The sequence below is a fragment of the Carassius auratus genome, chromosome 14 (assembly GCF_003368295.1).
Source record: "Carassius auratus strain Wakin chromosome 14, ASM336829v1, whole genome shotgun sequence".
In the NCBI taxonomy this organism is placed as follows: domain Eukaryota; kingdom Metazoa; phylum Chordata; class Actinopteri; order Cypriniformes; family Cyprinidae; genus Carassius; species Carassius auratus.
In genome coordinates, this window is record NC_039256.1 from 27,668,176 (window position 1) to 27,740,264 (window position 72,089).

General features: G+C 35.9%; 2 pseudogenes; both read left to right on the forward strand.

The window, feature by feature from the left end:
• The first annotated feature begins 16,360 nt into the window (after positions 1 to 16,360).
• LOC113113330 (protein FAM149B1-like) lies at positions 16,361 to 22,844 on the forward strand (annotated as a pseudogene).
• Positions 22,845 to 24,292: 1,448 nt separating this feature from the next.
• LOC113113331 (cytochrome P450 4V2-like) lies at positions 24,293 to 59,253 on the forward strand (annotated as a pseudogene).
• Positions 59,254 to 72,089: the final 12,836 nt, after the last annotated feature.

Sequence of the window (72,089 nt, forward strand, 5' to 3'; positions counted from 1 at the left end):
TGCATGTGCAGTTTTATTAACTAATCTGAGAAAAAGAACATAAGGTCACGTTGAAAGGATTGTGGCTTTATGATGGACAGTTAATCAACGGATGCATTACATTGGAGAGTGAAAAATGCAATTTTGCTGATATTAATAAATGTTGTCAGAAAGATGTCATATCGTAACAAAGGCTCTTTTTAAGTATGACAAGGCGGTCTTATTCCAAAGCGTGTATGCAATACATCTGTCTGGACTGAATCAGTAAAGGCTGGCTATTCTGTTTTGGGACAGTGCATATAAATCACACATTCTGAAACTAAGATCTAACTGACAGAGGTATGCATGCATTTTAAAAATCCTTTTCACTTAGATATTTTCTATAGTATTTTAAGCTAAAACTTTGACAAACTTTTTTTGGGGGTTAACTGAATTAAACATTGCTGCTACCTATGGCATTTTGGCACAAATACTGTTAGTTTTTTAAAAATGATGAAGATGTTAAGTGTTTTTTTTGTATTTCATATGTTATATAAACTATTATCCAACATAAAATGAATCTACCATTACAAGTAGCTTGCTGGCTTGTCTGAACTCCAAAGTATCTAACAAGTAAATCATACAACATCATGATTTTTGCAATCTACTGAATTTATATTTAATCTATCGTAGTAAAATAAATATTATTATAAATATTATTTAGTATTTTGAACCTTTCTACAGCTTTGTGCAAGTACATAATCTAATTTAATTTACGTAATTTTACATTTACATTTTTTTTTTATGTTGACAGTATTTATCACAACCCTGTTATTCAAGTTCTTGTTAAGAACAAATATGTTTCTGTAATTCATCGTAAATACAAATTTAATAATTTATCATTTATCATTTGGTCCCAGAGTATCTAACCTCTCCATTGAGCAGCAGTTACTTGCAACCTTATTATCCGCTTTGACAGTTTTTTTTGATATACTTATATTTTCATTTAACAATCTTTGTCTTTTTAATTTGTTGTTTGATGTGAATTTATTGCGTATTGGTAGAAAAGAGCAATCATTTAAACCAGAGATTTAGCTTCCATTTTTAGACTGTCCCTATTATTAATAATAATAATAATAATATCAATACGATCATTAGTACTGCATTAGAAAATCTAATAATTGATTCCCTTCTTTTCAAGTGATATGACGAATAAATAATTTCTTTAATATGTGCTTAATGCTAAATACTGTATTTCTCTTCTACACTGCACTTTACAGCCTTTTTATTATATTAACAGGCTTATTTTATTGTTGAAAGTATATGTTTATGTGATATTTATGGGGAAATACTTTTTCCCTATACCACACCTTACTAAAAATAATACATATATTTGCTCAAATATATACACAATCCCAAACAAAATGAAAGACAAATCCTTACCAGGCATTAGGACTGAAAGCAGGCGTCGGGTCCGAGCTGACAGGCAGCAGGCTCCACGTCCACGCGTCTCACTTTAGCCCAGAGGATCTGCTGCGTTTCAGGGTTAAAGTCCCAGACTGCAGCTGGTTTCTGGAGGCAAAAGATGTAAGAAAGTGAGAGGCAAGCCCCCTCTCCGAGCAAGTGCTGTAGTTCGGGCTATTTTCAGATGGAGACATGCATGTCTGCAGGCTGGAAAGTTACTCCACGCCTCTGGGGAAAAGTGACAACATATACAGATCTGTGCTTAAGAACATCTCGAAACATCTCGAATATGCCAGTGCATACCAAATCATATGCGTTAATACATACAACACAAGATGACTGTCAGGTAACGTCTTCGTTCACCTTTTTTTTTTCATTAATACCATTTTAAGTGCACTTAAGATCATTATTTTATTTAAAGTTCACTTAAGATACATTTTAGTGATCCAAGCTCCATGATGCTGGCTCTATTTCTGTCTCTGACGCTTCGTGTTTATCAGGGTGCCTTAACTGATGTTTAGAGTGAAGGAAGTTTCTCTATGAAGACAAATTAACTTGCCACGCAATATAATGTGAAACAAATGAACCCTCAAGAAGACATCAGGGCCAAAAGAATTTCAAAGTTTTTTTCTCACTGTTGCGTTCTTAAACATTATAGCCCACATCAGGACAGATTTCACACTCGATTGCCCCTGCAAAGAGTTTTCGTGCTGAGACTGGCTTTTATATCTAACAGCGCGAGAGTGAGAGCAGCACAGAAGGTCTGACACCTCCTGCCGTGAGAGATACCGTCACCCAGGAGCCCAGAGAATGTGCAGAGACTGAAGGTGTCAGCACAAACCTGAGCCAAAGAAAACCACCCAGTAAAGCTAACATCGCTCATATGCTCGTGCCTGAGATGACTTCGCTCTTACATCAAGCAGAGCCTTTAAAGTGTAGCTGAAAGGAAGGTATCAGGTCATGATCCAGGACTTAACAAACAGTTTCCCAAAAGTGAAGTATGTTCTATAGTTAAAGGTTAAGAGTGAGAAACAATGTATCGATATGGTCTGGACTTCCCTACACATCATGCTTGTTTTGGAAGAAAACGTATTCTTTCTTTTTTTTTGAAGAAGAAGAAGAAGAAAGCACAAAGGTCAAATTGCAAATATGTTTGATCTGCAGGAAAGAACAAAACAACATGTTGAACATAGAACATCAGAATCCATCACTGGAGCTTAACAAATGAAAGTAATATCCTTAATATCCTGGAAATGTTTGATTTAATGTCATTAACATCCTTAGGTAAATATAGATGTTTTACTATAAATGCTTATCAGTACATTCATCTGTTCACTTTCACCACATCTCAGTAGACAGTATTTTTGAAATTATATTTAAATATGTATCTTAAGGTCAATTTAAAACAACTAATGATATTTGACATTAGTTCACTAGTTCAACTAGACCTAATTAAATATAAAAACTATAATAATATGTTAAGTGTCCAACTAAATAAGTAGTTACTAATTTACTCTTTTCAAAATGACGCTAAAATGTACTTCTTTTTTACAAGGGCCTTTAGCATGACCTTTGACACTCACAATAGCAGTAGACCAACTAGATCTTAAACCAACTTTTATAGCCATAAATAAATTAAAATAGGCGTCTTCCAAAAAGAAAAAGATAAAGATGAGAATGGTAGTGCTTTTGAATTCCAGATATTACCAATAAGAATTGTGTCATTATATGAAATAAAAATGGCACAATGATATAATTTCCCCATATTCAATTATTATGTAGCTAGCCTCATCTATGACGTGGTGCACATCTGTAATGACCTCTTTGACCTTGCGATTGCTGAAGCACATCAGAGTCTGTGACACATTAATGACAACTGCACAGCAACCATTGACCGAGGGATCATTTAAAGCTCCAGTGGAGGTACGCGCAAGGCCCTGGGTCCTGTAATCATTAAATACTTCATTTACATCAGGCACCTGAACATGCTTTTGTGCTGCTGACGTAGTTCTGTCTATGATACTTCCACACAGTCTGCTGGATCTCTAATGTATCTGCTCTCACATGATACTGAACATCACAGGCTTGACAGTTTCATAGGTGTGAGAGAATCCAAAAGCATGTCAAACATCACCGAATGCAACTCACGTGCAGTAATATATAGCCTATGCATTTTAGTGCACACTGTTAGATACAAAACATTTTATAGTGTAGTTATATTGTGTAATGCTAAATCCAACCGTATAGTGCATTTTTCAATATGACATCATTTTATAGCGCATAATGTTAAATAAATAATCCGAATTTATAGTGTATTCTGTTTAATTAAAAATCACATTTTACAGCGCGAACTCTTTTATGCAATAGCCAACCTAAAGCAATTTAATAGCGCAAGGGTAGGCTAAAATTAAATAAATGCACATTGTTCTTTCAGTCCTTACCTCCTATATGTTGTGCAGTCCAGCAGACTGAACAAAAGCGGTTTCTATTCCCTCATAAATTATTATCCCGTTAAGTGAAAACACACACGTGTGTTTGCATCAAAAACATGAATCCATTCTCGCGCCAGTTCCCTCGCGCGGCTTCTCGGCAAGCAGTCGATGATTATTATTGTGCCTCTCAACAAGCACTATGGCTGCCCGGACACAACATTCAGATTTCAGACGCGCTTTCTTGACTCTAGAGATTGAAGACGCGGATCAGTGATGAAACATGCCGACCCCCTTCTCAGTGCACTTGTTTTGGGTCGAAAGAAGTGAAGGGCTCTCATTGGTTTGGAGAAGATCCTGGTAGTCATAGTAACAGCCAACAGAGAGCATGCTTCATCATGGGATGGTAATGAATAGCGCAGTACCCCTCCCTTGTGGTGGATATTTACTGAGGAATGTTTTCCTGGAGGTATCCACTCTGTGTGATGATGTTTAGAGGAAGCTCATTGTGGAACCGACAATGGACCATTCATTAAAGTGACAATACCGCTCGTAATAGTATTACATTTCTGTTGATGATAGTGTTTTTGGACTATTGTGAGAGAAAATGACCATTATTTCTAGCAAAGCAAACGAAACCATCACTTATCTTCCACTTATAGTGCACATCTATGGATTTGTCTGGGACATGTTGCTGTTGCAAGTGTCTTGCCAAATCGCTTCTCTTAAGAAGATGTGCTGCCATATAAAAGAGTAACCAAACCATCCTCATGCATTGTTAAAATTAATAGACATTGGGAACTTTAGTTTTAGTTTGAATTGCATTTAAGTAAAATCATGTACATTTATTTCCCTTTAATAATACTGTCTTTCGTTCTGGAGATAATGAAAGATGATTTTTAGAAGAATGTTTTTATCCATACAATGAACATCAATGGAGTCCAAAACAACACTGGACCCCATTGGCTCTCATTGAGTTGGGGGAAAGAAAGAAAGAAAGAAAGAAAGAAAGAAAGAAAGAAAGAAAGAAAGAAAGAAAGAAAGAAAGAAAGAAAGAAAGAAAAAGTATACTGGTTACAAATTACAGTATATGACAAAAACTGTAGTAAGTGGTAATAGTAGTCTGGGTACTTTTTGATTAATTTTAATTTACTTTTGAGTTATATAGATTTGAATGTGATTACTGTGTACCATACTGATTAAAAAAAAAAACATAGAGAAAGAAGATGTATTCCATTTTTTATGTTATCAATATCATTAAATGCATTAAGCAGTACATTACAGCAGGATTTCACAAACTGAATAATACTAATAATACATTTTGAATAATTTACTTGGTGTGAATAATATATAATCATGTCCATAAGAAGTAACTCTAATCTGATTATCAGCATTTTAAATATATAGTCTAATTACAATGTGGGGACTACATGTGCCTTTTTTCAAAATATCTTCTGTTATACAGGTTTAGAATAACATGAGGGAGATTAAATATTTGTTTCATTTTGGGGTGGACTGTGCCTTTAGTTCCAGTTCTGAACTGGTCTTAATCACTTCTTTAGTATTGTTCATGTGTTTGTAAAACAGGTCAAACAGGTGTGGATGAACCAAAGCATCAATAGGAATGAATCTGATACCTCCATTGCCTTCTGTTACTCTGATCGTATTAAGGAGGCCACCCTGCAGACATGCCACATATTTCATCGAGTACCATTTTGGGAGTTTCCTTGTCCCTGCTAGGGTTGCTTGAGCCTGTCAGACATTCGCTCACACATCTAAATTTAACCGGCAAACTGTCAACTACCACTATGATTTGCACTTTGTCACCTTCAAGAGACCAGACAGGGTCTGACAGAAACCGTGAGAGGAGGATAATCAGTACTGCTTCATTTCAGATAGCACAATGTTGACTATACAAAAGGATGAGTGGTTTTACCTTCAGCATATATTAATAGAGCGGTATATGATCAAACACACTGATTTATTTTAATGTACTGCTTGCTAACCAATCCATCCTGAAGTTTTGCCTTCTCTCTCAATACACAGTTTGTACAATATCACAGTCATTTCAAAGCGCAGGAACTGACTCAATGGCTTTATTCAGCTATTGGAGGATTGCTAGATTCCACTTAAGTTAATCTTTTTCACATGGAAATATGTGATCTCTTTTTAGGGTTTATAAGCAGCTGTTGGAGAGATATGCTGTATAATAATTATATTATATTATATTATATTATATTATATTATATTATATTATATTATATTATATTATATTATATTATATTATATTATATTATATTATATTATATTATATTATATTATATTATATTATATTATCCCAACACAGTGTTTGAGCATTGTACCATACAATACACAGCAACAATATAACCAAAAAATGTAGCTGCGCAACTGAATCTTCGATGCACACAGCACTACTTTATGACAAAATTAGCCTTTTTAATGTGATCCACTAATAGCTATTGGAGAGAGGAACTGAGAGCAGAGATACATGGACATCCAATCTATTTTCTCTACCCCCTAAGGCTAGAAACATACAACTGGGATTTTTTGGGAACTGATATTGCCCCCTACTGGTAGTTTATATGTAGTAGACATACAAAATAAAATAAAATAAAAACTGTAGTCTAGCTACACAATAAAACCGTTTTGTTTATTTCATGTCTTTTATCACCCAGCAGTCTCTTTGCACATAATAAGAATATTTTTAATCAATGTAATATTAAATTTTTCTAATTTATTTGCTGACTAACCCGCCAAGACCAAGTGTTTATTACACCAAGTTTACTTCAGTTTGATAACAAGCTTTGCATCAGAGTCCTGATCACCCTTTAGGGGTGTATTTCACGTTAATAGCCTGCTGACTGTTCGTTTTTATCTCGCTTTGAAGTCCTCTCTTACTGAAGGACTAAGTTGACCCTGGGGAAATTCTGTTTTTATGACCTAATTTGTAGGCCTGAGCTGAATTTAATAACCTCACGCCTATAAAAATGCTATTATGTGCCTTGCATTGTACATCTTGTCAGTAGGTGATTTAAAAAAAATAAAAAATTCATTTTAATGACAGCAGTGCCATCCGACTGACATAAATGACTCAATACAGTAGCCTGTAGGTGTGGAATCACAAGACTTTGTGGCAGCAAGACCGCGAAACTTACCAGAGCATGCTTTAGGAATTTCTAATCGATCTTGTAATTCTTTTGTGAATCTTCCTCATGAGGATAACTCTCACCAACGTGACCCCAGCGCTAAAGATGCTAAAAACATCGTTTACAAGCACCTGACACCGGCTTATCAACTGACATATTTAGCGAAACTCCTTCCATTGTTCTTGAGACGCTATAGTGAATAAAGTGTCCCTCTTCAGAGTGTAAGAAATTACCCTCTTCCTCCGTCAACAGAGTTCTGTGATTGCTATGGGAGCCCCAAAAGGATAGTTTTACCTGCGGACAGAGCATCCTCTGTCCACCTTACAGAGGCTTCCATGTTGAATCTTCCTTTGTTGCTGTGCTCACACACCCACTCGGGCTGTAATTAGAATCTGGCCCTACACAATGACTCAGAGAGGTGAAGGACTAGTCTGGAGCCACAGGCTGGGAAAAGCAGGTCATACCTGCCTACACACCTATACACAATATAGACAAACCCCACCAAGGCCTGGAGTTCACAGGAAACTAAACCCAGTGAAATCTCCTGTAACCGAATACTGAGCGCTTCTTGGGTTTCACTGACACGTTGCTGCTGCACATACCACTGAACTGTAGCTGTCTTTGTAGTACAGTTTTACCAAAAAAGGTTTGTTTTTAGGAGTATTCCTGTCAACAATTGCTGAATTCCAGATGAACGTGAAACAATACAGATGCTGTAAGTGAGCACTATCAACAAAAGTCTTACTCAAGGAGAAAAAAGGGATAAAGAGAATTAACTGATTAAAAAAATCATCTCGAAAGTAGGTTTGTTTCCAAAAGGTCAGTCCCATTAAATGTCAGAAGGAAAAAGTAAGAGGATAGAACACAGGAGCAGCAAAATGAAATAAATGTAAGCATCTACTACTTATGACATGATTAATATGAATGTGTTTTTTGGTGATTTACTGTATTTTTCAGTGCTGTCAAAGTCGGAGACTTCCAGTAAAAATGCTTACGCGGTTTCCCCTCCTAATTTACCTTTTTTTATTATTATTGTATTACAATTTAAGTGAAAAGTTGGATTGAAAATGAATTGAATTTCAAAGTTTCTAGTGTTTTTTTGTTTTTCTGGCAAGTTTGTTGTGTACTTTATGATCATGAAATCATGATAATGATCCAAAGAGCACCTTGGGCTCCAGTAGAAGCAAAAACTTCTGTATGCGCAAAGATACACATGATCAATATCACATTTGTGACTGAGAATGTGAAATATTCCTTATTCTTTGACATCATAACCTCCCTTTTGATATGTTAATATTTTTTTCTTTGTAAATATTTTTTCAGGGTGAAGACATTTTGACCCCGCTGTCTTGGGGTGGGTGTTATGTAAGGGTAAATCAGCACAGCGGGTCTGATTAATCAGGTTATTGGATTTCTCCTCAGTCTGATCAGTTATGTCCTGTTGTGAACCAAATAAAACCTGTGTACTAACAGGTCTGTGCTCAGCCAGCACTTGTTATAACAAAAATAATTAGTATACCGATATACTAAAATAAACCAAAAAAAAAAAGAAAAAAAGAAAAGAAAAGAAAAACTATATATACATTTATATAATTTATACAACCTTAAATAAAATGAAAATTGGGAAAACATTTAAATGACAATTAAATTAAAATGACAACAACAAAATCACAAAATTTTTATATTAAAATGAAAACACACAATGTTTTGCCCTGTGATTGCCCATGGCTGAATATAATAAATATGCCGTATTTCTGATCACAACTATAGATTCAGTGATAGAGATAGAGTGACATTATGCTGCACTATGACAGTAACCTCCAGCTGACTTTGTTAGCAGCAGGGTCCTGGCACCTGACGTGTGGCCCGGTCTTAGGGGCTAAAAGCCGGCTCAGCTGCAGTGTCAGGGGCCTAGAAATACACCCTTTGTGACATCCTAGACGTTTAACACAAAGATGTATCTTAGTTACCAGAGAAACTTACTGTGTAACTAAATAGTGCTTAAAACTTATTTTATAGGACTGTCAGAACAAACATAAAGTACATTTGCATTTTAATGCAAATATTAACTATTTTTTATAATCTTAAATTTAAGAAGAATGAAAAAAAAAGTCAGTTTAATATATCACAAGAGCTCATCTTGTAACCCTCTGTTTAGTTTTAGATATCATTCATTGGTTACAAAGACTCAAATTATGTATCAAAAAGCATACATTTAAGACTGAAAAATGATGCCAAGACAAACAACTGCTGGTTATATATGCTCTATATAATCGTGCATGTGACAAATAAAAATCTTGAATCTTGAACAGTGGACACAATGTTATGTAACGAAATCCCTGTACTGTATTAAGGAGTTTGCTGTCAACATGGATTAAACATCAGTGTTCCACGTCATTGCAAGTCTTTCCAGTAGGAAACAAGCCTCATAAGCTGTTTAAAGAGCTTGAAGTTTAGAGGAAACATGGAAAACATGGAACTCTGAGCATTTCTATAATAAAGAGTCTTATTAACTAGAGGCAACTTTTGTCAGTAAAGAAACTCATCTACATACATGTTTGCATATAGATTCAGTGTTTTCAAAATATTACAATAACATTAATTCCAGCATATTTTTACTATTCAGTATTCAATAAGAATGTTGCATATAGCAAAGAGACACATTACCTTTAAATGAAGGCATTTTGGCTCTACTTGGCAGTGGTATTGGATGTGTTTCTTGGTTCTTTCAAAGACAGAAGCACATGCTCATTGATAAGCTCATCGGCCTCTGCATGCTCCACCTGACAGATCATATCATCCCCAGCTGTTATCCAAAACACGTATGTCAGTCAGTTCTTGTTTCAGTCCAGACTCCAAGGTCCTTTTCTGTTGTGCCCGCTATCCAGTTCAAATCTCCTGCTTGTGATCTTTTCTTTCCTCTCAGGTGCCAGACTGCCCTTTTTGTGTTTAACCGTCCACAGGATGGAGACCCTCTGTAATGACGAACCTGCTCTGAAAGGTATGTACCGTAGTGGGTTACATCCTCCAAGCAAACACACGTGCACACAGTGGTTTCAGCAAATGAACAGCTGTCTTTGTGTCTCACGTTTTACAAATACTATAAGCTGCCTGGGCTTAGCACGTAATTGGACCAATCAGAGCTCAGAGGCTATGGAGGAGGCTGGGTAATAGGCATTAAATCAAAGCAGATGGGAATGACTGAATATATGTGGACAGCCAGGTTATTAGTGCTGCTGGTGAGCTGCTCACAGGCTCTGGGTGGCAGTAATCCATTTTACACAGCCTTTGCTTTAGACACTTTTACAGAAATACCTGCTCTATTATCCTGGAAGGTTATTATTTACCATAGAAGATAGAATGAGAGAAAAGGGTGGAAAGAGGAAGAAGGAAATAGAAATACAACAGCTGAATAAATGGTTCTTAAAAGGATTCTAATCAGAATTATAGACCAATTATGATAGCATAATTATGCTGGCAGAACATGGGAAAAGTGTTATGTGCAGGCTTTTGTTGTTGTTGAACATATACAGTAAATTAACTATATCAAAGTATTTACAATGACAATTTACTGTGTAACGTTTACTGTATATGCCAATTTCTTGTTCAAATAATATTATGATTATTCAGTTAATTTTATAGTAACAAAAAAGCAAAAAAATACAGTCATATTTTCTCCTATTTTGCTTAAACTCCACTACTGAATTACATATATATATATTTTTTTATAAGTCTCTTATACGCATTTAATTGATCAAAATAAGAAAAACTGCAATGTTGTGAAATATTAATACATTTAAATAATATAAATAATAATATCTGTTTTATATATACATATATATATATAAAATAGTATATATATATATATATATATACAGTATATATATATACTGTATATTTCAAAATGTAATTTATTCCTACGATTGAAAACCTGAATATTCAGCATTATTATTACAGTCTTCAGTGTCAAATGATATTTAAAAGATTATTCTTATATGCCATTTATTTTAAAAATGTATTTATTTTTTTAAACCACGATACTTATTTCAGTATTTAATTTAAAGGCATTTATTTGAATTATTACATTTGAAAAAAATTTACAATGTAAAAATCTCCTCTCACTTTAAAAAAAAATCTATTTAAAGTATGATTGCTGAATAAAATAATAAATTTCTTTACAAAAAATAATTAAATAAATAAATAATAATAATCTTACTGATTCCAAACTGTAGTCTATATATAATATGGAAAATATATATTTCTATATAACGTTTATTAACATAGGCTACAATACATCTTAATCAACTCTGAAGCATGGTTAAGTTCATTTAATCCATCTAAAACTATGTAGCAAACATAGCTATTTATGTCATCAGTACCAAAACATTTAAGGATGGAAAGTGAATCTGTCAGGTCTGAGTGGACTCTAGACATTCCTCTTCTGGCTACTGAAAAGTCTTAACAAAGACGTAAAGCTGGCTCGGCGGCACGTTAAGAGAAGGGACAGCGTGAATGGAGGGTGACCGGGAGGCTTGAGTTATGGGTGTATCACTTTCAACATGACCTTTCAGTACCTCTCATCGCCGGCCCTCCCAAGACGACGCCAGCTATTCATCTCTCCACCTCCTCAGCCCCCGACCTCATGACCCTGACCACACAGTATCCTCTTGCACTATTTATACGCACTTTTCATAAATAAACTAGCCACTGAAGCACCATAAGCACATGGGCTCAGTGTTGGCCCTCAAAGGAATTGAATCTGAGGATCAGTGATTTCATACTGTGAATCTCCATAAGGAGAAACAAACAAAAATCATAATAGTTTTATTTACTGGATGCTCCTTAATTTGTGTTAATATTTACTGTTTTTGTCCCTCATGGAACTCAAGTTTTTGATAACTAAAGTATGGATTATCGCCCTTTCATAATATACTGGCAGATGTGATTTTTGTACAGTACAGTACATAGCCTACGTTTTCATCCGAGACGTGTCCCCTTTTCTCAAACCCATCTACACAGAAGCCAAACCAATGAAACAAATCCCGAGAGGTACTAGCTACGGCATATAACCTAAATAACCACCACTTTAAAACAGGCCATATGCCTAATTCCTTGATTTAACTGATTAATGAGCCTTTTTGCAACTGAAGTCGTTAATTGGTTCCATATATTGAAAGTATGTTAAAATTAAAAACGTTTTCGTGATTTGAGTAGTGCTAAAAGCAAACCTAAACGGAACACTAGCATTTGCTGTTCTGTGGCTCCCTCTAGTGTTCTACATGCAAAATGTTCCATCTGATAGAATTCTTGCTATATTTCAGTTTATTTTGCATCCGTTATGATTAGTATTATGATTCTTTGATCGATATATTAAAAATCACTTATAGGATGATTAGTAGCCTTCACATACTATTTCTTAAGCAGAGCTTAAGTGTCTTGTATCTTTAATTGGTTTTGACAGTAATTAGGCTACAGTTTCGATGTTTATGTATTGTTCAGAACGAGCATTCTAACCGAAAGCTCTAGAACGAAAAACTGTTGATAGTGGTCACAGACTTTTTTTTTTTAACGTTCTTTTTTGAAACGTTCTTTTTTTAAAATGTCTATGTGTAAATACAGTAGATATTTATCTTTCGCTTCATGCCGGACTTTTAGAAACGGAGTTTTAGAACAATAATCTGTTGATTATTTGAATGTTTAGGATGTCCTTGTTATTTAAATGTAAATGTCTTGGTAATTTATGTTTATTTAAGAAGCTACACATGCACTTGAGGAATAATGGGGCTACACTGTTAGGCTATTTAGTGCTGTTTACAATAGGTTAAATATAACCTAAGAGTCAAAACTGTAAACTGTAAAAATATTTAACTGATTTGTGCTCAGTACTTGATAACTAATTAATACAAGACTAATGTCTTAGAATCAGAGTATAATATTTCCTTTGGCACGACCATACAGTATCAACACCAGCATTCCTACTGAAGTCCCTCACTACAGCTGATCTTTGAAAATTGTTGAAGGCAAAAGTGTAGCTTTCCTTTGATGCAGGTTTAAAAAGAAGACTACTGCCTTCCAGGCACTGTGTCTTCTGAATATATGTGGAATGGAAATATACAAGGCCTTAGAAATTGTTCAGTGAGTCAAGCTGAGCATTGTTGTGTTAAGAATAAATTTGCTGTTTTTATGTAATGTATGGTGTAGGATCACTAATCAATTAAAACATGAAATGCTTTTTTTCTCAATAGCAAACACTTTCTTTCTTTCTTTCTTTCTTTCTTTCTTTCTTTCTTTCTTTCTTTCTTTCTTTCTTTCTTTCTTTCTTTCTTTCTTTCTTTCGTTTAGTTTGGGATTTCAGTATCCTTATTATATAAGGCTATATATCCCATACTGCATAGGCCTGATGTGCAACAAGTGACAACTTGTGTTTGAGTTTTACAGAATATTATAAACATCAAATAAAATTCTAAAACATAAAAAAATAAAACAAGTACATTATGGTGGGGACTTTCAGGCAGACAGACCTGTGCTGTGCCACTGTCTTTTAAGTTGTAGGGCTGGGTGCCATACATGCCATAGAGGAATATTTTACCCATGCACTGTGCATTGGGCTTTGGGTGGGCCCCATATTTGGCCACCATTCCTGCTGTGTTCTCTCACTACCCAGACAGCTACAGGGAAGCGTGCCATGGCAGACATGCTGGATTCATTGTAATTGGGTAAGTTATTTATCAATTTATGGGCATTTTTGAAGGAGTTTTTGAAGTAACATCACAACTCATCATAACATTATGCATTATTGGAAGTTTGATAATGTCTTTTGTCACATCAGCAAGATCACTGGTACTAATTAAGCAAGTTTTATCTTTAATAATTAGCTACATGTAATTATTATTTTTACCAAATTTGGTAAGGTTATTTTTTGTGGGTTATAACAAGCACGTACTGTATTTTACTCACATAGATCCTATTAAATACTGATGCTGAGAGCTAATGAATCTTAAAAGACCCAATAAATCTTCAAATTATAAAACAAACAAAATAATTTGAATTAATAAATTAATAATTTCTAAGTTTCACTATGTGAACTTTTACAGATAAAGCTTCTTTTTGTCATTGAAATAAATGTTGTACTTTCTAAATTATTCATGACAAAATCGTTAGATGGATTAGAGGTAGTTTGAGACAAAGAGTGAAAGCTTGGAGGCGACAGCATCATGTGACCCCCTGATACCTGGAGATGGATATGTTTTTCATAACAAAGTGATTACAGTAGCCTTGATTAGTACATTTTAAATGGTCCTGCTGTGGGACAAATAAATTTTATACACGTTATATGTAGCCTATAAAATAATACAAGGTTAGAAAACTGCATGCTTAATAATTATAAAATGATTAGCAGAATGTATTTTAAAATAGGTTTAAATGGAATTGAACAGGTTAACCACGTAATGCTTATTCTGCTTTTTGTTTCATCAGTGTCTCTGAATGCATCGCTGCAGCTTGTGTTCTATGCACAGCATAAATTTAGTTTTTTTTCCTTTTTCTTTTTTATTCCCTTGTATTATGCATTAGGAAAAAGCTGCTCAGTGAACCTGACAAGAGTCAAGAGACAGAAGTGTCACCAGGGTCCCAAAAAGTGCTCTCAGGTAACACAATCATTACTTAGTACTTAGACCTTATTTTAAAATACTTAAATATAAGTGACCTTTAAAAGTAGATAACAGTCCTCAGAGTAATATGAAATGCCTAATTTGTTTCATTAGTAGTGTCTCGTCATGTGGTCAGTCCTATGCCAGTGGCACTACCCCCGTGAATCACCTCCCGTCCCGCTCCAGCAGCCCAGGCACTGGCCCCGCTCTCTCCACAGAGCTCAGCTCCATCTGCTGCTGGAGATATGATGTAATGTCTCTGTTCTTCTTCCAGATGTTTTGTAGCCTTTCCATCAAAACTGGTCTGAATTTTAGGATCAGCTTCCATTCAATTCAGGAATTTTTACATTTAAGTTCATAAGAATTAAGAATTGTCCATACTCCAAAGAAAGCTGAAAGGGAAATTAAATAACTATATTATTAACATGCATGTAACACACAACTTTATGTATTGTAATAACTATTTACACATTATTTATATGATTTATAACAAACATATTGAAGTGACCTGCAATTGATGTTAATATATATATACTGTAGGAGAGTAAAATTTGAATTTCTAAATAGCATACAACATTACAATTTATTATAATTATTATTCACCTTATAACTAACATTAGATCAATAAGAGACATCAGGGCATTGTTCTGTGTATCATTTAAACTTGATTATTTGCTTTGTGCATCGAGTGGTTTGGTCTGGAAAAAGCCTGTAAAACTTGTCAGCGAAGAACAGAAATCTCAGATATTTATTTTCAAGAAACCCTAATTGATTACTGGCACTGTGTTTTACACTTCCTTTGTATGAAATGCTTAAAGTCAGGTGTCATAAAATCTATAAATTAGTTTAAAGAAAATAAGAAGATGCACTACATTTAAAAAGTTTGCCGTCAGTAAGATTTTTAAAGAAGCCAATAGTTTTATTCAGCAAGAACTCATGAAGTTGATTAAAAGTGACAGTAAAGACATGTATAATCTTACAAACGATTTCAAATAAATGCAATTCTTTTAAACTTTCTATTCATCAAAGAATCCTGAAAAAATTTATTACAGTTTCAGCATTGATAATATTGATGAAGAAAAGGTTTTGTAAGCGTCCAATAAGCAAGCAAATGCAGCCTTCATGAGCATAAGAGAATTATTTCAAAGGTCTTAACGTCCTCAAACTTTTGAACTATAATATAATATAATATAATATAATATAATATAATATAATATAATATAATATAATATAATATAATATAATATAATATAATATAATATAATAAATAAGCTGAAAATTAGGAGTTTACTGAGGCAAATGTCGTAATTGGACCTTTACATAAAGTGTCTGATAAAAAAAATATAGTTTATATTATATTACTATAATTACTAATAAAATTATTATTAATTATTAGTTTAATATATTACCATTTTATGTATATATGTAGATTTTAGGAAGAGGTGCAAGTTCAGTTTAGACTAATGTTCTTCTACAATTTCTCATCATTATGTACAATTTATCACAGTATTATGTTTATTTTTGGCGTGACTCCTGAACTTTTTAAGGTCAGTCTTATCTTACAATAAATGTCTGGGGTCCTTTATCTCTTGATTAATGGACTCATGCTATTGATTGGCTGCTGGGCTTAGCTCTTTGTTTTTGCTTGACTGCCCTTATCTATTGTTTTGAAATATGCATGGAAGCCTGTCATACATTATATATTTGATATAACACATAAAACCAACCCTCAAGGAGGAGGCCTCTCACCTGATTAAAAAATATGCAATATGTTATGAAGACACTGCACTGAACGTCCACAGGCGATGCATTTATCAGTCTGGCCTGGCTGTGGTGAGATTTTGCTTCCTCCCTCATTTCTTTCTCTCTCTCTCTCTCCCTCTGCCTGCAGGCTGTATGTAGCAGGCCACAGTCTGGCCCCAGGCCTCTGGTGTGAGCCGTCTGTCTGCAGCTCCAGCTCTCCTCTTTATGAGCATTCACTTGCCCTCACTGAAGAAGAGGAGGTGTATCAAGCAGAGGGCAGCATTGAAGAGTTTTTTCTTCTAAGATTTATATACTCAATATACTAAATAAATATGAATTCATTCCCCTCTAATATTATGAAGGAAAAGCATAGCTTTTGCTTTTCCTTCATAATAAAAACATAATTGTAGGGAATACTGGGGCAATTTGTCACTTTTTACTCCAGATAATTTTTCTTTTTTGAAAATACACATACCTTAAATTCTTAGCTTCTAAATAAACTTAAAAAAAAAAAAAAAAAAAAAAAAAAAAAAATAGAAACTGTTCATTTAACGCACTTTTATTACAGTATGTATCAGTAATTGTTAGTTTTCACAGTGTAACCTGCTATTAAACAGCTTATTTTAATCAGCAAACCAATAATTGAGAAACAAAACAATTCATTAAAGAGAAAAAGTGTAAAAGATAACATGCAAAAATATTGAAGTATTATTATTATTATTATTGAATGATTATTCAAGCTTGCATCTGTATATTGTCATTCAATATATTTTGTAAAAAAATATATGTTTTTTTCCATAACATTAAAAACACATATGACAACATACTCATATAAAATTAAATGCATGATATTGAATATGATGATATTTTAATTTGGAGATAATAATAATAATAATGTGTGAGTAAACATATCCAAATAACTAGATCTTTGACTCAAACTCACTTGTGAAATGCAGCAGCCCTCTACTTGACTTTTGATTTCCATTAAAACAAATTTATTTGCATTTCAATAGATATTCAGTAACTGGCCATCTGAATTCTGCATACATCTGAATACTATGCTGCCTCATTACAGTACATCCTGTTTTCTGCAGTTTTATTCACCATAAATGGACTAAGGCTTTAAGGCATTCTGTCAGAAGGGAATGTTTTGTTGTAACTTGCGTAATTCTTTTGACTAGGGAAGAGGAGGAGGTGGATCAGAGGAAGTCTTCATCCGTGGCCCCCAGGGCTGGAGTCCCCACCCGTATCCCCTCATGCATGCATTTGTGACGCAGTTGCAGATGAGCTGTTTGATGACACATGGAGGGAGGTGGGGGTCTTCTGGAGAAGCTCTTACACAAGTACTGGGAGAAACAGCTCCCGGGTATGTCTGAATTACTGAACATCTAAACCAGCAGAATTAGCCAACAGTACATGTCTGATCGCTTGATCCTGGGTGGGTGAAGAACACAGCTTTTCCATACTTAAAGACCCCATCACCCCATCTTTACTCCAGTCTTCAGAAATGAGCTTGTAAACAATATATAAATATGTTTTAAAAAACAACTATTAATGATAAAAACGAAACAATGAAAGGATCCTTGAGGCATCAGCATGAGCTGTATTTGTCCCCAAGTCTGTTTGTGCTACTCTGTGGCATTTTGGAGTAATAAAATGAAATTCAGTTGTTAATCTGCCAGCACTTAAGTGCACTGTTAGAGATTTCCCTAAATCCCTAATGTTCTCTTGGCATCAGATGGAGCAATGCAGAGGAGAACATTAGAGAGCTCCAGTCAAGAGCCTTCATCCCAAATCCCTGTTAAAGGACATCATCTTCTGTTCATCTTCAGTAATGTACAGGGGATAACTTGTCAAAACATGTCTTGATTATTACTTTGTCTTCATATTATGAATGTGTCATTTCTCCTGTCAGGACTCAAGTGCCTACAAGATTAATTTAAATGGTGTTATGACAATCCGGGATTTAGAGACAGAGGATTGTAAGTCTTTTGGATTTTGGAAAGTTAATAATCCTACAAAAAATGCTGTTTCTATTTTTCTAAGCAAATTTAATAAGGAGCAGAATTAAGGAATATATTAACTGCAGATAAATCAAGATGAAAACAAATGAAGACCTACAACTTGATCTTTCTTGGCTTCTCTTAAGGTGTGACGCAGATGATGGAGCAAACATGTTGATGTGTGTGAACACCCATGCGCTCTAAAAAAAAAATACAAGAATTAATGTTTTAAAGTCCTTAAATTATAAAACAAATGAAATTCTGACTGTAAAGCAGCTCTGAAAAGATAATAATGTCATTATTCAGCTCAGTTAAGGTCAGTAAGTGTGTTAATGTTGCAAAGTTCATTAGTTCTGAAAAGGGACTTGCCTTTATTTTTATCTTCTTTTTTAATACTGTTTTGGATATTAATGCATCTAAATCCTCTTTATTTGCAGTACAGAGTCATTCACAAGCTGTGCGTGTAGTAAAGAGCTGCTTTGTTGTTGACAAATGGTAGACATTTGCAAGTGCAATGGATTGTAGGTAAATATCCACCCCAGTCAGCACTCATTTTGTCTTATAAAATATCCCTTTACTATTCCGGTGTGAGAAACCGCTGCAAATGATTCAATGCACAGGTCGACTGTCAAAATGAATCAAAAAACATTTCAGATACGCAAACCCATTTGACCAATTAGATGAAAATAGTGATTCATTCATGAATTAGATATCACTATTTCTGATTCTAAACACCGGATAGAAAACACATAAATATTATGTTATATTGCTCAAATATTATCAGAGAAAATGATTGTCAGTAAAATGATTCTCAGACAAACTTTACGTCAATCCCACTGACACACAAGGACTGATCAGTAATATTTTACTGGGGTACAGTGGTATAACAGTTCAATAACAGTGTTAATGTTGCAGATTTCATTGTTTACTAAATATATTTGATTCAGCTATAGAGCAGCTTTTTTCAGTTTAACAAATTGTGAACAAATTGTTCTTTTGATTCAGATATTTTCAATCAGTTCAACTGGTCTGAATGATTTGTTGATAAGTCATATCGATTCTTAAGTTCAACTCTGACTGACTGATCAGTGGTTAACAGCTCCATGGATGGGAGGTTGTGTATAATTAGCCAAAACATATGGGCCACTTTTATGATACTTTTTAAAATACTTTTGTAGCACTCTTTTTTAAGCTTGAAAGCTCCAGTCCCCATTCTTTGTTACTGCGTGAAGCATAATACATTTTTATGTGTTCCTCTGAGGAAGTTTTTTGGGTGAGCTATACCTCTGTGTGTACCATTTTATATCCTCACAAGTTTTACACGAAGAGGCTCTGTTGCAGCAACTCCTTTATGCATGATGCAATTCTTTCAGAATATGTGGCTGCAGATTATTCAATGCAGGGTCTACTGGGGTCCCGTTATAACAGGCCGAGGCCTCCTTTTGAAATGCAGACTTCTTTTAAAAGCCCTTGTTAAATTGGTCCCTCAAGCTGCATTGCACCTTATTAATTGTAACACTTTTAAACTTGTCATCACTTGGAAATATCACAGATGTAGCCTTGAGCTCCAGCAGGGGTGTCAGGCATGGGTAAACATGCAGACTGCTAATTAGAGTAAGTATGTGCTCTTGGGTTTGTTTTCGTGCAGATCCTCTGTGAATGAAAGCCTGCCCTCGCCACCAGTGAGTGTCGTTCAGAGCCACAGGCTTCCTCAGATACACTCTTGAGTCTCAAGAGCAAGAATACTATGCACCTGCTTGTGCAGGTAACAAGCCACACCAGTGTTACTGTGGCCTGTAGACTATTGATCTGCCTATCTGAAGAGATTCATGCTACTCCCTCGCCACCTTGATTTATTTTTTTCCTCACATACATGCAGTACATTACCATTCAAAAGTCTAGGGTCGGTAAGATGTGTTTTTTCTTCTTTTTTGAAAGAAAGTAAGATTCTTATTCTGCAAGGATGCAGTGCATTTCTATAAAAATGTAAGACTTTTATGTCTTTTTCAAATAAATATTGAAGAATCCTGAAATAATGTATCATGTAATGCATAACTGTATTAAAAATTGATAATAATGATAAGAAGAAGAAATGTTCCTGAGCTGTGAATCAGCAGTGATTTCTGAAGGATGTGACACTAAAGACTGAATAGTATGATTCAGCCTTACCATCGCAGGGGGAAAATGAATAAAAAAAATACTCAAATAGAAAATTTTATTTGTAATTTTTAAATATTATTGACCCCAGATATTTGAATGGTAGTGTATACACATGAAAAACATACATATTTCACAAACATAATCTGTTGCATTTAACATTTGTCACTGCCTTATACTAGCTACACGTGATATAGTCTATGTCAACCCTGTCCTTCACACCTCTAGTGACAGTAAACACATTAGAGTTGACCAAACATCCTATGACTTTTCAAAACCTGAAAACAAGTTGCCTTCACATTCAATACATGACGTTAATTAGACATCAAATGTTTATGTAACATCCTGTCTGCACAGATGACTTCATCTAGTTTGAGACAGTTTAAAGACAGAATATATGTCCTTTGTGCGGACTTTGATCTCTAAAGAGAGAAAGCAGTATTTTTCGAAATGGGTGAAAGGGGCATACTGTCTCTATGGTCTGGTTGACTTGACACTGAAAACAGTAAACATGGTTGCCCTTTGCCCTTTTACAGAAAATGCAGAAATTAAAGAAAAATAATACCTATGTACATTTGAATATTAAGGGAATTTAAGGGTCTGTGTAAAGATGGTTGGCTATTCAGTCTGTACTGATTTAGTTTAGTTTAACAATCAAAGCTGTAATATTTCTCTGTATTTCTTAGCTCAGAGGAAGGATCCTAAGAGGCGGCGCTACCAGTGTTATACATGCAGTTAACAACCTCCCACCTCTGAGAGAGCCCACCCTGATGCTGGAGTCTGTAGGCGTTTCTCAATGTCAAGGAAAGATCCTCAGGAGCCAGAATTTCGAGGATGCTACGTCATCGACATCCATCGAAGGATTGTTCCAATGTCGAGGACCCTCCGAATTTCAAACAAGGACTGAGTCCTTCATTCGAAAAATACCCCATATACAGGAAAGGATGCATATGTGTAGCCTTCGCGCTCTTCACGCTCTCAAATCACCCACAATCCTATGTGCGCAGCTTTGCTATCTTGTTCCAAAAATTCAACCAAATTCAATTTTGACCTGTCATTTAACAATCGTTAGCTTGGTTGCCGTCACTGGCATTTCTTTTATAAACAACTAGTTAAGTTCAGTCCAAAGTAATTTAACGTTAAAATTATACCATTATACCATTCACAGTGTTATTCATAGCTTTCTCTTCTTTTTTAACAAAGACCAAGGAACAAATGGAGGCGTTCATACGTCTTAGTGAAGATCGTGTAGTCGGTGAGAAGCAAATTATTTTTAAAAAAGCTTACCTTTTCACTGACGTATGTCGCAATGACATGCACTTGCTAGACTGGGGAGCATTTCCCAAAACCATAGTTGCTAACTAAGTTAGCAACTTTGTTGGTTGCAATACAATTTCCCATTGCCAACCAACTAAGTTGCTAACAGGTTAGCAACTATGCTTTTGGGAAACGCACCCCAGGTCCATTTACGTGTTCTTCAAATGCTTGCTAGGAGCTTCGCCTAGCCTCTGAAGGAAGTGACTTGGAAGGACCAGTCTTGCCAAGGAAGTATCCTTGACATTGAGAAACGCCATCTGTCTCTGCCCAATACTACTCCCACATTCAGAGTACATCTGCCCTGTAAGTATGATTACAGTACAGTTTTGTAGAGGAAAACAGCATACATTGCAGATGATAACACATACATTAAATAGAGGTCTTGACAACGTACATGTACAGTCAGGAGTAGTCATTGTGAAATCAGATGTTATGCATTTATAGCTATAGGTAACCAGCAGTTAAATGAAGAACAAATCCAAATACACCACCCCTAACAAAGAAGTGATATAGATACTTTCCTGCTGTGGTAACAGTGCTTGAAATAGGTGGTAAATACAGAGGAGTCTATGTTTAGATGTAACTTATGCCAAGTTTTTGTTCTGACACCCCAATGAAAAGGTCTTTCATTTTTTGCCTGTAACATGAGGACAAGTAGAGGACTTGTCAAAGGTGGGATACTTTTACTAAGTAGGTGCCTGATCTGGCCAGTGACAGGAGAAACAACACAGACATACAGTACCATCGATTTGCCTACTAAAGTTTTACTTCCTAAAAAAAAAGAAAATGTTTTTTTCTGTATATCTCTTAGGTGAGAACACACTGATGGGTGTGAGAGGCTTCGGCATGGAGTGTGTCACACCCAGCAGGAGGTGTCTACCCTGTGCTGATGGGGATCGAGGGAACATGCCCCTGATCGGCTCTAGTAGTCAATGCACTACTGCTATTTATCTTTAATTTAATCCAGAAACTAAAAGTTTATTAGTTAGGGTCACTTAGTTTAAATATATTGCCTTTTGTTTGTTCACTTAATGTACAACCTTAAAGCCTGTACCAATTAACTTTGCAGTCTGTACTCCATAGACTGCATAGAATCAACAAATGAATTATCCAGAAAAATAAGCAATGACAAAGGGGCTTTAATTAAAAGGAATATTTGAGTTCTTTGTGAGAATGATTTTATTTATTTCGCTTTTGGGACACTGGAGATAAATTAACATGTTCAATTAGGCATGGTCCTGGTAAAGAAGAGATGCACATAATGAAAATATTTCATCAAGTCTTAGTAAATCATCAATAGCATCTGCTTTCAGGTGGCTAGAATCATCGGAAACAGCTGAGGCAAGTTTCAGTGCATGTGAGGAAGAAATTTCAACCTGTCATGCCATAGCATGGGAGTTAATTTTGTGATTAAACAAAAGAGTTTAATGAGCCATATGATTATGAATACAATAGACTGATAGACACAGTTGATTGTGATTTGCTGAATGGTTTGTTACCTGATGATTCAGTTTATGGCCTTGACAGTTTTTCACACTGACCTCAACATCTGGAGTAAACAGGACTAATCACCTCCCTGTTTTTTTATCTTTTTTAAAATTATGAAAAATGTATGACAATCTTCTTTTGTTATTGTAAGTTAATGCATATTTCATGTAAAGTGTAATATTAATTTGTTTTAACTGCTAAAACAGATGTCTGCGGCCAACAGGTTGATTAAAAGACGATTCATAGCCTAATTATTTATATTTTTCAGTGGTATCAATTCTTCAAACTGTTTGCTTTAGCAAAATTGTATTAAGACTTTATCTACTTGGTGGTGTCATTAGCAATACAATTGGCAAAGATACAGTGATATATCAGTGATCATCGGAGAATATTAGACGTTTGTTCCAGGAATGTCTTTGCAAGGTTTTTTTCTCATCTGCTCACTTTCACCAATAATATTAATAATACTTTTGCACTTATATCATACTTTGATGTAGTAAGAGATGAGTAGAATACAATCCATTGGCTATTCTGTCTTTAATAAAATACTTGGCAGAGCTCTTCCATGGGAGAAAGACCGCTGAATTTGTGCCAGTAAACCACAACACATAAAAAGCCACCGGTAATATGCCAGATCATTATCTCTTGATGCATTACCACTGCTGTCTGTTAATGTTTTAGCAAGAGGCACTTTACCCACAGATAACCTGCATGCGTCTCAGTTATGTATCATAACTCCATCTGTTCGATCAGCTTACGGTGTTTTTCTTCTTTCAGTGCATTAACTGTGGCCAGCTTCACCCAAACAAAATGGGTGTCCTTTTTGGATTATACATCTTGGGTATTATATTCACAGCCGTTCATTTACTTCTGTTGGCATCTGCTACATATCATCCACTTAAAAATTATATAGGAAAATGGAACGAAATGAGACCAATTCCAGGAAAGCCAGGCGCTTATCCATCATTGGCAATGCACTGCAGTTTAAAGCCAATGCAGGCGGTAGGAGACTGTGTTCTTTTTAACTAGCATTAATTAACACTGATCAATTTACACTGCAAAATAATAACGTGTGTTTCTGTTGAAGATTTTTTCAACCAGACTATTGAGGGGCACAACTGAAAACAGACACCTTCCTCTATCAAAGGTGTGGGTGGGTCCAGTCCCCTTTCTGATCTTGTATCATGCAGGAGAATATTGAGGTGCCTGTTACTGAAATGTAATCCTTTCTATTTACTTTAATTTATCCTACATTAATGTTTTAAGAGTATTAGGAGTTCTGCTGTCTTATATCTAAAATCTAAAAAGCTGCAGTCATGTCCTTCAACGCTCAAAACATGTAAAGTCAAACTAAACTTTGGTTCACATACGGTAGAGGACCACCTGCCAAACTGGCAGATCTCATATCTCATATTCAAAAGCAGCTTGCATCAAGCATTGCAAACAAAGTCTATCAAAAGCACAGTAGTTTCTAATCAGCCACGCTGGACACAGTGTCACTGGCCATCTGTCCAAACGCAGCAGAGTCCAGAATCACAGAAATTGAATATAAAATGATCTCCATGTTCACTTTACACTATTAAAGCTATGTTGAGGTCACAGACTTGACGCTTCCCAACTTTTCTTCCCACAGCACAGGGGAGAAGTGGCGTAACCGGCGTACAATGCTGACTTCCACTTCTCCACCTTTCCGACTTCCTGGAGGTGATGAATGAACAAACCGATATTTTGATACAAAAGTTGCAGAAGCACATGGACGGAGAGCCATTCAACTGCTTCAGCTACATAACATTATGTGCTTTGGATATCATATGCGGTACATTATTCAATCTTTCCATTCAGAGTGGTGAAAGCACAATTTGAGGTTTTGCTGTTTGCATACTGTTTATGCATGCTGATGTAAAAGGCCTTATGCTTATTATTTAGTTAATAACTATTAATAACACATGTGATATGTTTATCTACAACAGAAACTGCAATGGGAAAAGAAGATCTATGCTCAAAGGAATTCTGACTCTGAGTATGTCCAAAGTGTCTATAAGTAAGTCGTGTAATTCAGTGTTAGAATATAGGGAATACATGTTGTTCTCTCTAAGAACCTACAGTGTTTCTATTCCTCTTGCAGGATGAGTGACATCATCACCAAGAGACAGAGGGCACCGTGGCTGTGGCCAGACTGGATCTACAACAAGTTAGAGGAAGGCAAAGAACATTCCAGAAGACTGAAGATTCTCCATTCCTTCACCGCAAGTATGAGCGATCCTCTTCAGTATTGATAGGGTGAATTCAGGTCAATTGGGAAACTTTGTGTTATTGAGATGACATATCCCAATTATCCTGAATTAACCCTTCACTATTGTATAACTAATTAATATTTTTAATGAGTTTTTATTTTGATATTTTTTATTTGTTTAACTTGCATTGTGTGCTTTATTCGTTTTAAATATTTATATTTAAATAACTGTTTTGCTTTTTAGCTATAAGCTATATAGCTTTAGTTTTTATTTCAGTTTACTTTTACTTATTTACTTAGATTTATTTTAGTTGCCAGGTTTATTTCAGCTTTATGTCAATAAAAAAAAAAGGAAACTATTATTTAACACTAACACAATGCAGTGTTAAGATAAGGTTGCTTCAGGAAAATTAAGTGATTTATATAGCCCAAAAAAGACAGATGAGTGTCAGATTATTATTACAGAATTGTCGGTGTTTTCTTGAAGGTCATCAAGGAAAGAGCAAAGTTCACAAACTCTGAACCTGACAGTGATTCCGACCAGGGGCCTAGGAAAAGACAGGCCTTCCTAGATTTGCTGTTAAAAACTACTCATGAGGATCGACAGAATTTGAGTCATGAGGACATTCAGGAGGAAGTCGACACCTTCATGTTTGAGGTACAAATAAAACTATAAAAGGAAAGTCTCTGAAGACAGAACATTGTTCGAAAAAACATAATCTTTGACAGGGTCATGATACAACAGCAGCTTCGATGAACTGGGCTTTACATCTGATTGGCTCCCATCCTGAGGTCCAGAAGGCAGTGCAAGCAGAACTACAGGAAGTGTTTGGTAAAAAGCTCTTTCTCACATGTGTTATTGTACGTAATGCCTTCAATGTGTTCTTCATAAAACAAGTTGCTCTGTTTAGATCCTTTGAGTGGTTGAGAAAACATCTAGATGCTTTTAAAAGTTTTCTAACAACTTCATTTACTGTAGAGTTCAGCTGCGTCTCCTGTGTTCTGATTGGCAGGTTCGTCAGACCGCCACATGGGGGTGGAGGACCTGAAAAAGCTGCGCTACCTGGAGTGTGTCGTCAAGGAGAGTCTGCGGATCTTCCCTTCTGTGCCTCTGTTTGCAAGCAGCATCTGCGAGACCTGTCACATCAGTAGGTGGCAGCAGTTTGTCACCTTGCCAAACACTGCCAGATCAAAGATCTGCACTTTTTTTATGCCACTCTCGTTATTTGCACCTCATAACAGCAGATGTCAATGCTTCTATTTCCATCTCCCATTGTCAAATATGAAGCAACCGGAGTGTTGAGCTAAGATTCTTTAATGCAAAGCAAAGCAGCTGGATGGAAAATAGCTACTTTTTAGAATGGAAAGTGTTGCAAAACACAATAAATGTATCCGTTTATTAATTATTTATTAAAGCTTTATTCTGTCTCTTGGTGTGTGCTAAGCCAAAGTTAGTGGTGCAGTCCTGATCAATTGTTAAAAAATGTGACATGTATAACATAATTGAAGGTCTGCTCTTGTTTTGTTGCTTGGTTGCAGATGGGTTCAAGGTCCCAAAAGGAGTGAATGCTGTTATCATACCATATGCTCTTCATCGGGACCCGCGCTAGTTTCCAGAACCTGAGGAATTTAGACCGGAAAGGTTTCTGCCAGAGAACAGCAATGGGAGGCATCCATATGCATACATCCCTTTCTCTGCAGGGCCAAGAAACTGCATCGGTAAGAAAAAGAACAGAATGATAACATATATATATATTATATTCCCAACCCTAGTCGAATAACATCATCTGAACTTGTCAGGGGTGTTCAAATCTGTTTCTGGAGGTCCACCATCATGCAGAGTTTAGCTAAAATGTGTAGGATGTTGGTGCTTCAGGAGCAGGATTGGACACACAGAATGTGTTTTTCTATTCTACTGTTCTACATTGTTTTCTATCTAAACACACTAGATGGATGTGTTTGAACGTTGAGCTCACATTAAAAAAATTCCATGTCCAAGTTAAGAAGAAGTTAAACTTTTAAAAACGAGAGAACGTTTAATGTGTAGTTTCTCTTCCTATTATACTTTACCCAAGAGTCAATTTGCTTATTTAGCATGGGTAGTTAAAAGATAGATGCAGTGTAGTTATCCTCCATTTGAAAAAAAAAAAAAAACAGATTGTTTTAAAGCGAGGTTCAGGTCGCTGGCCTCACAATAGAAGTAGCTTCTAATGACACTGAACGAGAGCCACATACCTTTGGAGATTTATTATTTCAGCACTGGACTCATCTCTAACTGCCCTCCAGGAACGAAAGCTCCAAATAAGAGCATTTGTGGAAATATACTTCATGAACTTCCCCCATCTCTTAGTCTTGTTGCCTTTCAGAGACTTTATTCTGTCTTTCCCATTTTCTCTTTGTCTGTGCATCTGTGGCTCCAGGCCAGTGCTTCGGCATGATGGAGGAGAAGGTAGTTCTTGCTACGATCTTTGACGTAGAGGCGTGTCAGAGCCGTGAGGAACTGCAGACTGTGGGGGAACTCATTCTGCGTCCCGAGAAGGGCATTTGGATCAAACTACAAAATAACTCTCACCACCATTACAACTTAACGTAGCTTTAGATCTCAAATCATTGACGTGCTAGAGAGTTGTTGTGCTGTTTTTTGCATTTCTGTGCTGATTTAATTGGAATTTTTCGTAGAAAATTTTAAAAAGGACAGCTGAGAGTACCAGATTTGTATCAGCAGCAAAAGACGTCATTAAATTAGTCAAAATATTATTAAACAAACACCCAAGGCGAGGCAGAAGTTTGTGAATGACAGGTGTTCATAACTTTCTGCAGAGTTCTGATTCCATGTGGAGCTAGTTATTAGTTAGAAATAGTGTACAGCCAGCCGCTCAATAGCACAAAATAAGCCAAGATAGGGTCATCAGTTTATTGACTACCATACCTAGCTACTTGCCTTATTAATGTACATACTGTAATATTTTGTTTTTAGTTTAAATTATTTCATCATGAGAGAAGACAGCGTAGTATAGTAAACTTGCACAGCAAGTGCAACTACTATAAATCATGCAGTCTAGTGGTCATTAAATAAATATATTTAACCACAGAATGACTTATATACCTGTCAATATATTAGAAATAAGGCTGTAAATCAGCTGAATTGAGGCAAAACTACTTTTGCACTTATCTACCTATGTATTGAAAACAAATGTGTAGATACTTCTTAAATCTAACACTATGATTGTTTTTATGTTTTGCTGAATGCAAGACCAATAAACATAAATATATATATATATATATATATATATATATATATATATATATATATATATATAATATATATAATATTGCACACATTTAACTTGGCTGCATACTTCTTTTATTTAGTCTGATTTGAATGTACAAAATTGATCATTTGATTTCAGACATAATCTGCCATTTAAAAGTTTTGAGTTAGTAAGATTTTTAAAACAATAAAATTATACTTTTATTCAGCAAAAAAAAAAGAAAAAAAAAGAGAGAGTTACTAAAGATTTATCATACAGATAACACAAGAAAGCACAACTGTTCATAATATTGATAATATTAGAATAATTTCTGAAGGATCATGTGACACTGACGACTGGAGTAATGATGCTGAAAATTCAGCTTTGCACCATAGGAATAAATTACTTATGTGAAATATGTGAAAATAAGAAAAGTGTTATTTTGATCAAATAAATGCAATTTTTGTGAGCATAAGGGACTTCTTTGCAAAGCATTATGACTACAAACTTTTGAAGAACACTGTATTTTAGATGATTAGAAAAGATTAAACAAGTACTTTTAGTTGCAACCAGAGTTGCAATATTTGGTAGTCTTAAATTCACAGATTCATTGCAAAAATGGCAAAGCAAATAAAAAAGCAAATAAAGCAACTGGTATTAAAGCTCTCAAGACACCATTATTAGTCAGCTCGAATCACTGGATGAAAACAAATCTTTGGCAAAAGACTAAACCATGTCTGCACATCCAGACATACCGGATACCATCAGCACCTTATTCAAATACACGGGTTGAATATAAGTAACATTTTTAATCAAACTGACATTCATGTCAGTGGAATGTCTGGAGGCTTTCATTTAGCAGAAATGTTTTCTTTAATTAAAAGGGAAAGTCTCTGTGTGTACTTTGTCCTTGTCAACAGAACACTTTAAAAAGAAGCTCAAAGTGTTTTTCATTAAAAAGATCAATTTAGTGCAGAAATGGTAACATGAAATACAACATACCATACCTTTAATATTAATTGGGGCAGTGATTATAATTTGTTTGTTTATCTGGAGCATGAGCAACAACCAAATCATTCAAATTGCCCTCAGGGAGATTTTGCTACAGTAATTATATTAATCGTAAGTCGTCAGTCTGTGATGTCCAGTACTAAATACAGTATATATCCATAAGCATTTCTTCACAGCTTTTCTTTGGATGCGGTTCAGATTCTAAAACCAATCACTTGAATTCTGCTCTTGTTCTGAGCAGAGGCCACTAATGCACTTTGAGCCTGTTCTCTCGGCTCATTTGGAGTCATTTGGGGTTGATGGGTAATAAGGAGCAGGGCTCCTCCACAGAGAGGCAGTGTTGCTCTGAGCAGTGCTCAGTCAGACGGATGGGAAAATCAGTTCCCCAATCCCCAAATCAAAAAATTCCCATTTAATGCAGACTACAACACAAACCTCAGTTAAAAACTGATGTTAAATGCATGTTTCCCCTGTCACTGAGATGAGCAGAAATAATTATGTAAATTTACTAGCTGCTCAAAGTGATTGCAATTGTACGGTTTTATACTATATCGGTTTTTAAATAAACATTGTGTCTACTACTAAAGACATTGATGGCAGATAACAAATAATGAATAACAAATGGGTAAATTGTATTGTAATGTGTCAATCCTTTTAATGAACTATTGGCAAAAAATGCAACAGATTGGAGCTTAAAGGGTTATTCTGTAGGTGAAAATGTGCATGCACACTTTAGCGATGAGAGATTTAAAAGAAGTTTACATTCCATCTGCGTTATTGGATCTGTGTCACACCTCCCTCAGAAAGCAGGAAATCATTTACAGGTTGACAGCGGTTTAGAATCCAAAGCTCTTCGTTTTGAACCCACCACCACTCTGACCATACAGTACCTGAATAAAAAAGCATTTTTAAAAACATACATAGAGATCGAGAGAGGAGCTAGTTTTTTCTTCATTTCCAATTATATAATCAGAAATGATTATATAATGAGAGATAGTTTAACTAAAATGAAATTTGAAACCATCCTACATTTGATCTTATGACCATTTCTCGAATGTGCGTACATGTGAGTCAGAGAACGATCTTATGCACAGAAAAAATGAAGAGTTTGGTTCCAAAATGCGATAAACACCTTTTTTTTAATTGAGTTTTTGCCCAAATCAGTATTGTATCTGGAGAGTATTAAAAAGTACATTTATAATTTTATGCAAAATGCATTATTCGCCAATTTATTTGGTCATGCTTTCTCCCTTTTTTTCCAAACAGTGACAAATGACAGTCTCCCTTTTTGCAGATTGCGATATATCCACTCAACCAATCTCAGCGCACCATTCCACACACTCCAGACTTTAATTGCGGTGCTGTGAATATACTCGGCATCCTAGTTTCCTCATCTACTTTGTACTTTGTGATCAACAAACAGGGGCGCATCTCGTCAGTAAAGCCGGTTCTGTGATTAATAGTACCAGTAAATCTCCATCACATGCTTTCAGATGGAATTCTTTTAGATGCATTTAATACACAGAGCCATAGATCAGTGACAAGCTACGCTATATCACATTCATTAGATGAATCGCATTCGATTATAAATGCGATATTGTGTAGCTTGTCAGTGTTAGTGTTTTTATTAATGCCATTTCTGTTTTTGTTAATACAGCACATAGCACTAGTCAACTAAATGAATGTAAGTTGAATGTAAGGGAAATGCCATTTTAGAATTTCTGTGGTCTAATGTGATGTTGTTTATGATGAAATTGCATTTAGATGACCCATTGAATTCATTTTGGTAGCAATGACGAATGTATTTTTAGTCCAGTACCTGTAAGATTAGTATTAATCAAGTTCAGAGGCTGTCATATGTGGATCAGCTTGCTATGTTGTAAATAACTTTCATATTGATTCAATGGATTTCTTGCATTTTGAAAGAAAAAAAAAACGTATCATGAATTTATTGCATTTTAGGAAAAAGAAAATACAATTTTATAATAAATCTTTGAAAATCAAAACCTGGATTTTCTGGAATTGTTATTGTTATTATAAACTAAAGATGTTACAGTATGTGTAAGTTTGAAACATTTTTTTTTTTTTCATCTATCCACTTTCTTGGTAAAGAAAACTCATTTTTTTCTCAAATTCATAAAAATTGATTGTGGCTCGGGCATCTGTTCCGGATGCCTCCTGAATATCTTCCTGGGGAGGTGTTCCGGGCACGTCCCACCAGGAGGAGGCCCCGTGGAAGATAGAGGACATGCTGGAGGGACTATCTCTCTCGGCTGGCCTGGGAACGCCTCGGTATCCCCCTGGAAGAGCTGTAGGAATTGTCTAGGGAGAGGGAAGTCTGGGCGTCACTGCTGCCCCCGCGACCCGGCCCCAGATAAGCTTAAGAAGATGGATCGATGAATGGATTTATTGCGTATTGGAACCAAACTCTTCAGATGTATGTATGCCTTTCTTTCAGTTTTGAAATTGATAAATTCAAAATGTTGTTCAACTGAGCAGTTTCAGATTGCAGCCTTGTAAACTCCATCTAACTTCCAACTCTTTTAACTGCTTAGATTTCCCAATACTTGTAGAACTTCAACTCTCTGCCGGAAGTCGTGGCCTAGTGGTTAGAGAGTTTGACTCCTAACCCAAAGGTTGTGGGTTTGAGTCTCAGGCCGGCAATACCATGACTGAAGTATCCTTGAGCAAGGCACCGAACCCCCAACTGCTCCCCGGGCACTGCAGCATAAATGGCTGCCCACTGCTCCAGGTGTGTGTTCATGGTGTGTGTGTGTGTTCACTGCTATGTGTGTGTGTACTTTGGATGGGTTGAATGCAAAGCATGATTTCTGAGTATGGGTCATCATACATACATGTCATGACACTATATCACTTAAAAAAGTGTGCATATCTGCTTTGACCCTGACATGGCATTAAGCAGTTTTCCACAAAGACCACTTTTATAAATATTGAACCTTGGTTTTAATGTACACCCATTCTAAGATCAAATCTGTGTGCATGTTTTATAAATGAGGTCCTTGGTTTGTCCCTCTATTGCATAAGTGACAGCAGCAGTCGCGCTGCATGAACTTAAACCTGATGATCATATTCTCCAGCATGATTTCAGATCATCCAAAGACCATCTTGCGCTTTTATGGATCAAGAACATCTGACTGTCTGTACAAAGAATCACATTATCATAGTCACAAATGGAATTATGCAATTAGAGATCTAGAAATAGAGCTGAATCTTAAATATCCCATTTTACGTCATAACATTTCTTTGTTTCGAATCTCCCAGAGTCCTAAATCTGTTTTCCATTTCAAGGTTTAATGAAAAAAATCACAGCTTTTCAGCAAGGTCTCAGACTTTTGGAGCCCATTCTACTTCTAAACATATGGTAGTGTCCACCTGTACTAACTGTGCAGCAGAAAGGTGACCATGTGCCTGTGTTTGCTTCAGCTGGAAGGCAGAGTCATTATAGCACAGGGAGATTACAGCAGATAACACAGTCTTAAGTGTTCCATTCTTCAAAGGAAGCGTCTCATCAAACGTCTCTACCTACATCTGCCTAGCAGAGATCAATGCTATCCAAAACATAAAGGAGAGTGTTAAATCCCTTCTTCTGGAAACACCTTCAGTTGCGCTGAATGATGAAGAAAGTCTTTAAAGTCACAGGAGTAAAAGACCGGGGAAGAGATGGCGTAAGTATTTTCAATAATGGACAATTTATATGTTTTATAGTGAAAGCTCCATTTTAAACGTGATGCACACTATATAAACACATACCTCTGATTGCTTCTTTGAACTTTTTTTCTGACCCTAGGCCTGGATAAGGCAAACGGGAATAAAAGCGGACATAATTGCTTTCAGAATCCATTTGCAGAGGGCAAAGGGTTACTTATTTTCAACCACTGAATTGTTGTAGAACTTATGAAAGCTGTCTTTGTTTTTCTAAAATACTTTGAAAACAAATAAGGATGTTCTGATGTCAATAATTAGCTAAACTTGATTGGTATCCTGCAATTAAAATATAAATGGTGGTTTAATTGTTGTGGATTGAAAAAAACAAAAAAACAGCCTTCTTTCATTTGTAATACGTCATAAAGGCAGAAGTGTGGGAGATTTTATATGGAGTCAGGTGATTTATTTTTTATTTTTTATGTTAATTATTGCATCATTGTCTTGGAAGATACAGGATACTGGTAATGGTAACCAATGAGAGTTTATTATTACACAGGTCTCTTGATTTTGATTGGTCAATCAATCTCATTTTATCATTGAAATGTGAATCTTGTTATGAATGTTTTCTAATGGAATATGTTTGCTTGATGGAAGATTTAAGATAATATACAAGTAAAAATGATAAAGTTGTATATTTTCATCAGGTGTGCTAAATCTTGCTTTTAAATGAATAGTGAATTCTACAGAAACCATTTATTTTCAAAACTTTCAAAAAAGATAGCCTATCAATACTTTTAGTGTTGTTGTCCTGCAGAGTTTAGCTCTAACCTTAATCAAACACACCTGAACAAGCTAATCTTCAGGATTACTAGGCTACAGACATGTGAGGGTTTTTTTCAGGTTGGACCTAAACTCTGCAGGACATCGGCACTCCAGGACCGGTGTTGCCTACCTCTGCTCTAATGCAAGTCTAAAAAAGAGAGGCAATGCGAATTCAGACAGTTGACTTCAAACACAAAGCACATGCATCATTTAAATATAAAAAAAATAGTATATGACAAAGGCACCACTGCATGGAGCACTGTTTATATTATTTTAACCCCATAACTGTCAAGTTGGCACTCTTTTTTGTTGTTGTCTTTTTCTCTATAAAATCTTTTAGTAATCATCATAAATAATATATAATTTGAAAGCTTAGAAGCCCAAGATTCATCCTGTAAAAACCTTTTGAAATTGGACAATGCGTTACCATGGAAATGGTACTTTAAAATCTAATGGCGGTCACCTCCCCCTTAGTGGGCAGGGTCAAGTGTCATAAAACATAATGCATTACGGTCTTCTAGAACCAAAACTTTTTATAATCTTGGCAACAAACATATCATTGGAAAGGTCTGAGTCTCAGGATTCCATATTTGGTGGTTATTTTGGAAGTAAAATTGACTGAGAAATCTAGAGAAAAATTAATTAAACAAATTTCAAAATAGTTTTGATGGCTCCCAGTGGCTGTGTGTGGTATGACGCCATAAATAAAATCTCACAGGAACCTACATTTTTTTCATATCAACTTCAAATTTGTAACATAACTTATTTAGACACAAGACTTTAATTTTACACCAATTTTAGAGTAAAACCTGTTATGTAAAATATTTATAAGAAATAAAATATAATAAAATTAATGTAGCGCATATTATTTACGGTACATTTAAACTTCTATAACTTTTTGATACTTCAATGTTTTGAACAAATTCCACTTTTTCCTAAATCTGGTTCTTCTTTTAAAAGAGACTAAACTTAGGTTTATATTCCAAAGTGTTCATAAATTACAGCAATTTAAGTTTGGATAGTGCACTTTAATGCCTTTGTTAAGTGCCACATAAATATCTTTAGTCAATTAATAGGTCTCTATAGTTGTAACCATGGGCTTTTTGGAGTTTTCATGGAACGCTGGAATATCCCTCGCAGACACTGAATCGAGCCAGTAATCCAAACCCTAGCTAATTGGAGTGTGACTTTAGGTCACGCTTTCAGAGCGACCTGGACTAAGATTCCCCCGGAGCAACATGGATGTTCTCCATTTCAACCTTAATTTGGACTTCAGTGTGGTGGATCTGCACAGATCTTCAACATGAAAGCAAAGGGAAATTGATTTTCTGGAGCCTGGTTTCCGTGAGCTGAATATTTAAATTCCCCCAATTTCTTCAACAGCTCCAGGCTTTGGAAGATACCCAGTTCCTTATCGATGTTTCAACTTACCCATTGGTTTTTCATCAAGGGCATGTTGTGAAGAGCTGTCAAAGAAGATTAAAAAAAAAAAAATTCAACTGAATACACACTGTAAGTTGCAGTCTAAAGTTGGCTTTGCCCTCATCCTGACACAGTTAAAAAAAAAAAGAGCTTTAATGAGTTGGAGTGAGATAACTATGTGCTATATTGAACAACAGTGCCTCACCTCTTCAACACGGAGCAGGAGGCTAATACAGACCTCATTCCCTTAACAAATGGAACACTTAATATGCCACAAGAGTGGAAGAAGTTCTGTTATTGTTAGTAGCGTCCTGATTTACATTTTTCGCATGACTGAATGAATTGTTGGTAAGATATTTTAAAAACATAGGCCTAACATTCCTGTAAAACTTGGGACAAAGTATCTAATCTAATCAATCTATCTATCTGGCAAAGACATCCCCTTTTGCACTAACAGAGTGTAAAATTGCCATCTGGCATAGATTGAAAGTCATTTTCTCACATAACACTGATGAATCTGTGTCAGAATATCTGGATGCACCATACATCAATTAATTCATGGTCATATTCTGTGCTTATTATGTTATCACGGAGAAGAAAAATGCCCTTCAAATGCCTTTTTATGCAATATGAATTTTGCGTCATTGATTTTTTGACTTGCCATGAGTGGAGCCTGATGCCTTTAGGTTGAATTCATGCTATCTGCATTTGCTAGTGGCAAATATGGTGATCAAAGATATTTAATATACAAGAAAGAAATCAAGTAGTATATTTCTCCTTTGAATGCTGAATCATTTTTAGAAACATAAATATTAAAGGGGTCATATAATGCTTTTTAAAGATCATTATTTTGTGCATTTTGGTGTAACAAAATCTGTTGACATGCTTTAATGTTAAAAAAATACATTATTTTTCAAATACTGTACATTACTTTGGGTCCTCTATGCCCCGCCTTTCTCAAACGCGTTGTTTTTTACGAAGTCCCTCCTTCCGACAAGCACAGTCTGCTCTGATTGGCCAACTGACCCAGTGATCGGCCGAACAACGCAAGCACTCGTCGGAAGTGTAACGCCCCTTAATTGCTAGCTCCATCTTTCGAAATAAAAGTAAAGACAATAATGTCTTTAGTTTTACTATCAGTTCAAGCCCGAAAGTGGAATAGAGTCACGTGATAGACACAGTGATGAAGCTCGTATGTGTTTGCAGTTCACAAACCATGGACGGTTAAGACACCAGACTCCACTGTGTGACCCTCTCTCTCTCTCTCTCTCTCTCTCTCTCTCTCTCTCTCTCTTTCTCTCACACACACAACAAGCAAAACTCCACATTTGAAAAGACAATAGCAAATGCTTAAACTAATAACAAAACATACTTACAGTAGCTGATTCAGAAGCGCCAGATTGTTGTAGCAAAGTCAGAATGACCTCCTCTCCTAGGTTCACGAAATGTTAGTCCATAAAATGCTTTTCTCTTCTGTTGTAAGTAATCTTAAAGATTGCTAAATGCATCTACTTTTGGTAGAGAAAAAAAGTGCTTTAGCTTTCGCCTAGATACACACAGCATCTCCCTGACATGACTGCCTCAACACTAACTGCGGTTACTGAAACCACGCCTCCTTTCTTTGCATGAACATCTGGGCAGCATTATGCAAATATTTCCACATCGTGACGTAGACATGTGGGGCCGTGTTTTGTGGCAGAGTCTTAACTTTGATAAAGAATATTTCTTTGGTTTTGAGACTTTAGTCTTTGCAACTTCAGGGATCTTATCTATGCACAATCAGCTTGTAACACTCCAAAGAGAAAGGAAAACTTGAAATCGCATCATATGACCCCTTTAAATGTCAGATCTATAAAGGTGTGTTGTACGATCTCTTAATTTTTTGAAAATACAGTATGTGCATTCTCTTGATGTCGAAGCTGATTTGTATTATGTGGAATGTGTATGACTGTGCATGACATTTGGAAGGTCATATGTGTTAACATATAGGCACAGCGTCATCTGCACTGTAAAGGTCAGTTGTTTCCGGAAATTCAGAAAATAAAAGTAAAAATATGGTGACAATATTCCAGGAATACATTACATATAACATACATTTCATTAACTGGTAATGGTCAAAAGTCAATGTAGCAGAAATTATGGTAAAAGTAATGGTACATTACAGCATGGTAAGTTAACACACATGACAATAATAATGTAAGGAACATTAACAACATCAAAACACCTATAATGCACATACCTTAATCGCTAACATAAACAAACATTATCATTTAAAAATATATATCATCAGATGTGAGGCAACATACAGACACTTCTCGAATCATTTCATTATTTCAAGCAAATTATAAGGTGATGTGTATTTACTTTTTTAAATTAAAGTAAAAGTTATTTAGCATCACTGAATCAAACTAAATACATTCATTTATACCAGCAAAACAATTTTATAGGTTAAATCAGGTAGAGATAGATCTTTAAGATACAATTTGCAGATTCAAATTTTTTTTACAGTGTAGGTAAATACTTTAAAATACTTTAAAAGTGTATTGCTGTACAATTATTCATATCGTCCATTAAATATAATGTTTTTTGTTTGTTTGTTTGTTAATTATATATAGAGTTAATCAATACAAAAATGATCATTTAAGAATATTGTTTAGGGCAAGTTATTTATTTTTCACTGGCTCAAGTAAAAAATATAGATGTGAATCATTACCCTATTTTTTTTTTTTTTATTATTAGTTGAATGAAACGTTTTTCAGTGTAATTTCTAAGTTAAATCTAATATCAGTGGTTTTATTTTTCAAATTTGTTTAACTACAAAAATTAAGATTTCTTTTTTAGACAATGTGTGCATCAGCGTTATTTGACACCCGATAAAACACGCAATCTTTGAATCATTTGTTTGGGTGAAGAGCACCCACGCGATGTCTTTGAGGAGGCAATCTTCAGGCACTGTGAGCGTTTTTTCAAGGAAAAAAGCTTCGCTCTCGTTCATCTCTCTTCCGGGAAAAAAAAAAGGCAGCCATCTGCTTCCCGTAGTTCAGGACTTGCCGCTGGTGAGGCACGGACATAATGACCACATGACATAATGTGTGAACATAGAAACAGGGTTTCACAGACAGGGCTTAGCTTAAATATGCCTATAAAAATGACTTAAGAACTTTACTGGTGTATATCTTGAGACATGACAATGGCACTTTAGCTGCAGGTGCTTGAGAAGGCTAAGGCCGGGCATACACTGTGTGATTTTCATCCGATTTTTAGCCGAATTCTGATTCATGTGACTCTTTTTCGGGTTGGGCCGATGTTCAGCATTTTCGTGCGTCGTTTATAGTGCAGTGTTTGTGCAGTGTACAAGGGGAAACGAGAGGCTATTAACCTCTCCCGACCGCCAATTGGTTGGTCGGATGGATTTCTGACATGTCAGAAATTTTGGTCACCTCTCGTGAGGTATCGCACTTTGGAATCAGCGCTACGAACTGATTTTCCACGTTTGCCTCACTTGTGCGTGCACGAAACCATAAATGAAACCATGGTGTCAAGGTGTGTAGTGTGGACTGAAGTGATGGAGAGAGAACTTATGGAGTTATGGCAAAGAAAAATAAAAATAAAAGAGGGAAGATAATGCCTGCTTACATCCAGTTCACGTTACAAAATGGATAAACCATACTGGCCAAGTCTTTCAAGCCACCTGCGCGTCTAGATATGCCTACGCATTTTGTAAAAATTTTTTGGACGTTTCAGCACACAGAACTGACGTTCTGTGGGATCCTACGTGTTCATTTGCTTGATTCCCCACATATAGTGTGAGCAGTCAAATTGCAACTCAACAATCGGACCGTACAGTGAGCACATAAAAATCGTGAACTTTGGATTTACATCGCATGCGATCTACTCGTACAATGTGAGTTGGTACCTTGCTGAAATCGCACAGAAATCGCACAGTCTATGCCCGCCTTAACGTTGGCTAACGGAATAGGAATATCCCGTCGTTTAAACAAACAACAAATTTCGCTGATTACAAACAGTCTCTCAATGAAAAGAAAGAGTTAACTGGCATCGTTAACTGACTCGTAACACAAGAGTGTGGAGGCGTGGTCATGATATAAATTAATAAAGTGTTAATCTATTTTACAGTATTTTACATTTTATCTAAACAAATATGTCTTAGTTGAGCTCTTAATGAATATATTTATATTTATCAATGTTTTGAACAAAAAAAATATGACTTGAACTTAAAACAAATAATGGTAAATTTAACTGAAAGAAAAATGATTAAAGAGCCACACAGATGGGAAATCAAAAATTACCTGTATTACAGTGTATGATGTAGCTGTCCATCAGTGTAAACAATGTGCAAAGTAATTAAACCAAAAAGTACACGATTTATAAAGTTATTGGCTTCTAAAGTAAGGAGTCGAATCTGAATCACTGAAACGAGTCGTTATAGATTTCAAATCTTTTGCCCATCTCTATGTACGTCACTAGAGCACTTTGCATAATAATCTCCGCCTACCGTCTTTGGAGAAACAAAACTCTGCCCCACCCCCCCACACAGATTCTCTGGTTGGTGTGATAGCATCATGTCGAGGAGACAGTGTGTTTTTAATTGTAAAGGCAAGTTTGTTTTATTATCACTGCCAAAGAATGAAGATCAGAAGAACCAATGGCTAAAATTCATTTTCACCACAATACCAGAGCAGTACAACAAATCCATTTTGTTGGTTGTGTTCACAACATTTCACTGATGACTGCTTTGCTAATCTCGGTGAGTACAAGGCGGGATTTTCAAAGTGTTTGGCCATAAAAGATGGTTCATTACCAATTTTATTTAGAACAACGAGCATCTCCGAATCACAATGCGAAGTATGATTATGAAGTTATGTGTTTGTTTTCTCCCGAGTGTCTTATCAGTATGTGTGCTGTCTGCAGCTGCAGCTTTCTCTGCGCTGATCTTCATTTACAAACATGTCATTAAAATGAAGTGTAACTCCGTGAATACTCAACGAAGAGACAAGAGAGAGATATCTATAGAAAGCTTTACATGTCTTCTTTAAAACTAAATAAGTGCTGCTAACAGATATTCTGTGATAAAGTAATCCATATGAAAACAACGCGATGTCCGTTTTTCACATCTCCCTTCATTATATCTAATGTAACCACGCCCCCGCGCTGAACGCGCTATTCAGATTCAAACTGAAGCGTGTGGCTTGAATACACCCACACAGAAGAAAAAGCAGCAAGACTGTTCAAGTTTTTTATTTTACTTCGCGATGAGAGGAATAAGACATAATTCACCCCAAAAAGATGCTAACGCATTGTTTACCATGAAGTTGTGTGCGGAACAACCAATCAAACCTGACTATGTTAGTTGACCAATCAGAACACAGTATGCTATCGAAAGGTGGGGTTTAAGGAAACTGAATCTTTTGAACAGCTTTGCGCGAACCGTTTCGGGATCTCTGAGAATTGAGGTAATTTTAAAATGATATTTTGACAAAATGACAATGTTTTTTAACCTTGGATGGATTTAAACCTATTGTACAGGACTTATAAACAGTGATAGGAAGCTTAGAATTTTCATCTTACTGGATTTTTAATTGGATGAAGACCTGCTTGAAAAACTTTTTTCAGTGTATATTACAACTATTTTTCGGTTAAAATATTGAACATTTTTGCAGTGTGATAAAGGTGTATTGATATTAAGCCAAAACGCATAAAAAATACAAAAAACAGCACCATGTAATTTCTTTATTTTTCTACTATCATGTTTCATTTGATATAAATCACTGCCTAAAATAATTACCACTCTTCCAAGACCTAAAAATAGCTTACTACTATTTGTGCTCAAAAATATATTACAATTAGGGCCGGGACTCGATAAAAAAAAAAATCTAATTAATTAGAGGCTTTGTAATTAATTAATCAAAAATTAATCGCATTTTAATCGCATATAAGTATTTTACTTGAGAATAGTATTTTTTTTTCACATGGATGTATAGTATACCATTGAATAATGACTGAATACATAAGCTTAAGCAACAAAATATTGTTTATTTTTGTTCAACCAAGTCTAGCAGACCAGTGCAATTTTTTCCATTAAGTGTAGCAATAACATATTTAGAAACAATTTAGAAATAGTACATTTCAGAAATTCAGGAAGCTTATAGGTGTTGGAACCTTCTGTAAAGTGTTTTTTAAGTAAAACACAATACTGTCAATTACATTCAGAACATTGGAAACCCTGACTATTAGAAAACATCTCTCTGTTGCTTCAGAGGCCATAACATACTAAGTCCAACTCTCAATAACCTTGGCCAAAACAATAAAGAGTTCATCATAAACTGCCAGTTGCACCAACAAAGTAATACATAGTTCAACATAAAGTGTAAAGTCCACACTAGCTGCTATATGTTTTGCGTTGAGGTGATACTTGAGGCTCGATGTGTGCTGCGGTGATATGCGAACGCTAGTTGGTGCTCCAGTATAATCGGTCCGCCAAAATTCATCCAGTAAGAAACGTTCCGCGGTGCAAAAATACGTTATTAAAAATGTGGGAATTTTTTTTTGTGTAATTAATTAATCTTAGTTAACGCGTTATTTTTTGTGTAATTAATTAATCTCAATTAATTACAATATGGAACACATTTTATGCATTGACAGAATAAGAATTTGAAATAGCATCTAATTATCATTCCCAGTAAAGACAGGATTCAACGGTTACAAGTAAACAAGCAAGACTATGTTTACTGTCAGATACACACTACATCTGTCATGCACAAACTTGAGTGTTTCCTGAATGCATGATGATCATTTTCATCCTTATTATTATCACTTACTGTAAATAACCGTTCTCTGAGGTGACAGACACAGCAACTGCCGTGTGATATGTGCTTATGATGATATGCAATAGAAGAGACATTTTCCCCAAGCTAGGTAAAAATTACAATGTGTAGCAAGAGAGAAAGAGCAATGACAGGAAAGAGTGTGTTTTTACCATTAGGGTCGCTCAGTTGAGATGAACAGCACCACTCAGACGGTTCATGGTGAAAGTTACCAGAAGCTTTTTTATATCTCTTCATAGCTTCTGGATCAGATTGACTCAGTCTGTGTTTGTTAACAACCAAGAACAGGACAAATGGGGCAGTCGCACACTGCCAGGCAACATCAGCGAGGAAACTGCAAGACTGAATAGAGACCTGCTCTTTAGAATAGAAGCCACCCACTTCTCAGCCTACACAGCCCTGCTCTTTAACTTTGAAAATTTTCTTAAAGAATTGTGGGGAAAACAAATGGAACAAGACCTAAAGCATCATTGATGTGAAATGAGAAACCTCCTTCTTGAGGGGATCAGACAGAATGCTTTAATCTGCCAGCATTTATTTCTGTGTCATGTGGCGCTCTTTGTTTTCTTTAGAAGGGGAAAGATGCATCATAAAGCTGCACATTCATCTGGGCTGTGAGCTGACAACTAGATAACTAGCACTTGTGCTGTTGCCATAACTCAATATTATAGAGTTGAACCCCTGAGGCTTGCTCTTGACCAGGTATTGATTCATTTCTGTCTGAGACTATAGCTGCTGCTCATGTCTGGATATCAAGTTATCAAGATCATTTTGAGGAATAATTATTAAAGGAATAGTTCCCCAACAAGGGGAAATAATGACAGAATTGTGATTTTTAGGTGACATTGAATGGTCGCACATTTTGTAAGTTATATTTGAGTTATCATATTGATGATAAATATTATTGTTGTTGTTACTTCTTTTTTTCAGTTTACAATATATATACACAGCATTCATCATTCATGAAATTTTTAAGATTTTTTTAAGAGAATTGATTAAAGAAGATATTAAATAGGATTATAGTGTTGCAAAATGCTGTTTTTTTCTGTTCATTAAAGAATGATATTTTCTCAAAAATGTTAAGTGGCACAACTTTTTACAACATTGGTAATGAAAAAAATTGTTTCTTGAGAAATTGTAACTTGCTGATTTGATTACTGAATCTTGGAGAAAATGTTGCTAAAAAAAAAAAAAAAAAAAAAAAAAAAACGGCCATAAGAAATGATTTACATTTAAAGTAAAATATTAAAATAGAAGATAAACAAATTGTTTTAAATTGTAATGATTATGACTTTGAAACTTCTTTCAAATAATAATAATAATAATATTAATAGAAATACCAACTTAGAGACTTCTTTCAAAAACATTTGAGAAATCCCCAAACTTTTAAATAATAGAATATATATTTTATTTATTTGTAGTGAGATAACGAGCAGCAAAGTTTTCTTTCAACCACAAATTTCACTATGATTTCAATTTCTGACATGGCCTTACTCTTTCAATATTAAAGACATCAAGGTCACACTTTCACAGAATGTTCTTTACCTTATGAAGGATGATTTTATGTAGAAAACACACTCAAAAAACTTTGGCTGGGTTAACCTATCCAGGGTCACATTTGGTGTATGAAAATCTAGATCATATCTAGCTAGACCTTATGCTGAGAACCTATAAGCAGCACTGCATTACTGTAAACAGTTTAGTAATACAGTTCATGTTTAAATACTAGAGAGTAGTTTAATGCAGACACAGATAATCGCAGAACTGGCCCCAGTAGCTAGTAATATACAGTAAATTACAGTAAATGCAGACTTTACAGATGGCATAGATTACTTTCGCAAACTTTTAAAACTGCCTTTTCAGGAAGACTGCAAGGAATAAACTAGAGTTTGTGTACATTATAAGAAATGAAAGTGGACGGGCTTCCTTAGGGCAAGGTTAGCATGAAGGAATCCGCTCTGAGGCGCTGAGGACAGACTGAAGCACAGAGATAATACACTGCCGAGCAGAGGCTGGATTTACAGACGTGGAGGACCTCAGCAATAAGAAGTGAGCTGCGTGGGGGCAGGGTTACTGGTTACCAATTGAGTCAGCACAACTGTGAGTGAAGGGAATGTGTTTAAATTGGATTTTGGATGGGTCAAAGGGTTTATGGAGCACAGGAGATCAGGGGTGTACCGTGGGGAGAGTTGAGGAGGAAACTATGGTGTTTGTCATGTGAACTAGAGACTGGGTCATTAGAGATTGATTCGACTCATTGATGTGTGTAACCTTATATACTCAATGATGTGTAACATTATATACGGAGATTAGATTCAGTTATTTGAAAAATATCTTTAACACTGATTGATGAATGAACCAGGTCAGAAAAATACTCTTCATAATAATGAGCTTTATTTGTTCAAACATCTGTTGTTGTCATAGGCAGTGTTTGGGAATAATGGGAAGTCTGAGTCATTTTAGTGAATTGGTGTGTTCATCTAAATGAAGCAGATGCACACATGGCATTTTATAATAATTATAACAATATCCTGGGAGCATAAAAGACAGATGTATTAAGCCAGGCAATGCATTTGGTTCTTTCTTATTTTTTTTTTATTTATTTTTTTTGCATAGACACCTGTTTAATCAGAGTGTATCCCAGAAGTAGGATGAATTATCACACAACTGAGTCATTTAAAATGTATATAAAAGTGTAAAATCTATATAAAAATATTTTAATGTGTGTGTGTGTGTGTGTGTGTGTGTGTGTGTTTATTTTATTTAAGAAATTAATAGTTATTCATAACGGATGCATATTTCAAGTTGATTAAAAGTGATAGTAAAGGTTATATATGTATAAATATATATATATATGATTCCACAAAAATGTTATAATGATTGCAGAAGGATCATGTGACACTGAAGTCTAGAGTCTATTTCTGAGTGTGAAAGTGTTTAAATGATAAGCGAGTGAAAAAAATGTAAAGATATTTTAACACTTAAATGCATAAATTACTGTTTATGCGATGAACTATCATGAACTGTGTTTATTAATTTATTTATAGGTGCATGTAATTATTTATTTACATTGTTCAAATGACCTCATTGTAGGATGTCAGTAAGATTCAGGCTGAAAATCTGATCTGTGATCAAGTCTAAAATGGGTTGAGGAATGGTTAATCATAATAACAAGCCAAAAAGCCGATATCTGGCACAGAGCATACCATGACACACAATGCACACATCTACCCCTGCAGGCAATATAGTAAACGGGTCACGATTAAAGCTATAGTAGGATATGCTTTTCTCTTGTCTTACTGAGAATGAATACTTAATGTAGCATTATCTCTTCTAAAGCATCGATGTGATGGCTTTACAGACAGATAAAGTGGCAATTGTCAAGCCCAGAGCACCCTGATGATTTTCATCTCTATAAAGACCTGCACAATTACAGAGTGTGATTCAGTTCAATTAAAATTCATTTTCTGTAAAGGCCAGACACGGGGATTATAACACATTTCAGGGGAGATTAGACACATATATTAAAGCACTTCTGTTGTGATTCCTACTTTTGTCATATTCAGGTAAAATTGGTAACAGATTGTGTTGATTTTAATAGTGTATCTCGTTTAATTGAAATGCTAGTCATTTTGCATAGCATGACATATTTTATTTCAGCCAAAGATTCTGCCTGCAGCACAGACATCCATCCAGATTCGTGAGAAGGCTATAAAAGACACTGTCTTCATATTAAGTGGATCCAACCTACTGGGGTGAAAACAAACTCTAAATATGAGTTTTTAATTACTCGCTCTGAGAGCCCCCATGGCAAGGCTTTCAGATGATAAAAAATGTGCTTCATTTTGAATAATATTGTGCTTTGCATCAATCAAGTCACATATCACAAACATCGCACTGAATACAAGAATCATAACTGAGTTCTCCAAGCCAAAAATAGCCCTATTTTGTGTGAAACCCAATTTTTTTTATACCATCAATTCCCCGACAGAAGGTAAGAACCATAAAGAGCTATTCATCCTAATAATGCTCTAATGAGTTCCAGTTTTCTCTGTAGAAGAGGGATGCGATTCATTGGCAGTACCAGCAGCAGAGATGTTTAATCCTTCTTATTACTGTAACTTCCTTTTTCCTGTTTGCTTGTTTATTTTCATAATTGTTTGGTTATGCTTGTAAACTATGATATATATAATGCACTGCATCAGGCTGACATTGTAGCTTTAACCTTGGGATTTCAAGACTGTAATCATGTACAATGATTGCGCTGATCTACTTTTGAGATGCTTCTGATCCAGTTACCGCGTTTTACAGCTACTGTTCTCTCCAGGGGTAGGTAGGAATGATCGGAACGTCATTGAAAATGTTGTCATAAATACGTGAAACATTTTAAAAATGCAAGGGAAAACGTTTTTGACTACACCATTGTTGTGTAAACGTAGCCTAAAAGAAAGGTGGCACCTGTTTGTTTCAGGCTTGAATTAGTCCTTAAAATACAGTCCTGAAATTGCAGTCTCTGGTATTGCAGAATTATACTATGACTAACACGTCGACGGACAGTTTGTCTAGAATCAGTGAACACAGAAGCAGAGTGATACAAACTAAAAAGTACCAGTATTGCTGGACTATACCAACCCTTGAAATGGCGTTCAGCCAGTCAAATCTGAATACTGGAACCATACGTCCCAACTTCCAACCCTCTGTATCATTCACAATTAAAGCTGAAATCTTCCAATCTGTTCAGGGACATAATCTTTTAGAACCGGCTGTTCCAAACAACTTTAAAAGGAATGTACAACACATGGGAGGGAAAGACTGGGCTGATGGGGTTTACTGTCAGTGTGAGCCAACTGCTGATGCCAGGATATATCCGAAGCTAGAATCAGTCAGTGGGCCTGGGGAGACGTGTCTGCCGAAAGTCACTCAACATTACAAAGCTCCTCTAAACACAATCAGCCAGAGCCCTGCAGAAAGCCAGCAGAGGTCCAGAAGACTGTTTCCACATCACCCCGCAAATCCTGGAGATTTTTAGAAGTCTGTTCTCTGATGTGCATGCCTAAGGATTTCTCATTCACCTACTGCTTTTTTGAGCACTTCTGTCACCTGATGGAGTTTTCACTCCTTGACTTGTATGTTTTGGGGTTAAAAGACTGTCAGTATTCAGTATAATTATTTAACTGCACTGACACTATCAGATGAGAACTTGTTACTGAAAGAACACAACAGATGAGATGTTAATGAAATTAATTGAATCACTTTTTTAACTAACGTAAGCTGAATAATGACATGATTGTCTTCTGTAGAGCTGTTTGTAGCTGAAATGAACTTAACTGATGAAATAAACTGAAAAAAAAAACATTGAAAAGGAGCTGAATAATAACATTTTCTTTTGTAGAGTTGCTTTATAGCAGAATTTTTTTTTTCAGTTGATGAATTTGAAATTAGCTGTTTCTTTCCTTTTTCTTTTATTGTGAAACAATCTTGTAAAAAGCATTATGTATTATAAAGATTTGACTATGAAGAGGGACTAAACCTTTTTTATGTAGGCTAATGGTGCATAAATATTAATGGACAGAGTCAAGAGACATTAGCTATCCGACTGTAACTATGTGCTTTTACTTCAATTTACTTTATTATCCAGGTGGTGTTTCTCTGGCTTCACAGTTTATCATCAACATATATCTATATACACATAAGAAATACATGCAATAAACAATTATATATGAAAGATAAAAAATGTATCTGCATTTAACCTGCATTTAACAGTTTTAAATATTTTAAAGAAAAAAACAATTAATTCTCTTTACAGTTTATTGTTCACTGAATATTATAAGAATGTCATTCATGGATGTATCTCCCCCAAAAGTGAAAACATTGAGCTTTCCTCCAAGACACCATCAAAACATTTAGAGCGGTCCTCTCAGATCCGTCAATCTCTTTTCAGCTCAACCAATAGCAATAGTTTGAGGTAAATCGAAGAATCTATACACATAAAATTTTTGACTAGATTAAGAATTGGACACAGTAAGTTAAACAGTACGCTTCATATAACAGGAAAACACCCAACATGACTTTGTGATCAGTGGCAAATACCTGAGAACATGTACTTATATATTGCACAATAATATGAAATACAAAGGATGAAAGTAGAACAGTATGTGGAAAATAATGTTTGTTTGTTTTGTTTTTTACCTTAAACCGCATAAACACATTGCATTACACCAAATACACAAAATAATGTTCTTTTTGGCAACATCATATGACCCCTTTAAAGTTTTTGTTTAGGTTATCCATGTTCTTTCCTACAAACTTTTCTGTGCTAATTTAGTAACCAAATAATTATATTCAACACAATTATGAATCGTACTATAAATTACCCTTGGTATCTCAAAGCAAGAAATTGTGTATAATGTGTACAGCTCATTTGTGGTTTAAATAGCTAAATTATTTTATGATATTTTGTATATTTAATTTTGCTCTAGTATAGTACTTTGGTTTATGTATGTATTTATTTGGCTGTTACCAATCTTCTTGAGATTTGTTCCCCCTGCACTCAGTTAATACACAATGACAAATATCTACAGATTTTAATTAGGTTTTAACTCAAATCTTGTCCTCTTTGATAAAGAGAGATAGCAGATAAATCTACTGAGCTGATAAAATGGCAGCAAAATTAATTTGGATCCTCGTCCTCCAACTGTATCAAAGATGGCTATGGACATAGAGATGTTTGCACTCTCTAACGATGTATCTAGAGATAAAATTTGAAATCTCAGGAGAGAGAGAGAGAAGGGGGGAAGGGAAAGGGACCGAGAGAGAAAGATATATATACAGTGGAATTCTGTGACTGGTCCCCTGGGTGAATGTACAGGAGGTCACAGCGCACATGCTAATTGAGTGATATACACGTGTACAGCTGCTCTTTTTCCCTCTTTCCTCCTCTTTGCACGACACTACTGTAAAGAGTTTGTCTTATGAGCACTTGACTGAGCTGCTGTGTTGCATAATCCCGGAACACTGTCTAGAATCCTGTCTAGCAACTGCTTCTAACAGTCTGGAAAATAAATCAGCCAAACAAATCATTAATCCTCGTATTTAAAAGTTCACTTGCAAAGAGAGCTGGTGACATATTCAGAGCTGGAATCTAAACATTCAGAGATGCTTATGTCAAATATTAGAAATGTTTTTCACCCGCTTGAATTTATAATTGTGGATTTTAGTGCTTTACTGAAGCTCCTAAATGGTGACAGTATTTTCTCAGTTCTAAACACACCTTTGATCACCCTAAAGTGCCTGCTGCAAGTAATTCAGACAGCCTTGTCAAGAAGTACACAAGCTCACCTCTTCATTTTGTGGAAAAATTGCTTAATTTTAAGAACTTAAAAGTGTATATGCACTCTCGGGAGTCCAATGTGGAGCTTAAAGTCCAGCCTGAGATTGCTGGTGATCCATAAATCCAAATGAAAAAGAGCAAGGTGCTAAAAGGCGAGGCTGGAACAGGCTATTAAACCAGAAGTCATGCACCCTTGAGAGCTGTGTACTTTGCAAATTTGTACTACCCGTTTAGGCCCTAGTTTTTTTTTTTTTTTTACTTTCTCTTGAGTTAACTGTTTATTGCTGGTCTAACCCTTTTAGTTATTGCAATTTAACTCATATAGTATCTATTGCAACCTAGATGGAAGACAAAGCCTTTAGGTGGTGACATAAAGGTTACATGGTTGATCCCAGGTAGGGTGACCTATAGGTTAACACAGAAATTCATCTTCTGCCCTCTTCATTTTGTCATTGAGATAGATTATGTGTATGCTTTTTTTTTTCTCCAAGTAAATGTCATGTAGAGTACATAACCTTACCTGGAGGCATAGTGAGCTCAACGCAGCATGTATACTATCGGATGAGATGCAGCTGCCATGTCATCTCTGTTAACGTCAGTCACCATATTAGCTAACCAAATGAAAAAAAAAAAAGACTATTGTGCTCTTTGGAATATTTTATTTTGAGTGGTCAGTCATGCCATCTAGCCTTCTGATTTTTCCTAATTTTACTGTTATCCATAGCAATGTTCTATCCACCTCACTGTAAAAAATGAATTGTTGCGATTAGTTATTACAACTTAAATTAGAATAAGTAATAATGTGTTGTTTCAACCTACACATTTTAAGTCAAGCATGAATATTTACTTTGGTCGCACTTTATATTAGGTGGCCTTAACTACTATGTACTTACATAAAGAAATAAGTACAATGTACTTATTGTGTTCATATTGTATTGTAAAACACTTTTGCTGCTATTGAGGTGGGATGGGGTAAGGTTAGGGAGAGGGTTGGAGGTATGGGTAAGTTTAAGGGTGGGTTAAGGTGTAAAGTATTGGTCAACAGTGTAATTATAAATGTAATTACAGAAATTAAATACAGATGCAATTACATGTAGTTTTTTTATGTACACAATAAGTACATTGTACTAAATTATTAATTAAAATGTAAGTACATAGTAGTTTAGGCCACTTAATATAAAGTGGGTCCCTTACTTTTTTTTTTTTTTTAGTTTAACTTAAGTTACCTCAAAAAAAAAAAAAAGCTAATCTTGTATTTCAACTCAAATCAATATTTATATGTTCCAATTTGGTGTGCAGCTGTAAAAGAAAAATATGACATGACATGACAAAATGACATGATGTACAATTGATAATTTATATATAAATATATAAAACACATAATTTGAATTTCTGTGTTATATATATACAAAACATCAATTAATACATTCTTTTTTTATAATATATTGTGAAATAATTAGTTTGATAGCATTTTCCATTACATAGCCTATAACAAAAATCACTTTTGAAAGATTAAGTTCACTTGAAGTGCTCATACGACACAATGTAGTGCAAATTGTGTGGATTTTCTAACCTGTAATAAATGTATTTCCTGAAAATTGGCTCTACTTCTGACAGAGCCCTGGGTCTATAGCCATTTTTGATGCATTTAAAATCTTTGGCTCACAGTTGTGTCTATGAAGTCATTTATTCATCAGTTATAGAACCTCGTATCTTAAACTATACAGATACAGTACATAACCCCTGACTCAGATGTAATATATTAGCTATATTACTTGTGTTGCCTGAAGGACAGGCTAGATTAGAGTAAGTGCACATCACTTTGCACCTTTCTCACATATTACCTCAGCCCATTAGTCCATATTTCGTAAAGCCATTGGGAACGTTGGGATCATGTGGGTTCGTCTCGATCCTGGCCACAGAGCTGGAATCAAATGTTGCAACCTAACAATGAAAAACAGGTATCTTGTGCTTAAATCCTTTCATTAAGTGAACCTATGAAAATCATTTCCTCAAAGCGTGAAATGAGATCTTACTGCATCAGATATCCAACACCCCTTTCCGTTAATCTCATCTGAGGGTTTAACAGCAGAACTCATGACAAATGCTTTTGCAGAGGTTGACAGATGGTTAAGCAACTTAAAGTTCTTTTTTGGTTCATATCCAGTGAATAAATCAGTTATTCCACAGGGAAGAAGAGTTATCACTGTGAACCCCAGCACACTATCAGCAAATGATTTTTTCAACATACTGTAACTCAGGATCAAGGGCCAGGTTGTCCAGGCGAGGGTGAAGTCATTTTTAGAAGTTCATTGTCAAATTATATTATACAGGTAGAAACTAGGTCACTTCATCCTGAAATAACTACGTTCTATTAGAGGTGGCAAATTAGATTGACATATTCATGAACTATGGAAATACACAATATTGATTTATTTAAATTAGTTGAAGGCATGTGCACTTTTTTAGTGTAGATATATAAGAAATGCAAAACTTGGTTTATATCCAGCTAAACATCTCTCTCAATTCAATAATGCAAATATATTCAGGGTACTTACGACATTCAGACAGTATAAATCTAGAGTAAAAGACAAAATGACTTTTAACTGAAAATATAGGTTGCATTTATATGCTTCAGGATTGTACGCAGTAGAATTTAGTTGATTTATTCTGTCTCAAAGCTTAGAATAAAAGAGTGGTACTTTTATAGAGATTCGGTCTCTAGAGCAGAGTGGGAAAAACTTACCAGTTCAACCCACTGATTCGGTTATGGACCCTGGAGACCTGTAAAAGGATAATTACAATTGCATGATGGTAGTTACGATCATCTTTTACTGGTGAGAATCATTTAAAAAGTTATATCTACTTTATATAAAAAATCAAATCAAATATTGTGGAGACAGAGTCATTCAAATAGTTTTTTAAAAGGCCTAAGCTGAAAAGTTGCAAACCATATAAAATCGATTTTACTGAAACTCTTATTTCTTGGTTGCCGTATATTTTCTGTACAATTCAGCTAAATGCAGGTTTTGTTTTTTTTTAAATCCGATTTATATTGGTATTTGTTGTAATTAATGATTTTACAACATAACATGACAAGCTATCCTTTAACATAAAGTCAGTTACTATGTTGTTGTTTCCTCAGTTCAGCCCACTCTTTATCTCACAGTGGGTGGAACAACCATAGAACATAAATATCCTTTAATCCTCAGCCAAATTTATTGAGAGTGTGTCTTATTTGGCTTGGTTTCCTCCACTCATTACTGCGAGGTGCTGCATCTGCCAAAGTCAGCATGGAATTAGAGCTGTGGTGGAGGACGAGGCCTGAGGGAGGGAAATGATTTTAGGTGCATTAAGGGATAATAGGTTGGATCCTGAGAGCATTTTACTACTGTCTGAGGGAATGGGGATGATCTACTGAAAGTATGAGAAGCAGGAAATCTTCCAGACCACAACGGCAATGCAAAACGGAAACGAGAAAAACAAACAAGGATAGTAAAAAAGAAAAGAAAAGAAACTTGAGCTTATATTATAGAAGAGAGAATGTGGATGGCTGGCTGAGTAAATAAACTGCTATAACAAAAAAATGATAAATATTTTCACAACGCAATGTGCGGTATTTATATTTTATGTCGTATTTAATTGAAATAAATATGTGTTTTTCCATAAACTAATTAGTTTTCAATGAGCACAATATTAACATATTAACCGTTAAATCTGGTTCAGTCCCAATTCATTCAATATTAATAATGGTAAATGAAGTAAAGATTTGCCGACATAACATATTACATCTCTATGAATTAAATTCTTTATGTATGGAGCAAGTACTTCATTTTCCTTACACGTTTATTGCTGAAGCTTTTAGGAATTTTTGATATATTTCCATTTTCTGGTTCTGTCACAGTCAATTGCACACAAATTAAAGTCAATAAACTGTAATCTCCAGAGAAAGAAAGATAACAGCTGGCCTGGATTTTATCTACCTTAATAAAGTTTAATAGAGCAATTTACCAAAAGTGTTGCCAATAGGCATTTTTAATACTTACTAATAATTCATTAAGCCTCATATTTCATGTAGAATTGTAGCCAGAACCGCTTTCTTGGAAAAGCTGTATTGTTATTTTTTATTTATTTATTTATTAATTTATTTTAAAGTTGCAAATTTGTTACAAAACTCCATGATCATTCAAAAGTCACCCGGTTGTGTCAAATCGATACCATGGCATTCCAGAATTTCTCTTAAACTGCAGCTGGGAGAAATCAGCTGAACCAGAGACGATGAGAAAATATGAATGCCTCATGTCCTGAACATGATGTTTTCCATGCTCACTTCCCCTCCTCAAAAACTATGATTGATCTCTATCTTAGATACATTCAGGATTTATTCCTTTATTAATATTATTGATGTAGTGGACGTCAACCCAGCTGTAGTATTAATAATTCCCTGAGGGCATATTGGCGATCACAGGCAAACAGCGTAAGGCACCTCAAGGCTTTCGCTTGGCAATGAAATTTTTCCTCTAATACTGTTAGTGCTAGAAGTACTTTCCAAACTGAGAGAAGATGAGAGAAGTAAATGCTTATTAGACCCTTCGGATGTGCATGCCGCTGACTGGTTATAGAACCAAAAAAAAAAAAAAAAATGCACCCAGGGACATTAACGATAGGCATTGACCCTTGGTAATTGTGAAGTGTGTGACTGCATTTGATTAGACACATTTATGCCAAGCAAGTAAAGTGGACAGAAATAATTGCTTTTGGTTTGAATTTTGCAATGCCCAAAATACCTACTTTGATCTCTTATTGCGGTCATCAGTTCTGTTCAACAGAGATAGGCATTATATTACAGACTGCAAGACATTTACAGAAGACTAAATGCTAGAAAAATAATGTGCTGTGTCCTGTTATGGTCAATAAATTCAAACTTCAGATCGAGAAATCACAATGAAACATCTCTTCAGGTTAAATAAGTTCCCTTTATTGTAACGCAAAGAAGCACATTCCCAAGTTGGTGTGTGTTAATTAATTGCTTTGATATAAATTAATGAATTGCTTTAAAATAAAATAAAATAATTGTAAAAAATTTCAGTAATTGAAACACAGCATGAATGTTAAAGACATGAGATTATACACTGCAATTGAAAAGTGTGGGGTTAGTAAGTTTCACGTTTGTTTTATTTTGTATTCTTTTTTTTATGTTTACCAAGGCTGCATTTATTTGATTAAAAAAAAAAAATCTTTTTTTTTAAGAATCTTTGATGAATATTTGAAATAGAAATATTTTCACATTTTGATCAATTGAATGCATCCTTGCTGAATAAAGCATTAATTTCTTTTTCAATGAAGAAGAAATAATCTTACCATCCCTAAACTTTTGAATAGTACTGTGTACGCAAAGTAAACGTGCACACTGAAAGGAAATATTGCAGTTAACAGAAACAGCTCTAGTAATGTGTCTTTGAGTACTGGCAGGAGCTAGTGGCAAAATGTACATCCATGAAGAGAATGAGCAGAATGTTTATGAATTATTCCTGTTTTTCCATTATCCTGTACAGTGAACTATCAGGTACTTATAAGACTTCTTCTGTGTTCACTTTTTGAAACATGGCTGGTCTCAGGGGCACGTCAAGGACAAACTCCAGACATGCTTTCATGTGGTTCTTTTAGATTAAAGGGATCTTTTGTGCCACCCTCATGTATTGGCCGGTGATATGCAGAGCTTTATGGTTTGACTGGTGCAACTCGGTTCTCAGCTTCTCAGTATATCAAAAGCTTCTTATTCACGTCAACCGTTTTGAGAGAATAGTGGTGCTTTTATGTATAGGTTATACTGTACTTTCTAATAACTCCAACACCAACTTTGCACAATTAGATGTTGTCATGATCTTTCACTTCATAATAATTTTAATTATAGCCATTAACAAGCATAATAACAATAATGATAATAATAATAATACATTATATGAATTACAATAATTATACTAAAATTTGACATTTAATGACTTAGAAATGTCATAAAACTTAGCAATATTTAATGTCCACCACATATACTGATTTTTTTTTAAATCATCATATATTTAAATACTTACTGGCATGTTAATTCATGTTCAACTTAATGTGTCAAACTTAATTCACAAAAGTAGTATGGTGTAGTGTCCACGTTGAGGAAAGAATTGTTCACACTTAATTGTTCACAGTTAATCTTTGACTGTCAATTCAAAACCCAGTTACCTGAATATGTCTTGGAATGTCTTACATTCTTCTTTTACATCCATAACTTCAATAAGTTACAAGTTACATGTTGCACTGAAAAGATAAAGCACTCTTAATAAATGCATGTCCTTTAAATAAAGATAACTTTTATGTTTTTTTTTTTTTAAATGAACGTGACAGTGACGTGACATTCAGCCAAGTATGGTGACCCATACTCAGAATTTGTGCTCTGCATTTAACCCATCCAAAGTGCACACACACAGAGCAGTGAACACACACACTGTGAACACACACCCGGAGCAGTGGTCAGCCATTTATGCTGCGGCGCCCGGGGAGCAGCTGGGGGTTCAATGCCTTGCACAAGGGCACCTAAGTCGTGGTGTTGAAGGTGGAGAGAGAACTGTACATGCACTCCCCCCACCCACAATTCCTGCCAACCCGGGACTCGAACTCACAACCTTTCGATTGGGAGTCTGACTCTCTAACCATTCTGTGGGTTTAGTTGCAATGCTCTTTAAGCTTAAAATAGTAAGGAGGGAAAAAAATGACACTGTGTTCATATTGTCCTTGATGGCATAGTCAGTCACCTGACCGGTGCTATTCCAGAAGAGCAGCAGAGCTGGAAATGGCCCATTCTCAATCAGGATCACTGAGAGTACAACAACATGTATCATGACTTGGAAGAGAATTGGATTCCACTTCGTCATCAGATGGACCTCATCTGTCTCCTTGACAAGAATACTGTGCTCATTTTCTAGATTCTGTTGTAGGTGTATAGGATTCAGCCTAGAATTGCTTCATATGTGCCATCAGGATTCTAAAACATTCAGCTTTCACTTCAAGTTGCATTCCTTGAATAATCATACCGATGTCCATAACCCGTTTTAAATATATATATATTGGATAACATCTCAGTTACATACGTAACCCTCGCTCCCTGATGGAGGGAACGGAGACGTTATGTCGTGACTCGACATTAGGGGTCCATGGAAAGCCTTACAACCTGAACCATGTCATATCATGTGCATTGCTATGGCATTGCAAATGTTGACAAGCAGCCATGTGTCAGACAAATGCCACATAAAGGTTGTAAACTTCCCAATCACCTGAGTGCAAATTCAGACCAGAGGGGAGTATAATGCTGCTGGTAATAGCCAAGCTGCTGTTCCTTTCACCACAGAAATTTCTCAACGGAAGGGATTGTCACCGCAATGAAAGATTTGCTTCAAGTCGTTCCTATTTGTTGTTACAGCTCTGCAGTAACAGTGGGGAAGTGAGCCTTCTGGAGAAGGGCACTACGGAGGCCACATCCTACCCACAGAGAGGTATCATGTGGAGACGATGAAATGGACTGACCCAGGCCTACTGTTCTACCTGAGAGTAGGGATGGAATGACTTCCTGTAGAGACTGTCAGAATGATCTGTGCTTACCAGGCAAGCTAACACCAACACTGGGCCTTGTGTCAGACTGCTCCAGCCAGTCTTACTGCCGGGGGTGCTGGAGGATACACGACCAGGGTTTGCAGTCCTGGTTACTTACTGGAGGTGGAAAAAGGTGTTCACATTCCCAGGTTGAGGGGGAATGGCGCAGCAAGTGTCACAGTGGCCAGCTCTTCCCGCCACTTACCTCATACCCAAGAGGCTGGATCTGCCTCCTCCGAGGGCAGTGCTTGCAGGTTCACCACCTGAACGTGAAAAGACGTAGTGGGAAACTTGGACACGTATTAAGGTAGGGGTCTCAGTACAACAGGAATGTAGGCCGACCTGAGCAAAAGGCTCTTTTCGATCACAGAAAATGCTTGGAGGTCCCTGACCCTCTTGATGGAAGTGAGCATGGTCAGGAGTGCTGTCTTAGCAGATAGGAATGGAATCCTGCGGCTCAAAGGGACCCCTCTTAAATCTAGCCTGGACAATAGAGAGTAGAGTCCTGCAAGAGAACATTTTTGGAGACCCACGCTCACCCGTACCCGCAAAGTTCAGCAACAGATCCGACCGTCACCCGTGATAATATAAAAATTAAATCCGCAACTGTACCCATTGCAGGACTCTAATAGAGAGGTCCCAGCAAGGCTTCAGGGGTGGCCTACGAGGGTTTAACCTTCTGGTCCTCCTCAGGATCCTGATGATGAGATCATGTTATTCAGAGGGACTCTTTCTCGCAGAACTCCCTAAGTTTTTATCCAAAGAGACTTACAATTGCTATATACAGTATGTCAGAGGTCGCACGCCTCTGGAGCAACTAGGAGTTAAAGAGGGGGTTAAATGCTCGTTTTCACTCAATATCATGTTAATCTTGAGTACCTATAGAGTAGTACTGCATTCTTCATAATTCCAAAAAGTATTTAGTGTTATTATATTCATAAGAGAAAGATAGTCTGTACCGATTTTTCCTGGAAAAACACGAGCGCCTGGAGGCGTGGCGTGTGGGCGGAGCTAAAGAATCACGAGCGCCAGTTGCGTTGAGAGCGTTTGGAAGCTGTGACAGCTGTGAAGGCTGAAACTGAACGAGAGCAGCAGCAGCAAGGACTTGCTCCAAGCGGGGCTCGAACCCGGGTCTCCGATGGGAGGCGGACACACTAACAAGGAGGCAGAGATATTTTAAGCAGTTTTACTCACCGCCTGTGGTTCCAACACACAATCGTGACCCTTTTTCGTTGGGATTGCATCATCCTTAAGAAATAAACGATACGCAAATCCGTCGTCAAACTGGGCTTTGTTTGTAAAACAAGCATTTTAGAAATGCAGGGAACAAACGCTTGCACAACTCCGTCGATGCTCTCTCCACCTGGGGAATATCCATGTACCCCTGCCAGGCCCACCATTGAGGTTAGTGAGGACAGAGGAGGGATATGAATGGCTTCTTGCCGTGAAAGAGGCCATCCTTGACTTTGTCAGCTCCACATGCACCCCCAGTAAGAAAGGCACCGGAGCAGATCGTGGTTGTGAGCCGTGTCCCACTCCAAGAAACCAAGTGTCCAGCCGCGAGCTCATGGGACTGGGTGTCCTGTTGACCTCCAGGGATCTTCACTGCATGAGGAAAAAGAGGTCTGTGGGGACTCAGCCAGCAGAGAAGCTCTTACTGTAACCCTCAGATCTCCCAGAGCGCAAGCCGGCAGTCCTCTGCTCGAGCAAGCGAGACCAGTACGGTTAGCTAAAGAGGGTGTCACTATATTCCCAAAATAGAGGCAAGATTGCAGCGAAGCCATGTTCATACATCCACAACAGGCACATGAATCATCCACGAACACAGCTTCAGCATGTTCTTCAGCAAGTAGAACAAAACTAATGTGCTATTTCATTTTATTGTCTATATCAGGGGTGGCGAACTCCAGTCCTGGAGATCCGCAGCCCTACAAAGCTCTCCAACCCTAATTAAAACTCACCTACCTGTAGCTTTGCAATAACCTTGATTAGCTTGTTCAGGTGTGTTTTATTAGGGCTGGGCTGCAGCTATCCAGGACCAACGTTCGCCACCCCTGGTCTATATTATAAACATGTTTCTGAGAATGGCCAAATATGCTATCAGCAAATCTCTATGCTAAATGCTTCAGTTTTTTGGTGATTTTGTGTAGTCAGAGTGTCTTAGTGTTTATTGAAATGACACATTTTATTTCATAAAACTGATGTCTACCATATAAATCTAGGGTTTTCATATCACCTACATTTTAGAGAAGAAAATTAGACCATCGTGATAAACAATAAATATGCATTACACATTCCTAGCAAATGTGTAGTATTCTCTTATGAGATGGGAAGTGCCTCTATAAACAGATTCTCCCCAGTGAAAGGAGCCTGTCTCAAATGAACGGGTTTTGCAGGGAAAAACAAATCTATTTTTGGTGCTTCTGCATTCATATATTTCTAAATTTACACGAATCAGTTTGTCTTTTGCTTTAGCGACTCTGCACTGCCTCGACTCCCCTGTAAAGCATGAGTGAATGGCAATACATGCTTCCTCAGATGAAACAAAATCAATTGTGGCAGGTTAAGGACACATGTGAACCAGGAGGAAGTAGACGCGGCTGACTGATACTCCAGGGCTTTCACAAACTATAAGTGAAAACGTGACTCGACTGGGCTTTCAATGGGTTTTGCTTTTCATTCACAATTCAAATACAGCAATGGAGCTGTAAGAGTTTGACAAATGAAACCTGATCATTTTCAACCACCTACAAAATATATGCAGTAAAACTCAAGTTCAAAATATGTGAAATATGTGTACAGAATTTTGGTTTAATTGAGTATTAGTTTTCTTATGCTGATGATGTGGATGTGGGGTGTGAAAGCATCTATTTTCAGAGTGCATAATATCGTATTTTGTGTTTCACTGAAGAAATACAGAATTTTTATTTTTTGGTAAACTATTGCTTTAACTGCTCTGTGTTCCCTTTTATAGGCATTTAAAGCAAGACTTTGAACATCCACACCCTAGAATAGAGTAAGATGGGAATTTAAACATCCCATAAGCATCTGCATGTTTTGTTAACAATCGCCTACGTGGACTACATTGTGCACTGTTGCATAGTTTAAAAAACTTTCGCTTTCAGGCTTTTTGAAGATAGAATGCACTAAACCCGTCAGACACAGTCTTACTTATGAAATACAAAGCAATGATGTTTTTCATGCGGATTGTTCTGGAAGAAAACATCTTGTTATTTGTTGCGGGCCCCAGAGGCCGGATAGCAATGGGAGGTCAGTAAGCTGGCTCAATCAGCGTGCATGGGTGAACATAGCAAGCTTTAAGCCACGATTCACTGCACTCGCTCTGAACCTGCAAGCTCACACATATACACACACTCTGTGCTGAACATTTTACACTTGGAACAGGTAGAAAAGTACTTGTGTATGGGATATGTAAACCATTGTACACATTTGGACAGGATGTGTGCTGTAACTATCAGTACCCAAAAAGATTCATCCAGGGCTGCCATCAAATTCTTTAAGCACATGACAATTCCTTTATTAGGCTGCATTATAATCATTTTTGGTTGCTCTACCTGTTGACTGTATTGTCAGTCTCCCATTGTCTCCTTTGAGTGAATCACTGTAGTTGGATGAAGGTGAAGGAAGGCATAGGCTAAACTCAATTATACAGATTTTGCGTGGTGGATAGGAATAAAAGAGTGTGAAAGATCTTGGGAGTTGCAGACAGAGGTTCTCTCGTTACGGACCGTCTCTGCCCTACTTAGGTGAATACATTGCCGGCTTGGCTCATTATTGCTGGCAGAGAATGATCTCTTGGGGTCAACCACATGACATGCTGTTCAATGATTGATGAAAGAGGGAAGCTGTCCATTTAGCTTCCTCAGCTTGTGGTGTTTAATATCATTCAGATACTTTATGAAATCATAATTAAAATTCATTCATGGATCCAGTACTGAATCATTACCACGGTATCTTCAAAGCAGCAGAAGATGCACCTGGTAACCTCTTTTTGTTCATGAGTGAGATTTCTTCATAATTGGGTGTTTCTTCAACTTCAAGTGCTTTTATGTCCTAGGAGTGTGTGTGTGTGTGTGTTTGTCTAACTTACTACTGTGGATTTTTCTTGTATTACAATAAGGTCACATTAAAAGTATCTTAAACTCTTTCATGCCTTTACTATTTATTTTTAGTTAAATGTCTTCTACTCTGGAAAAAAAAAGTGAGAATTTTTTGTTGATAATTTGCTAGTAAATTTCACAAACAATTTAAAGGGGGGGGGGGGGTGAAATGCTCGTTTTCACTCAATATCATGTTAATCTTGAGTACCTATGGAGTAGTACTGCATCCTTCATAACTCCAAAAAGTCTTTAGTTTTATTATATTCATAAGAGAAAGATAGTCTGTACCGATTTTCCCGGAAAAACACGACCAGCTGAGGCGTGATGTGTGGGCGGAGCTAAAGAATCACGAGCGCCAGTAGGCTTTTGCATTGAGAGGGTTTAGAAGCTGTGACATTACCGTGAGGAAAAAACATCATCCCAAACAAACCATAGCTAACGGTCAGATTCAGCCGTTTATTTATGATCCAGAATCAGATCCCGAGGCTGAAACTGAATGAGAGCAGCAGCAGCAACGACTCGCTCCGAGCGGGGCTCGAACCCGGGTCTCCGATGGGAGGCGGACGCACTAACAAGGAGGCAGAGATATTTGAAGCAGTTTTACACACCGCCTGTGGTTCCAACACACGATCGTGATCCTTTTTCGTTGGGATTGCATCATCCTTAAGAAATAAACGATACGCAAATCCATCGTCAAACTGGGCTTTGTTTGTAAAACAAGCATCTTCGAAATGCAGGGAACAAACAAAAACACTTGCACAACTCCGTTGATGCTCTGTAAAAATAAACTCCATCCACTGGTCCCTTAATGCTGTTTCTCTTTTGGTAATCTGTGCAGGGTTGTCTTGCCCTCGCAACCAAAAACACACTCCTTTTGTGACATTTCGCGACGCTCTCGCTCTGATCAGTGAATGCCTCTGCTCTCAGTGCTCTGCAGGAGCGGGCGCTCTTCCGGCAGACGTGCCCTCAGGACCCATATAAGGAAATTCCGCTCCATCTAACGTCAAACAGAGCCATACTCGAAAAAAATCTTTCCGAAACTTGTGACAAACCGGAAGGAGTATTTTTGGAACAGAAATACTCCTTCAAACGTACAACTTAATTTTTGAAACTTTGTCCATGTTTAGCATGGGAATCCAACTCTTTAACAGTGTAAAAAACTCAGTATGCATGAAATAGCATTTCACCCCTCCTTTAAAAAATGGCAAAAAAAAAACACACATTGAAATAATGTATTTTTATTTACTTATAGAGAGTACATCAGTAATCTTTTTATGTACAATTTTGAAGCATTTTTTACAGTTTCTTTTTTTTTGTTTATTGTTCTCATTGAATTTTACAATATATTTTTTTTACACTGTAACAATCTTAATATGATCTAAAGAGTGAAATAAATTAAAATCATTTCAATATTTATTGTGTGAAAATTATTCATATACTTTTTATTCAAGTTATACCTGTTCCTTATAAAACATTTCCACTGGTTTTTATTCAAGAAAGAAAAAAAGAAAATAAACAACAGAAATAAAATAAGAAATAAAATAAAAAATTGTTGTGCTGTAATTTGTTTAAATTATGGCTAAATTTAAAATATATACTGTATATATTTTATTGCATGCATTAAGAATACTTATTACATGGTTAAAATAAAATTTCCGTCACCATAATTTCCTTATCAGAATTCCATTTGCTGTAATATGAAGCATTTATATCTGGTTTTGGGCACTCTTAGTAGATTAGTTCAATTAACTGGTAGAATTTTTTTTTCTTTAAATATAATTTTAATAACACAATATCTGAGCAGATTAACGATTCTCTGTGTTCCATTATAATTTAAAGTCAATTCACAGTGCTTGCAAAGTTGCTCTGTACTCAAACCTGCTCGTTACCCCTAAACAGAGGTGCTGCATTTCCAGAAAAAAACATTGGGAATACATTATGAAATCTGTTTTGTTTAACACAAAGGTTTAATGAAATGTAAATATGTGCCGCTACAGAACATAAAGTGATTATTTACATATTCCTCCTAGAAAGAGTCATGTTTTCAGGGCAGTAATAATTCATTCAGACTTGCATTATGCACTATGCAGGGTCATACTATCTTTTAGTGCAGTTACCACAATGTTCAACATGCTTTTTCTTTTCAGCGATGCCAAAATGAGTATTTTTCATAGTATAATGTGTCATTGTAAAATTAGAGTTATTTGGGGCACATCGCCACTAGCAGCATGTGGTATGTCTAGTAAAGCCTTAACGCTTCTTTTCCTGTTTTATTCAGACTTCAACTCCGATCAGGAGTTACATCATCTGATTAATTGCAATTTCATGCAGTTTAACGGTGCCACAAAGCTGTATATTAATATTTGAAGAATGAACATTTCCTAGTGTTTAAAACTCCACTTCTTTAATTGGAAGTAGTTGTTGTAACACTAAACTTACATTTCTGCCGGAGATGAATTCAACCATTAGCTTAGGTATTGACTTATTATCTTAGCACTTAATCTTAGAGGCAGTAGATTCATTAAACTAAAAAGGTAAAGAAAATCCAAATTAGCACTATTGAGAGGGGTTTTGATGGGAACTGTCTCGGCCTGTTAATTAAAAATGGAAACAGATGGATGATTAAAAATAAAAGCCCATTACTCTTGCACTGGAGAATATCATTTACTTCCAATTAATTTTTATTTATTGCACTAGTATATGACATTTAATGCGTAAACTCATTTGACTGGGAGCAAAGGTCTATGGTCTGTCCTTGTAAACGCTGCTGGCCACACGTCAGATTCCAGTCCGACTGAAACTTCACACCCGTGTCCCTGGGACATGGAGGTTTACACATGTGTTAACGCTCCAAAAAGGTTGTTTAACTATTCATAGTGAACGTGCATCACCAGTAGCAATGCTCGCTGGGAAAAGGGATATTAACACATATTGTATGCATTTTGTCATTTTGACATTTTGTCATTGATAAATATAAGCCAGAATATTAATAATTTCCTTTCTTTATCACCCCTTTGTGTTCAAAAAAGATTTTTTGAATGGCACTAAATCGTGCATATTTAAAGTCCCTATTAATTCAAGAAGCAGTTTGCCACTCTTGACATCTCATTCTCTCCGACTGATTATCCGACTCACTTTATTTGGAAGTATGTAAGCCTTGTTGAGTGTCATGTGGAAGCATTCTCGGGCCTGGCCCTATAAATAACACTTGTGTGTTATGCTATTTAGAGAGAGATATCTGTCAATATGTTTTATTTGAATATCAATTAACCCCTGCCATTTGTGTTTTTCAGGATTTCTTTATAAGTCATTTTATAAATGTCATTATTATCTGGTGATATACAAAAGCCTTAAGCAATAACTGTTTAGTCAGACATGGAGATAACAATCTTTCTTTCAGTGGTAGTTTTTAGTGAAACTCATTTTTACCATTCCTTTGTAAAATAAGAAAGGAAAGGAAATGATTAGTAAGATTTAAAAAGTTGGCACTGATAAAAGCTCTCTTTTGTATTTTATTTGGGGCTTTTTGGCCTATTATTTGTGGCTGGAAATTGGAGAGAGGACATAAAAAAAAAACACCAAGTCATGTGTCAGAGCTTATGGGCCAACCACAATGTCACGATTCAGACACACATACACACACACACACACACACACACACACAAACACACACACACAAACACACACACACACTGTGTATATATATATATATATATATATATATATATATATATATATATATATCAATACAAAAGAGTCACATGCCATGGGGGAATTCACTAAAAATAATAGTGTTGTTTACTTGCATGTGCTGTCTTTGTTTTAGCACCTGATTTGATTTACAAAAGCAATTATGCAAATCAGGTAACAACACAAACACAACCCAAAATCTGAAATCTATTTGCATAATGCAGTTCCCCATCCAGGTGCACTAAAACATGTATTTAATTATTTAGTCCATTAGTAAATAATTTGATGTCAAAACTGTTATGACATCTAACCAGTTTGTTGTGATACTGTATATAACGCAGAACTGACAGTTTAAGCAGAACAAGTTAAACGACTAATGAGCAGGCAGGCATAATGTCATCCACATCAGACTGATTACTGTACAGCTGCACCGGATCTTCATGTAGATATAGTGTGACACTTTCAAGTTAAAAGTCAAGGACAAAAGTGAGATCTGCTCTGTTTATCCGGTTTCAGTTACTGCACAGTTGAAAGGGGTTTAGCAGTAATCATGATACACTTATGGTGGGATTGAGCATGTATACTGTTACTTATGCTGTGAAACAAAATCATAGGAATGGAAAATATACAATGCCCTCCATAAGTATTGGAACAGTTAAGACAAAATTGCTCTCTAAGTCTCATCCTCCTATCGGATGTGAGCATTAGTATTGGAACAGTTGCCTCACAGATCTTTCTAAGTGTTCATCTGTGTCCTGATGCATTAATTCTTCAGATATTAAAATCAGGGAATGTGTCGTATCAGTTATATCCATTGCTTCTGCATTTTGAGTCTTGCATTCGATGACGACACAGACAAATCAGGATGAAGACAAGGTAGTTGACTTTGAGAGAAAAGCAAGCAATTTGGATGCTAAAAGAAAAGAGGAAGTCAATAAGAACTATAGGAAAAACTAAGGGCATGGAGAAATCTAGAGTTTGGAAACTACAGGAGACATCAGCAACCAACGACGAACTGATCAGCTGAGAAAAACAACAGCAGCTGATGACAGACAAATCATAAAAACTGTGAAAATGAACCCTGAAATACATGTCTTTAAAATCAGCAACATCCTCCAGAAACAGTTGGAATTGGCTGCATTACAGGCTTGGAAAGACATTTTAAAGCTTAAGACCAAGAATCTGGTGATGTCTATGGGTCGCAGACTCACTGCTCTGATCGCATGCAAGAGATCTGCAACTAAATAATATCTTTTAATCTTTTACATCTGCCTTAAATCTGCCTTGGCTATCAAAATACTTATGCTCACATCAAACATTGGGATTAACTCTAAAAAATGCTGTCCTTTTTATTTGGTAAAACGTGTATGTGTTGAAACAGCTAATAATAAAATGTGACATTCTGTTGTTTTATCATATATTCATCTTTTAATCATATTTGCAATTGTCTTTACTCCACAGCAAACAGAGCAATTTTGTCTTCATGTGCCAATACATATGGAGGGCACTGTATATGTATTTTTTTATACCATGGCTCGAGACCAATGAATAAGATGGTGCTAGGAAAGACCATAGTATTGATGTATATGTTAAATATGATTGCTCGTTGGCATATAACTCTTGACGGTTATTGAGGTTAATGCATGCTGACTTCACATAAAAGTCTCTTCTTCCAGCTGGGAATATGCCAGCCGACTGCCAGGCATCACGTTTTATTCTTAGCTGCTGCCTCTGGTGTTTTTTTCCCCTCTGTTTTTCTCACCCACCTTTATTTAAACAACCCCCTACTTTACCATGTCGCCAGCTTTTTCCTTAATTTCGGAATGATTTACAGTTATAATTGGGAAAATGAAATAAGAAAAACGTTGCTGTTGTAATGACTTTTTCCCTGGACCTCAAAGTGTCATGCTTGGGACAGTTTCACTGCTTTAGTGACTGGATTGGAAAACAATGTAAAGATTGGAAAATAATGTTACTGACTTGATCTCTGAATCTTGTTAAGCAAAACGGACTTTTCAAGCCATTTTGTTCTTTTGAGTGTATAATTAAAATGTTGTATTTTTTCAGTAGTCAGATTTCCCAAACTAATCCACATAAGCAGTCTTTGATTATATTCTGAATTATCATTATGATGCATGCAAAGATAAATTATACGGGGAAAACAAAATGGCTAGTTGATCTCCTGAGACTTTCATTTATTTGTCACTTGGCATGATTTTCTAGCACATCTGGGATGCTTTTCAACTGTTGATGCAGATTTTTTTTTTGTGAGTTATATTGGGAATTAAATTTGAATTAAATTATTGTATTTACATTTTTACATTCTACCAATGATAAAACTGTATGTACTTTAGGTATGGAATAGGCATTTTTTTATATATTTGGGCTAGAGCCATTGGGCTAGAATTGGGGAATTTTTTGGGTTGGCCATTGGGGTAGTTTTGTTGTGTAGACCTGTCAACCCTGTTCGACACACATAATGAATAAACTGTTAATGAATGACCAATCAGGTTACATTTAAATGGTCCGGTATAATTGGTCTACAACCTTCGACTTAAACCCATTTGCTTGAACACAGATCCATTCATGAACTAAACTAAACTAAACTAAAGTTGTTCTAATGAGTGAGTCGTTGAACCGTGCACACCAATTTAGGAAACGACTGATTTTGCTTTAGCTTTATTTTAAGCTATTTTGTTTGGCAGACCTCAAATAATAAAAGTAACGGGAGGGATTGTCTAAAATGCAAGTAACTTACAGTAGTATTTGTAAACGTTTTTATAACAGAAATATCACACACACTTACAAGAATTCTTTAGTCTGAATATCAGCAGCACTTTTGCTTGTGAGTGGGATTGCTTAATTATAACAATTATGCTAGTACATTTTCTTAGTCCCCATGAACATATATGATTTAGATTGTTAAGTGACAACACTCATCAGTTTTACATATTCTTTTAAACATCCTATTGTTATAAATGGATTGTATGAAAATAACTCTAAACTTACCGGTTCTCCAGCTTATGAAACAGCTGCTCTGTGTCCAGCCCTGTGAAATAAGGGATGAGATATTTCTGAAGTCAGCTGAATGCCTGCCAAACTCCCTTTCTCTTTGATGCAAGGCAAATATTGGAAGTTAACCCATCAGTTTATTTTATGGGTTTGCTCAAAGGATTAACACCACCGGTTTAATGAATAGTGAAATAATGTTGATTTTGTAATCAGTTGGAGGTCCTGTTCTCTTGCTCACATGAGGTTTAATTGTTTGAGCAATTCAGTGCTGATGTAGGCTGGTAAATTAGTTTTTCACTTCAGATGAAGTCTCATAAATCGCCTACAGTAACCAACAATAACAAAAGGCTACAGTATACATCTTTTTTTTATTATTATTACTTTAGTTAGAAATTTATCTAGTTTTGTGGAATTTCTCTTCCATTTAAAAGAAAGAAAGAAAAAAAGAAAGATTGTATGATTCTTACTGTACATTTTTCTGCCATAGTCACCACTTATAACCTACTCCTAAATGTAATGTAGAAAACAAATATTTTCTGTAAAGCTGCTTTGCAAACAATTGCTAACACTGAAAGGGCTATACAAATAAAATGAACTGAACTTGATTAAAGGTTATTAACATCTGCCCAGTAGAACCTTGTTGTTCTGAAAATGTCCAGTTGTTCGTCTCAGAATGCTCAGTCGAATCATCTCACTTCGAGGTCAGATGAGCATCTGCTGGACCTTTGGCTTCCACGTGGACATCGTAGAGAATTTCCCAGCCGTTCTGTTAACATCACCAGATGGCATTAGAGGTGACTGCCTCTGCTGTTAACCACAATGACTTATATGTGCTCCAGTTCACATGACAAGGAACAGCAAATATCCTTGTGTAGAGATATAAATATTTCATTTGGATCGTGTTTGCTTACTGAGAAACACTATTCATTTCCAGGATTGGAAATTAGTGGAACATTGTAACATTTTCATATGATACGATCTATGTGTTCTTGCTACAATGAAGTGTGTTTACACCTGCTGTGCTCGCTCCTCTACTGCACAAAAAACACTAGACAAATATTGGCTTTGAAATCTGCAAAGCATTGAGAAATGAAAGAAGAGGTGTGGAGATGAAGCTCTCCATGATTATTTACACTTCATTTCATGAATACAGCCATTGTTTCTGTTGAAGAAAAAAAAAGATGTTTTTGTAGATGTAATGTGGTTTTATGTTTAAGCCAAATGTTCAAACCATTTATTATTATTTTATTTAAAATAAAATAGATATAATACCAACTATTAATATTATTAGTGATGTTTTGTTGTGATTATTATTATAACACAAATAAGCAAACAAACAAATAAATATTAATAAAATATTAACATGTCCACTGATATTCAGGAACATAAAAAGGGTAAATGTTCTAGCATAGCTTGATTAATTTATTGTTGCGGCAGATATTTATGACTAGCTTGTCAAATACTGTGATGTATTTCCATTCACATTTTCCGTGCAGTTACCAGACTGAAATGAATGTTATTGTTTTCACCGTACAAGTGCAGAGTTTAAGGGAGGAATTCCAAATGCGAGCATTTAACTGTGAAATAACAGCAAAGTAATTTCATTTCACACTTGTTTCTTACACATGCCTGGAAAGAGGCTCCATCCGCAGTTTAGACTTCAAGAAAAGGAGCTGATTTGAAATCTCTGAAAGCCTAACACAACATGACTTTATAAACCCCCTCTCCATAGCCAAACACAAAATGTTAATGTTGCTAACTCAATTATGTTTTCTGCTCTGTGGAATAGTAATCCATTGTTCCTTCAGCTGTCCAGTGGCTTCACGTCGGACTGAGACCTGCTGATAGCAGAATCTTGACTCTGCAGACAGACACACAAACATGCGCGCGTGCAAACACAAGGCCCTCGTTTCCCTCGCCTGAACGCACGTAAACAGTGGGCTTTATCAAACTGCTGAGCTCCAGACTTGAGCAGGTTCACAGTCGAGTCCCTGGTGAATCCCACTCAATAGTAGCACTCTAAGGCCTGCAGGTTCGTGTGGCATGTTGGCACTTCACAGAGCTACTCTAGGATTGTCAGTGCACAGGGACAAACGCTCGGATGCAGAAGGTCACAAGATGCTTGACCCCACTACTGCTAAGGAAAACAATCACCTCAGCATTCATCCAGTCTGCTTAAAAAAGGGAAAATGTGCCATAGTTACCTTAAGGAACCAGTTTTACTTGACCTGTCTGGGTATTAAACACAAATTTCAGTCTTGACTGCAGAAAGTGTTTGAGCCAATTAGCTGAGCTTTAAATGCCATATGCGCAACCACTCTAAAGCTGTAGGAAATCAGCAACACTCACTATTTAATAGCACAAAAGAACATGTCAGTTCAAGGACCTTCATTAGCAACTGTCTTGAGCTCTGATATCAATTATATATTATATTAACATAACAATAGTGATTTATAATGTAGAACATTCATTTTAAGGCAAAACCTTTGTTTGTGTGTTTGTTTTGTCATTTTATTCCTACAAATGTGCTGGAAAATGTATATTTTCTGATTCATGGAGTGATAAAAATGATCCTGGTTGCTCTGTTTGGAAAAAGTTGATCATGGCTTGATCCAGTTTTTACATTTCTGTTCTGAAACTGAATGCATATTTTTGCATTTTTAATTACACAATGCCTTATTAGCATATTCAAACAAATTTCAGAAAACAATCGTCTTACTGCACTGTGATCAGTTATTGTTCATTGTTTATTTAATAATTGTAGGAACTCTTCCAAAAAAGGTTGGTAAAGGATCTAATTCTAACGAAATACTGTTCATTAAAAAAAATAAAAAAATAAATATAATTTTGTCAGAAAACACTGTTGATTTTTAATTGCTGCCCAATGTGTAGTTACTAGCATCTACCAGCAGGGGCTTAGTGTATCAGACCAACCAGCCAAACTTTAAAAACAAAATGTTCACTAGTCTAACCTCAAGTACTCAGATTGATTCAACCATATTGAATAATAATTTTGATTTCAGTTTCAAATCATCAATTTGAATGTTACTGTATGAAGCACATTTTTAGCTTACCTACAAAATTGGTTGGAAAGAGATATGGGGGAGTTATTTAATTCAGTATATAGTAATCTCATTTTATGCCACCTCACATTTAATTTTAGGCATGGTACTGTATGCTGTAAAAATTACCATCAACTGTATTTTACTGGTAGTGGTTTCTTTATATTGTCAGTGCATTGTGGAAATGATTTAATCAAGCTTCTTTTTATTCGCGTGTGGAGGTGGGGACTGTCTCATCACCTCTTCAATCCCTCCTCTGAGAATCAGCCTGAGATTAAAATATGTCATCATAATGTAATCCAAAAAATAAATATATAAATCCTCAGTAGATGGGGGTGGCTACTCTATGGCTCATCCTTTAAGATCTTATTTAATCTGTTCAAGTTCATTAAGATGAAGAGTAGGAGAAGAGACACGGATTTGAGTCGCCCGGGAAAAGAGGGGGTGGGGGGTTCTCAAAGGCAGCAGATCCCTCGTCAGGCCCGTGCAGAGAAATGCGTAATTACTAAAGCTTTCACTGTTTAAAAGACACTTTTCACTGAATGTCCAGAAATAACCATCCGTGGGCATGGAAGCAGGACAGTGCGAACAGTCTCCGGTTTGCTCTTCAATAG